Source organism: Colletes latitarsis, chromosome 5 (assembly GCF_051014445.1).
Source record: "Colletes latitarsis isolate SP2378_abdomen chromosome 5, iyColLati1, whole genome shotgun sequence".
NCBI classification, from domain to species: domain Eukaryota; kingdom Metazoa; phylum Arthropoda; class Insecta; order Hymenoptera; family Colletidae; genus Colletes; species Colletes latitarsis.
In genome coordinates, this window is record NC_135138.1 from 18,883,333 (window position 1) to 18,955,421 (window position 72,089).

Here is a 72,089-nt window from a genome sequence, read left to right on the forward strand (position 1 = left end):
GCCTTTTTCGCAAACTTGTTGGCTAGATCCTGGGTTTTTTTCGTGTTTGAATCACGTAGTAATGTGGTAACACACTGAAGCAGTCAATAAAACCTGGTTTCGATCAATATTTTAGAGGATAACACCGGTTAGGTCTGGGTTAGGTCTGGGTTATGCCCGCATCTGGCTCATGATTTTGCCTTCTTCGCATACTTGTTGGCCAGATCCTGGGTTTTTTTCGTGTTTGAATCACGTAGGAATGTGGTAACACACTGAAGCAGTCAATTAAACCTGGTTTCGATCAATATTTTAGAGGATAACACCGGTTAGGTCTGGGTTAGGTCTGGGATATGCGCGCATCTGGCTTATACTCTCACCTTTTTCGCAAACTTGTTGGCCAGATCCTGGGTTTTTTCCGTGTTTGAATCACGTAGTAATGTGGTAACACACTGAAGCAGTCAATAAAACCTGGTTTCGATCAATATTTTAGAGGATAACACCGGTTAGGTCTGGGTTAGGTCTGGTTTATGCCCGCATCTGGCTCATGATTTTGCCTTCATCGCATACTTGTTGGCCAGATCCTGGGTTTTTTCCGTGTTTGAATCACGTAGGAATGTGGTAACACACTGAAGCAGTCAATTAAACCTGGTTTCGATCAATATTTTAGAGGATAACACCGGTTAGGTCTGGGTTCGGTCTGGGATATGCGCGCATCTGGCTTATTCTTTCGCCTTTTTCTCAAACTTGTTGGCTAGATCCTGGGTTTTTTTCCGGTTTGAATAACGCAGTAATGTGGTACCACACTGAAGCAGTCAATTAAACCTGGTTTCGATCAATATTTTAGAGGATAACGCCGGTTAGGTCTGGGTTAGGTCTGGGAAATGCGCGCATCTGGCTTATACTTTCGCCTTCTTCGCATACTTGTTGGCCAGATCCTGGGTTTTTTTCGTGTTTGAATCACGTAGGAATGTGGTAACACACTGAAGCAGTCAATTAAACCTGGTTTCGATCAATATTTTAGAGGATAACGCCGGTTAGGTCTGGGTTAGGTCTGGGAAATGCGCGCATCTGGCTTATACTTTCGCCTTTTTCGCAAACTTGTTGGCCAGATCCTGGGTATTTTCCGTGTTTGAAACACGTAGTAATGTGGTAACACACTGAAGCAGTCAATTAAACCTGGTTTCGATCAATATTTTAGAGGATAACGCCGGTTAGGTCTGGGTTAGGTCTGCGAAATGCGCGCATCTGGCTTATACTTTCACCTTTTCGCAAACTTGTTGGCCAGATCCTGGGTATTTTCCGTGTTTGAAACACGTAATAATGTGGTAATACACTGAAGCAGTCAATAAAACCTGGTTTCGATCAATATTTTAGAGGATAACACCGGTTAGGACTGGGTTAGGTCTGGGATATGCCCGCATCTGGCTCATGATTTTGCCTTCTTCGCATACTTGTTGGCCAGATCCTGGGGTTTTTTCGTGTTTGAATCACGTAGTAATGTGGTAACACACTGAAGCTGTCAATTAAACCTGGTTTCGATTAATATTTTAGAGGATAACACCGGTTAGGTCTGGGTTAGGTCTGGGTTATGCCCGCATCTGGCTCATGATTTTGCCTTCATCGCATACTTGTTGGCCAGATCCTGGGTTTTTTTCGTGTTTGAATCACGTAGTAATGTGGTAACACACTGAAGCTGTCAATTAAACCTGGTTTCGATCAATATTTCAGAGGATAACACCGGTTAGGTCTGGGTTAGGTCTGGGTTATGCCCGCATCTGGCTCATGATTTTGCCTTCTTCGCATACTTGTTGGCCAGATCCTGGGGTTTTTTCGTGTTTGAATCACGTAGTAATGTGGTAACACATTGAGGCAGTCTATTAAACCTGGATTCGGACAGTATTTTAGAGGATAACACCGGTTAGGACTGGGTTAGGTCTGGGTTATGCCCGCATCTGGCTCATGATTTTGCCTTCTTCGCATACTTGTTGGCCAGATCCTGGGGTTTTTTCGTGTTTGAATCACGTAGTAATGTGGTAACACACTGAAGCAGTCAAATAAACCTGGTTTCGATCAATATTTCAGAGGATAACACCGGTTAGGTCTGGGTTACGTCTGGGAAATGCGCGCATCTGGCTTATACTTTCGCCTTTTTCGCAAACTTGTTGGCCAGTTCCTGGGTATTTTCCGTGTTTGAAACACGTAGTAATGTGGTAACACACTGAAGCAGTCAATTAAACCTGGTTTCGATCAATATTTTAGAGGATAACACCGGTTAGGTCTGGGATAGGTCTGGGTTATGCCCGCATCTGGCTCATGATTTTGCCTTCTTCGCATACTTGTTGGCCAGATCCTGGGGTTTTTTCGTGTTTGAATCACGTAGTAATGTTGTAACACACCGAAGCAGTCAAATAAACCTGGTTTCGATCAATATTTTAGAGGATAACACCGGTTAGGTCTGGGTTAGGTCTGGGTTATGCCCGCATCTGGCTCATGATTTTGCCTTCTTCGCATACTTGTTGGCCAGATCCTGCGTTTTTTCCGTGTTTGAATCACGTAGTAATGTGGTAACACACTGAAGCAGTCAATTAAACCTGGTTTCTATCAATATTTCAGAGGATAACACCGGTTAGGTCTGGGTTAGGTCTGGGATATGCGCGCATCTGGCTTATACTTTCGCCTTTTTCGCAAACTTGTTGGCTAGATCCTGGGTTTTTTTCGGGTTTGAATAACGCAGTAATGTGGTACCACACTGAAGCAGTCAATTAAACCTGGTTTCGATCAATATTTTAGAGGATAACACCGGTTAGGTCTGGGTTGGGTCTGGGATATGCGCGCATCTGGCTCATGATTTTGCCTTCTTCGCATACTTGTTGGCCAGATCCTGGGTTTTTTCCGTGTTTGAATCACGTAGTAATGTGGTAACACACTGCAGCAGTCAATTAAACCTGGTTTCGATCAATATTTCAGAGGATAACACCGGTTAGGTCTGGGTTAGGTCTGGGTTATGCCCGCATCTGGCTCATGATTTTGCCTTCTTCGCATACTTGTTGGCCAGATCCTGGGTTTTTTCCGTGTTTGAATCACGTAGTAATGTGGTAACACACTGCAGCAGTCAATTAAACCTGGCTCCGATCAATATTTTAGAGGATAACACCGGTTAGGTCTGGGATAGGTCCGGGATATGCCCGCATCTGGCTCATGATTTTGCCTTCTTCGCATACTTGTTGGCCAGATCCTGGGTTTTTTCCGTGTTTGAATCACGTAGTAATGTGGTAACACACTGAAGCAGTCAATAAAACCTGGTTTCGATCAATATTTTAGAGGATAACAACGGTTAGGTCTGGGTTAGGTCTGGGATATGCGCGCATCTGGCTTATACTTTCGCCTTTTTCGCAAACTTGTTGGCCAGATCCTGGGTTTTTTTCGTGTTTGAATCACGTAGTAATGTGGTAACACACTGCAGCAGTCAATTATACCTGGTTTCGATCAATATTTTAGAGGATAACAACGGTTAGGTCTGGTTTAGGTCTGGGAAATGCGCGCATCTGGCTTATACTTTCGCCTTTTTCGCAAACTTGTTGGCCAGTTCCTGGGTATTTTCCGTGTTTGAAACACGTAGTAATGTGGTAACACACTGAAGCAGTCAATTAAACCTGGTTTCGATCAATATTTTAGAGGATAACACCGGTTAGGTCTGGGATAGGTCTGGGATATGCCCGCATCTGGCTCATGATTTTGCCTTCTTCGCATACTTGTTGGCCAGATCCTGGGCTTTTTTCGTGTTTGAATCACGTAGTAATGTGGTAATGCACTGAAGCAGTCAATTAAACCTGGTTTCGATCAATATTTCAGAGTATAACACCGGTTAGGTCTGGTTTAGGTCTGGGAAATGCGCGCATCTGGCTTATACTTTCGCCTTTTTCGCAAACTTGTCGGCTAGATCCTGGGTTTTTTTCGTGTTTGAATCACGTAGTAATGTGGTAACACACTGAAGCAGTCAATTAAACCTGGTTTCGATCAATATTTCAGAGGATAACACCGGTTAGGTCTGGGTTAGGTCCGGGATATGCCCGCATCTGGCTCATGATTTTGCCTTCTTCGCATACTTGTTGGCCACATCCTGGGCTTTTTTCGTGTTTGAATCACGTAGTAATGTGGTAATGCACTGAAGCAGTCAATAAAACCTGGTTTCGATCAATATTTCAGAGGATAACACCGGTTAGGTCTGGGTTAGGTCTGGGATATGCGCGCATCTGGCTTATACTTTCGCCTTTTTCGCAAACTTGGTGGCCAGATCCTGGGTATTTTCCGTGTTTGAATCACGTAGCAATGTGGTAACACACTGAAGCAGTCAATTAAACCTGGTTTCGATCAATATTTCAGAGGATAACACCGGTAAGGTCTGGGTTAGGTCTGGGTTATGCCCGCATCTGGCTCATGATTTTGCCTTCTTCGCATACTTGTTGGCCAGATCCTGGGGTTTTTTCCGTGTTTGAATCACGTAGTAATGTGGTAATACACTGAAGCAGTCAATAAAACCTGGTTTCGATCAATATTTTACAGGATAACGCCGGTTAGGTCTGGGTTAGGTCTGGGTTATGCCCGCATCTGGCTCATGATTATGCCTTCTTCGCATACTTGTTGGCTAGATCCTGGGTGTTTTTGGGGTTTGAATCACGTAGTAATGTGGTAACACACTGAAGCAGTCAATTAAACCTGGTTTCGATCAATATTTTAGAGGATAACACCGGTTAGGTCTGGGTTAGGTCTGGGAAATGCGCGCATCTGGCTCATGATTTTGCCTTCTTCGCATACTTGTTGGCCAGATCCTGGGGTCTTTTCCGTGTTTGAATCACGTAGTAATGTGGTAATACACTGCAGCAGTCAATTAAACCTGGTTTCGATCAATATTTTAGAGGATAACACCGGTTAGGTCTGGGTTAGGTCTGGGAAATGCGCGCATCTGGCTCATGATTTTGCCTTCTTCGCATACTTGTTGGCCAGATCCTGGGGTTTTTTCCGTGTTTGAATCACGTAGTAATGTGGTAATACACTGAAGCAGTCAATAAAACCTGGTTTCGATCAATATTTTACAGGATAACGCCGGTTAGGTCTGGGTTAGGTCTGGGTTATGCCCGCATCTGGCTCATGATTATGCCTTCTTCGCATACTTGTTGGCTAGATCCTGGGTGTTTTTGGGGTTTGAATCACGTAGTAATGTGGTAACACACTGAAGCAGTCAATTAAATCTGGTTTCGATCAATATTTTAGAGGATAACACCGGTTAGGTCTGGATTAGGTCTGGGTTATGCCCGCATCTGGCTCATGATTATGCCTTCTTCGCATACTTGTTGGCTAGATCCTGGGTGTTTTTGGGGTTTGAATCACGTAGTAATGTGGTAATACTCTGAAGCAGTCAATAAAACCTGGTTTCGATCAATATTTCAGAGGATAACACCGGTTAGGTCTGGGTTAGGTCCGGGATATGCCCGCATCTGGCTCATGATTTTGCCTTCTTCGCATACTTGTTGGCCAGATCCTGGGCTTTTTTCGTGTTTGAATCACGTAGTAATGTGGTAATGCACTGAAGCAGTCAATAAAACCTGGTTTCGATCAATATTTCAGAGGATAACACCGGTTAGGTCTGGGTTAGGTCTGGGATATGCGCGCATCTGGCTTATACTTTCGCCTTTTTCGCAAACTTGTTGGCCAGATCCTGGGTATTTTCCGTGTTTGAATCACGTAGCAATGTGGTAACACACTGAAGCAGTCAATTAAACCTGGTTTCGATCAATATTTCAGAGGATAACACCGGTAAGGTCTGGGTTAGGTCTGGGTTATGCTCGCATCTGGCTCATGATTTTGACTTCTTCGCATACTTGTTGGCCAGATCCTGGGTTTTTTCCGTGTTTGAATCACGTAGTAATGTGGTACCACACTGAAGCAGTCAATTAAACCTGGTTTCGATCAATATTTTAGAGGATAACACCGGTTAGGTCTGGGTTAGGTCTGGGTTATGCCCGCATCTGGCTCATGATTTTGCCTTCTTCGCATACTTGTTGGCCAGATCCTGGGGTTTTTCCGTGTTTGAATCACGTAGTAATGTGGTAACACACTGAAGCAGTCAATTAAACCTGGTTTCGATCAATATTTTAGAGGATAACACCGGTTAGGTCTGGGTTAGGTCTGGGATATGCGCGCATCTGGCTTATACTTTCGCCTTTTTCGCAAACTTGTTGGCTAGATCCTGGGTTTTTTTCGTGTTTGAATCACGTAGTAATGTGGTAACACACTGAAGCAGTCAATTAAACCTGGTTTCGATCAATATTTTAGAGGATAACACCGGTTAGGTCTGGGTTAGGTCTGGGATATGCGCGCATCTGGCTTATACTTTCGCCTTTTTCGCAAACTTGTTGGCTAGATCCTGGGTTTTTTTCGTGTTTGAATCACGTAGTAATGTGGTAACACACTGAAGCAGTCAATTAAACCTGGATTCGGACAGTATTTTGGCGGATAACACCGGTTAGGTCTGGGTTAGGTCTGGGTTATGCCCGCATCTGGCTCATGATTATGCCTTCTTCGCATACTTGTTGGCTAGATCCTGGGTGTTTTTCTGGTTTGAATCACGTAGTAATGTGGTAACACACTGAAGCAGTCAATTAAATCTGGTTTCGATCAATATTTTAGAGGATAACACCGGTTAGGTCTGGATTAGGTCTGGGTTATGCCCGCATCTGGCTCATGATTTTGCCTTCTTCGCATACTTGTTGGCCAGATCCTGGGTTTTTTTCGGGTTTGAATCACGTAGTAATGTGGTATCACACAGAAACAGTCCATTAAACCTGGATTCGGACAGTATTTTAGAGGATAACACCGGTTAGGTCTGGGTTAGGTCTGGGTTATGCCCGCATCTGGCTCATGATTTCGCCTTCTTCGCATACGTGTTGGCCACGTGTTGGCGATAAAACTGTAAGATAAAGGATGAATTAAGTTCCAAGTCCCTAAAATTTTCCAAATCATAGATTTAAAAATGATTTAGATATTTACATGATTTTAGTGTGGGTATTTATACAAGTATGTAAATCTCTATTTATGCATAACATGTTACCCCTAAATGGGCAAGTTAATGAATTATATACATGTTAATTGTATAATAATAACCCTTTGTTCCTCATAAAAATTCACAACTGAATTGCTATCATTCTAAAAAAATCCATCCCAAAATATATTATCAAAACTAGTAATAAATTATTTGAACAAGGTGATAACAGATTTGAAATATTTAATTAAATTTAAATACCAGTAGTATTAATAAAAGATAATATTAATACTATTTTGACACTGTTATTTGATTTTAATATTAATTATAGATACTTTGATTATTGATTTATTAAAACATAAAGTTAATGAAGTCCCAGTAGATTATAAATATTTTAAAGAGCATGAATTAGCATAGAATTTCATAAAAAATTTGATGAGTGATAGAAGTAACTTGAATAATCTGAATTTTGTAGCTTTTACTATATCTTTGGATATGGAATCACAGATTCATTTTATTAATAAAAATAGAGATAGTACTGATGATTTACTCAGACTCGTTAAAGTAAGTGGGCCAAGTGGGAAGAATATTAAGATAGATGGATAGATATTGGTAAAAGTATACTTCTTGTCCTTATATAGGAAATCTTTAATATTACAAATAAACTCTTTCTGTAAAATCTTGAACTTATCATTATAATTTATAGAATTAAAGTCAACGCATCTAATAATGAAAGTGAACTGAAGTATTTTATAGACTTGTCAAGAACGTTTTTTGGTATATTCCTAGCAAACGTCCCGTTCAACGATCGGGATGAGTTATACGTAATTCGATTCGTCTAATTCAGTATATTATTTATATGCATTTCATTATCTGCGGAAATTCGGTATTTTTACAAAGTAACTAAGTATTTTAAATATATTCTGATAGGTTCACAGGTGGAAACAAGTGACTGTCGTTACCTGTGTTCAAAATGCCAGCTAGTAAAATGCTAATTTGTTAACAATAACATTTGTTGAATGAAATTTCTGCTATTTCTGCAAATATCTCATTGAATAAATCACCATCTTTCTATTATATATACATTTACTAAATACATAATGGCTCAGGTATCCAATGAAGTTACTCTTATTGGAAATATAAAATATTGATAGTATTATATGTTAGAAAAAAGTGGTGTCTTCATTTTAATTCATGTAAGCATCAGTAATGAGATCTTGAAAATTGACGCTGTGATTAATTTTCAAATGGCCTCTGTGCCATTATTTCTACAACAAAATGTTGATTCATCAGTCTCTATCTACTCTACCCTTCCACAATTGCTGCGCAGTATTTTTATTTAATGTTAGTTATATAATATCACGACATTGCTCATAATTATATGTTAGCATATATGGTAATTTTAAAACAATATCTGTAACTGAGTTTGTTTTTAGAAAACCACGTTCTTTGCTTTTCAAATATCTTTATATAATGCAATGGCTTTTAAAAACTAAGGGTATAAACATCTCACCGTAAACCGTAAATAGTTTACATTTTAAAGATCCAGAAACAGGCGCTCATACGAATAAAACAGAAACTACGTGGAAGCATAGTAAACACTTTTTGCCTGAATATTGTCGGTTAGTATTTGCAGTTCCACACGTTTTTTAATATGTTTTTCTAACATATAATACAAAATAATAAATATTATATTTTCTATTTTCAGCAAAAAAGATAATTTCATTGGGTACTTAAGCCATTACGTGTTTTATAAACCTTCCAAGCAAGGAAAGGATTATTTATTTAATCAGTTCTTAAAAGAAATTTCAGAAATTTCATTTGATGATGATTGATTCTGTAAAAAATCAAAATATACCAGACTTAGATGATAATGAAATTTAATAATAAAAACAAGTTAAACCAACGTACTGCGTGCAATAGTAATTTACTATATATTGTAAACACTGTCAGCGGCGGGGAGACATTTTTTACTGTTGCTGCATGTACTGTCTACATACCTGGTTTTAATACTGTCCACCTGACCGACTCGTGGAAGTTCTATGCCTAAAAAAATGATTTTTATGCATCATACAAATTCTTCTACAAATTCCCATTTGACAATGTAGAATAGATCCAATTAGATAAATTATTTATAATTTTTAAAATGAGCATAGCAACGATGGTCACTAGTTTCTATCTGTGAACCTGTCAAAAAATCTACTTGACCTTACTTTTTTACTGTAACTTTTTGTAATAACTGTTAAAATACTGTTTATATTATTTATTATAATGAATCTTGTTACAAAACAAACACACTTATTTTCCATTGTGAAAAGAAAACTTAAAAACTAAAAGAACATTCCTCTACATGTGCTTCTTTCACACACACACACACACACACACACCACACACCACACTACCCCTCTTATCTGAAACGGTAAACTCCTAAACACTAAAGAAACTAACGAATTTTAAGTCATATTTCTAACACGCCTTCTTGACTTAAAATTTATCAAAACAACAACAAAAATTTTGCCTTTCCTAACGATTTGGTCAATACATCTGCAATTTGATCGTCCGTAGTCACACTTATTAGTCCCTTTTTTCATAATCATAAACAAAATGATAACTTATATCTATATGCTTGGAATTTTTTGAAAATTTTCCATTTTTTGATAAGGCTATCGCTCCAATATTGTCTTCATATATTTTTACTGGATTGTCATTCTTCGCGTCAAAAACAGATAAAATGCCCTTAATTGGAATGATTTCTTCTACACAATCAGCAAGAGCGTAGTATTCAGCATGCGTTGAGGCTCTGGAGACAATTTTTTGTTTTTGCGATTTCCATAGTACTACATTTCCAAAAACTCGTATGATTATCCCTGTAGTCGATTTTCTGTCCGTAGTGTCTGCAGCCCAATCAGCGTCAACAAATGCATCCATTATTTCCTGAGTAGTTGAGTTATAAACAAGATTTATGGAACGAGTGTGATACAAGTATTTTAGAACACGTGTGCTGTCATAGCTATTTTGGAATCGACTTAGGTAATTGACCGCAAATGAAATGTCTGGGCGAGTACCATTTGCAATATACAATAATGCTCCAATTAAATTCCTATATTTCAGTTCTTCATCCACTATATCAGCAGGTTCAATTTTTCGATTCATTTCCATAGGTGTATCGAACCTTTTACTATTTATTATTCCGTACTTATGACTAAGATTTTCAATATATTTTTCTTGATTCAAGTATATTTCCTCCTTACTTTGGTTACGTTGTACTTCAATTCCCAAGTATTGCTTTATTTGTCCCAAGTCTTTCATGCGAAATCGTTTATTAAGCATGATCTTAACTTCATCTATAGCCATTTCATTTATACCACTGATTAATATATCATCCACATATAAAATAATATATATTTTTGTGTCGTTTATCTCTCCAGTATACAGACAGTAATCATAATCAGATCTTTTAAAATGCAAGCTTATCATGTAATTATGAAAACAATCATACCAGTCACGTGGACTTTCTCTCAATCCATAAAGCGCCTTCTTAAGTAAACAAACCTTATCTGACTGTATATTACTACCATCAGGAGGGTAGATGTAAACTTCAGACTTGATATTTCCGTTTAAAAAAGCTGTTTGAACATCCATTTGTTCTATTTTTAAATTTTTAACACATGCAATTGACAGCAACACCTTTAGCGTGCTCATTCTTGCAACCGGTGAATAAACTTCTTCATCGCTTTGGTACAACTGTTGGAAATGCGACTTTGGCGACAATGCGCGCTTTGCATACTCCATCTGTCTTAATTCTATATATCCACTTTACTTCAATTATTTTCTTATTTATTGGAACGTTGACCAAATCCCATGTGTCGTTTTCTTTTAAACCATCAAGTTCTTGTTTCATAGCCGCTTTCCATTTTCTTGACTCTTCGCAGTTCAATGGTTCTTGGTAGTTTTCAGGTATCAAAGCATTGCAATAGTTTGTATATACGACATGATCATCAAATTTCACAACATTTCACACATTATGTTACGCTTGGGGCGTGTATCTTATTTAACTTCCTCAGTTTTGCTGCATTGATCATCGTCAGTTTTATTTTCTTTTATTTTCAAAACTCTTTCTTCTTCTTCTTCTTCTTCTTCTTTTGGCGTTTCCCCTTCGTATTTTTCTTCGTTATCAGTATTTCTATAAATGGTATATCTTGCACGTGACGACTTACAACTATTTTGTCATTAACCAATATCTGTATACCCTATTAATATTAATTCCTTTTTCGGCCTTTGGATTTAGCTTTGAATATCTGCATGCCTCGGGAATTCGTACAAAAGCAGTGCTTCCATATAAGTGTAAGTTTGAAACATCAGCCCTTTTATTAAAAAATATTTCATATAGTGTTTTTCTTATTCTTGTGTTTGCTAATAGGCGATTTCCAATGTAGGCAGCCGTGTAAATACATTCTGGCCAATAAAACTTGTCGACATTTGCCTCTGACAGCAAGCAGCGTGCACGATCCATTATCGTTCTGTTGTGCCTTTCGGCGACTCCGTTCAATTCGTGTGTGTATGCTGGTCCTGGTTTCAAATAAATACCTTCTCGTTTCGCTAATTCATCAAAGTTTTTGTTAAGATATGATTCTCTTCCATTGTCACATCGAATTTCTTTAATACTTTTTCCAGTTTGATTTTTTACTAATTTCCTAATATACCTAATGAAGCAATAAAAAACATCACTTTTTTGTTTTATGCAATACACAACAGCAATTTTACTGAAATCATCTATAAAAGACACAAAGTATTTCTCACCATTATGACCTGTCTGAGTTATTGGACCATGGACATCTGTATGGACTATTTGTAACAAATCATTTGCTCTTGTACGTTTGTTTTTAAATTTCAAATTTGTCATTTTATTCTCCGGACAAACTTCGCATTTTATAAATTCGTTTTCGAGTTTCACCGGTGTTCCATTTAGCAGCTGAGCTTCACACAAATATTTTAAATCTCTAAAATTTGTGTGACAAAGTATATATCTATGCCATTTTTCTATATTTGAAATTCCCATTGAACTAGTGTACGTACTTGTTTTCTTATTCTCAAGTCTGGCAACTTCTCCATTTAATTCAAAGAGTTTATTTCTTTTAACAGCAATAGCAATGAGTTTTTCTTTCGAATTACAAATTTTATTGTAATTCATTGTCTTTCTCAAACATTATTTTTAATTGTTTTGATTTACAAATACAAGAGACACTTAGTAAGTTTTGTTTCATTTCTGGTACATAGTATATACATTTTTAATCTTTATTTCCTCCGACTTATCATTAATGTTAATCATTACATTACCAATTTTTTTTTCCAGATATTAGTTTAAAACCATCACCAACTTTAATATCAACCGGGTTTTGTAGATTTTTGGATTCATAAAAGTACTCATCTGTGTTTATTATGTGATCTGAGCAACCACTATCTAGTAGCCATTTAATATTTCTACTTCTTCTATTTTGCTACTTTTCATTACTTCAACCTTGAATGAATTGTAATTTCTACTGTCATCTAGACTCGAATTTCCAGCCACTTTTCTATCGTGTCTATTTTGTATATGTTTGAAAAGGTTGCATTTTGTAATAATTATTAAAGTTTTCTGGGCAGTAACGTTGGATGTGCCCTGACTTATTACACTGACTTAACATACCGCTTCAGTAGTCGTTGCACTGCTATGCTGATTATCCTTTGAATTGAGATACTTGTTCTGATTGCGTTGTACGTGTCGAAACCTATGACCTCTAGGATTTTTAGTTAAATTTGAACTAAACGTGCGAGTGTAATTTCTGCTGTACTCAAAGTAGTAACTTTTACCGTTTCTCTTTTGATACTCTAACAGTAATTTAGATTTTACATACTCAACTGTTTTCTCCTTCGTTGGCAGTGCATCAATAATATCAACAATACGTGAGAAGTTAACGTTAATAACAGATAATTCAATTTATCCTCTTCATTCACAGTCTCACCAGTATTTTTGAGCCTATTTATATGCGTTTCAAATTCGTTAAAGAAGTCACTTGGATTTTCACCTTCTTTCATTTTTAATTCTAACAATCTTCTTTTACACAATAGCTTTACTGCACTGTTTTTAACTAGATAAATTTCGTCAAGCTTTGCAATCATATTTTTCGCAGTCGTTTCTGATATTATTAATTCTAACTGAGTGTTTGAAATACTGTTTACGATGTAACTTTTTGCTTTAATTTCCTTTTTTATTCCAATCTTCGACTCTTATTTCAGCCGGTCTTTCATCATGTAGAATAACCTCGTTACAGTCTTTCATTTCTAAAAATAAATTTAGCCTGAATTTCCAGTTCCATAAAATATTTGTAACATGAAATCGTCCTTTTTTTCACTTGCCATGCTTCAAACTTAGGTTATCTTCCTTTCACAACTAAATTTCTTTTCTTTACTGTTAACGAACAAACCACGGACCTCTGCTACCATGTTAAAATACTGTTTATATTATTTATTATAATGAATCTTGTTACAAAACAAACACACTTATTTTCCATTGTGAAAAGAAAACTTAAAAACTAAAAGAACATTCCTCGACGTGTGCTTCTCTCACAAACACACACACACTCCTAAACACTAAAGAAACTAACGAATTTTAAGTCATATTTCTAACAATAACAGTAACAGTTTATAAAAAAATAACGAATTTCCACAGATGCATAGAAATGCATATCAATAATGTACTGAATTAGGCGAATCGAATAATGTATAACTCACCCCGATCCGTGAACGGGCCTAGCGTTTGCTAGGAATATAATGTTCCATAACTTTTCAACAAAGTCTAAAATTTTTCCCAAGGGTTTTTGAATACCTATACACTGTATAGATATCCTGTTTCCTTCAACCGAACGACATGTGTCCCTAAAAAATATATTTATAAAGTAAGTCGGTCAAGTAGGAAGAATATTCAGATATTTAAGAATATGAATATATTGGTAAAAATATCCATTCCTCTTACCTTTATGTCCTGTGTATTGGATAATATAGATTTACATACTTTTACCGCTGAATTCGAAATTCTGAACTAAACATAGGTGCAGGACTCGCAAAAACCGTTTTTTATTCTTTTTATAGTTTTATCTGTTTTCCAAAAAACAACCAATTAAATTAAGTTGCAAGAATGCAAAAGCGATAAAACTTACAGAGGCTTTAATAGAAAATTATAAAACAAAATGTTTACTTAAGACTTTACCTTTTGTAAAAACCGGCGATATTGACTGTGTGTGTGTAAATCGTCGTACGTTCGTGCCCGGTGCAGTAAAACACGTGCATCGATCTAGGTTACGTACGTTCCTCACGTGCCACTTTCTCAATCTATACTTTTACATAAAAATTACTTAGAAAATCACTCCTACTCCTCATTTGGACAGAATTTTTACTTTCATGATTTTAGCGAAAAGTCGTTTTCCTGCTCGGGGAACACATATGTACAGGGTGTTCGGCCACCCCTGGGAAAAATTTTAATGGGGGATTCTAGATGCCAAAATACGAAAATACAGACGAAAATCAAGAAAAAAATTTCAAATCGTTCTGGAAAAATTGTTATCGGTTGCGGGGGTCAATTGCAATCATTTTTGGTGAATACACATACCTCCGAAATCTTACCCACTTTCGAGATAAAACTTCGAGAATGTGTGAAATTTTTTCGATGGAAAAGAAAAATTTCAAATCGTTGTGGAAAAATTGTTATCGGTTGCGGGGGTTACTTACAACCATTTTGGGTGAATCGTCATACCCCCCTAATCATGCGCATTTTCGAGAAAGAAATTCAGTACGGGCGGAACTTTAAACGTTAATAACTTTTTAATAAAGCCTCCATTAACAAATTGGTATTCTTGATTTTCGTCTTACTTTGGTCTCTAGAATCCCCTGGGAGAAATTGTAATGGGAGATTCTAGAGGTTAAAGTAGGATGAAAATCAAGAATACCAATTTGTTGATGGAGTAATACGATACTAAACAAGTTATTGACGTTTAAAGTTCCGCTCTTACTTTCGAATTTTTTTCTCGAAAATGCGCAGGATTTCGTATGTGGTATGTCTATTCACCGAAAATAATTGTAATTGACCCCCGAAACCGAAAGTAATTTTTTCAGAACGATTTGAAATTTTCTTTTTCTTTCGTCGACAAATTTAGGCACTGTCTGTCGATTTTTCTTAAAAATTCCTTTCTGATTTTTATTCAGTTTGTAAAATAGTTGTTTAATAATACTCTTTGTGTAGGTACCCATGAGCTCTACTCGCGAAAAAAAACGTTTCATTGGAATATATTCACTATTCACTATATCAGTAGGAGTTGCGGGGGCTGTTTGAAAATTTGACCAGTTATATGGGATTTTTCTCACTTTACGGGGTCAAGGAACAACTTTTCCAACATCTCTACATATTCTCCATTAAAATATGCGTTGTGTTGCTGTTTGAAACATTAAAATCGTTCGATCCGGCTGTCGACCAAAAAAAAAAAATGCTTGTAACTGACCCCTGCAACGAAAACTAATTCTTCCAAGACGATTCGAAATTCTTTTTTACTTGAATTTTTTTTGTCGAAACTGAGTAGGATTTTGGGGGTACGATTCTAACTGACCTCCGCGACCAAAAATAATTTTTTCAGAACGATTTGAAATTTTTTTATTTAATGTTATTAATAACTACTTTTTAACGAAACCTCAGTCGAAAAATTGATATTCTTAATTTTCGTCTTATTTTGGCTTCTAGAATCTCCCATTAAAATTTTTCCCAGGTGTGGCCAAACACCCTGTATATATTAAATCAATATTAATGAAATTACACCTTGACCGAATTCATTTCAATCCCCACACTAATACATATATTGTGTGTATGTACCATAAATGGTCGAGAATGGAGTCACCTTTCCTATACTGGTATTATTAGATGGTCGCAGGTCCTGCATAAATTTCAATTTACATAATTTTTGTTTTGAGTAAACTCATTTTACTTTTTTGTATATTATTACCTAATGCAACTCATATTTTCCAGCCATGCGATGTAGGAATATTTAGACGATTAAAAGTTGCATGGCGAAAGGTAGTACAGGAACATAGACAAAGTACGTAGGTAGACTAAACCCATTACGAAGGTGAATTTCGCACCAATATATATATCATACCATATATAAATTCCATGAAGAAGGAAATGCTTTTAAAGCTTGTGGTGGCCTATGACCGTTTAACTCAAATACAATTTACTAGACAAAACGTATTTCAGAAAGAAGAAAATAAATTAGAATTCATGTCGCCAGATGAAACTGACATCAATGACAGCAATATAGGTAGTTTTACATAGCATTCAAGAGCATATTCCAGATGATCTGAGAGGGGAACAATTTTCTTTTCTATATAGAAAATATTAAAATACAATCGGGACACAACTAAGACACAACACAAGACACAACTCGCAGAGAGAAAGCACTGCTGATGTTCAACGCAGTGCAGTTCATAGTAACAGTAAAACCAATACCAGTGTAGAAGACTAATTTAACAACGTTTCGCTAGAAGAAACTAATATATGATATACTGATCATTAATTAACTTTAATATTTCATGACAATGATGCTTTTACTTTTTTCTAATGGGAATTGTTTTGTTTCCGATGGTACTGAAATCAAACTACATTAATTCTACAACGTTACTTTACTTATTTTCTCGTAAAGACAAAGATTCTTCAGAATCTATTCTGGATAAACATTATCAACATTATCAAAAGATTGAAAAAACAACAAAGAAAAGAAAAGAAAAGAAAAGAAATATAGAAAGGTGTGTGCAATCAAAATTACATCAAAGACATGGATATAGACTCAGCTTGAAAAAATAGAAGCAATTGATAACCAGGAAAAAGAAAAACAAAGAATGAAAGAAGAACGATTAGAAAAGAAAAAAACAAGCCGAGAAATTAAAAGAAGAAAAGCTATTGAAAAAAGAAAGAAAAACAGAAAAATGAAAAGGAAAAGGAGAAAGAAAAGCAAGACGAAGAGAAGGAGAAATGTAAAACTCAAACTAAAAATAAAAATAAAGTTAAGAACGTGAAAAGAAAATAATAAGTAATATTATTGTGTTGTTTTTACAGGGTGAATGTAGTAACTGAACCAGGTGGTTATGACTATGCAACATTTTTATTAGCATCTTTTTCAAACTCCACTTGGAACAACACTGTACGTATGTATGTATGGGATTATCAGGAACCGTGTTTGTTCGTTAATCGGCACACTCGTATTTATTTCGTTAAACACAGTCACACCTACTACGTACTTTTCTTCAATCTTTCTCTCTTCCGTGCTGTCTTTTCTCGCTTTCTGGGTTATTCACCCATCAGCTGTTCGGCCGTACGCTCGCCGCGTGTTGACGGCTTTTTCGGCGGTAACCGTCTTCGCTCGTGCAAGCTCGTGGCAACGAACGATTCGCTGTTCGGCCAAAAATTCGTGCGCGATTTAATAATTTTCAACTGCACGGTTCCCTACATACAGGGTGTTCGGCCATCCATGGGAAAAATTTTAATGGGGGATTCTAGAGGTCAAAATAAGACGAAAATCAAGAATACCAATTTGTTGATGGAGGCACTGTTAAAAAGTTATTAATGTTTAAAGTTCCGCTCGTACTGAATTTTTTTCTCGAAAATGCGCAAGATTTCGGGGGTATGTCTATACATAAAAAATGATTGTCACCGACCCTCGCAACTGAAAATAATTTTCCACAGAACGATTTGAAATCTTTTTTTTTCATCGAAAAATATAGGCACCCGATTAGATTTTCGGTAAGGAATTTTTTCCTCGAAAGTGCGTAGGATTTCGGGGGTATGTGTAATGACCAAAAATGATTGTAATTGACCCCTGCAACCAAAAATAATTTTTTTAGAAAAATTTTTGAAAAATTTGTTTTTCGCCGAAAAATATCAACACATACTCGAATTTTTTTCTCGAAACTGAGTAGGATTTCGAATATATGTCTATTCACTGAAAATGCTTGTAATTGACCTCCGCAGCCGAAAATAATTTTTCTGGAACGATTTGAAATTTTTGAATCAAATTGTTAATAACTTTTTAACGAAGCCTCCATCAACAAATTGGTATTCTTGATTTTCGTCTTAGTTTGGCCTCTAGAATATCCTATTAAAATGTTTCTCAGGGCTGGCCGAACACCCTCTATACTACTATGTTTACTAGATCCTGGGTTTTTTTCGGGTTTGAATCACGTAGTAATGTGGTACCACACAGAAACAGTCCATTAAACCTGGTTTCGATCAATATTTTAGAGGATAACGCCGGTTAGGTCTGGGTTAGGTCTGGGAAATGCGCGCATCTGGCTTATACTTTCGCCTTTTTCGCAAACTTGTTGGCCAGATCCTGGGTTTTTTTCGTGTTTGAATCACGTAGTAATGTGGTAACACACTGAAGCAGTCAATTAAACCTGGATTCGATCAATATTTCAGAGGATAACACCGGTTAGGTCTGGGTTAGGTCTGGGATATGCGCGCATCAGGCTTATACTTTCACCTTTTTCGCAAACTTGTTGGCCAGATCCTGGGTTTTTTCCGTGTTTGAATCACGTAGTAATGTGGTAACACACTGAAGCAGTCAATAAAACCTGGTTTCGATCAATATTTTAGAGGATAACACCGGTTAGGTCTGGGTTAGGTCTGGGATTTGCGCGCATCTGGCTTATACTTTCACCTTTTTCGCAAACTTCTTGGCCAGATCCTGGGTATTTTCCGTGTTTGAAACACGTAGTAATGTGGTAACACACTGAAGCAGTCAATTAAACCTGGATTCGGACAGTATTTTAGCGGATAACACCGGTTAGGTCTGGGTTAGGTCTGGGTTATGCCCGCATCTGGCTCATGATTATGCCTTCTTCGCATACTTGTTGGCTAGATCCTGGGTGTTTTTCGGGTTTGAATCACGTAGTAATGTGGTAACACACTGAAGCAGTCAATAAAACCTGGTTTCGATCAATATTTTAGAGGATAACGCCGGTTAGGTCTGGGTTAGGTCTGGGATTTGCGCGCATCTGGCTTATACTTTCGCCTTTTTCGCAAACTTGTTGGCCAGATCCTGGGTTTTTTCCGTGTTTGAATCACGTAGTAATGTGGTAACACACTGAAGCAGTCAATAAAACCTGGTTTCGATCAATATTTCAGAGTATAACACCGGTTAGGTCTGGGTTAGGTCTGGGATATGCGCGCATCTGGCTTATACTTTCGCCTTTTTCGCAAACTTGTTGGCCAGTTCCTGGGTATTTTCCGTGTTTGAATAACGCAGTAATGTGGTAACACACTGAAGCAGTCAATTATACCTGGTTTCGATCAATATTTTAGAGGATAACACCGGTTAGGTCTGGGTTAGGTCAGGGTTATGCTCGCATCTGGCTCATGATTTTGCCTTCTTCGCATACTTGTTGGCCAGATCCTGGGTTTTTTCCGTGTTTGAATCACGTAGTAATGTGGTAACACACTGCAGCAGTCAATTAAACCTGGTTTCAATCAATATTTTAGAGGATAACACCGGTTAGGTCTGGGATAGGTCCGGGATATGCCCGCATCTGGCTCATGCTTTTGTCTTCTTCGCATACTTGTTGGCCAGATCCTGGGTTTTTTCCGTGTTTGAATCACGTAGTAATGTGGTAACACACTGCAGCAGTCAATTAAACCTGGTTTCGATCAATATTTTAGAGGATAACACCGGTTAGGTCTGGGTTAGGTCTGGCTTATGCCCGCATCTGGCTCATGATTTTGCCTTCTTCGCATACTTGTTGGCCAGATCCTGGGTTTTTTCCGTGTTTGAATCACGTAGTAATGTGGTAACACACTGCAGCAGTCAATTAAACCTGGTTTCGATCAATATTTTAGAGGATAACACCGGTTAGGTCTGGGATAGGTCCGGGATATGCCCGCATCTGGCTCATGCTTTTGTCTTCTTCGCATACTTGTTGGCCAGATCCTGGGTTTTTTCCGTGTTTGAATCACGTAGTAATGTGGTAACACACTGCAGCAGTCAATTAAACCTGGTTTCAATCAATATTTTAGAGGATAACACCGGTTAGGTCTGGGATAGGTCCGGGATATGCCCGCATCTGGCTCATGCTTTTGTCTTCTTCGCATACTTGTTGGCCAGATCCTGGGTTTTTTCCGTGTTTGAATCACGTAGTAATGTGGTAACACACTGCAGCAGTCAATTAAACCTGGTTTCGATCAATATTTTAGAGGATAACACCGGTTAGGTCTGGGATAGGTCCGGGATATGCCCGCATCTGGCTCATGCTTTTGTCTTCTTCGCATACTTGTTGGCCAGATCCTGGGTTTTTTCCGTGTTTGAATCACGTAGTAATGTGGTAACACACTGAAGCAGTCAATAAAACCTGGTTTCGATCAATATTTTAGAGGATAACACCGGTTAGGTCTGGGTTAGGTCTGGGATTTGCGCGCATCTGGCTTATACTTTCGCCTTTTTCGCAAACTTCTTGGCCAGATCCTGGGTATTTTCCGTGTTTGAAACACGTAGTAATGTGGTAACACACTGAAGCAGTCAATTAAACCTGGTTTCGATCAATATTTCAGAGTATAACACCGGTTAGGTCTGGGTTAGGTCTGGGATATGCGCGCATCTGGCTCATGATTTTGCCTTCTTCGCATACTTGTTGGCCAGATCCTGGGTTTTTTTCGTGTTTGAATCACGTAGTAATGTGGTAACACACTGCAGCAGTCAATTATACCTGGTTTCGATCAATATTTTAGAGGACAACACCGGTTAGGTCTGGGTTAGGTCTGGGATTTGCGCGCATCTGGCTTATACTTTCGCCTTTTTCGCAAACTTGTTGGCTAGATCCTGGGTTTTTTTCGGGTTTGAATAACGCAGTATTGTGGTACCGCACTGAAGCAGTCAATTAAACCTGGTTTCGATCAATATTTTAGAGGATAACGCCGGTTAGGTCTGGGTTAGGCCTGGGAAATGCGCGCATCTGGCTTATACTTTCGCCTTTTTCGCAAACTTGTTGGCCAGATCCTGGGTTTTTTTCGTGTTTGAATCACGTAGTAATGTGGTAACACACTGAAGCAGTCAATTAAACCTGGTTTCGATCAATATTTCAGAGGATAACACCGGTTAGGTCTGGGTTAGGTCTGGGATATGCGCGCATCTGGCTTATACTTTCGCCTTTTTCGCAAACTTGTTGGCAAGATCCTGGGTTTTTTTCGGGTTTGAATAACGCAGTAATGTGGTACCACACTGAAGCAGTCAATTAAACCTGGTTTCAATCAATATTTTAGAGGATAACGCCGGTTAGGTCTGGGTTAGGCCTGGGAAATGCGCGCATCTGGCTTATACTTTCGCCTTCTTCGCATACTTGTTGGCCAGATCCTGGGTTTTTTCCGTGTTTGAATCACGTAGTAATGTGGTAACACACTGCAGCAGTCAATTAAACCTGGCTCCGATCAATATTTTAGAGGATAACACCGGTTAGGTCTGGGATAGGTCCGGGATATGCCCGCATCTGGCTCATGACTTTGCCTTCTTCGCATACTTGTTGGCCAGATCCTGGGTTTTTTCCGTGTTTGAATCACGTAGTAATGTGGTAACACACTGAAGCAGTCAATAAAACCTGGTTTCGATCAATATTTTAGAGGATAACACCGGTTAGGTCTGGGTTAGGTCTGGGATTTGCGCGCATCTGGCTTATACTTTTGCCTTTCGCGCAAACTTCTTGGCCAGATCCTGTGTATTTTCCGTGTTTGAAACACGTAGTAATGTGGTAACACACTGAAGCAGTCAATAAAACCTGGTTTCGATCAATATTTTAGAGGATAACGCCGGTTAGGTCTGGGTTAGGTCTGGGAAATGCGCGCATCTGGCTTATACTTTCGCCTTTTTCGCAAACTTGTTGGCCAGTTCCTGGGTTTTTTTCGTGTTTGAATCACGTAGTAATGTGATAACACACTGAAGCAGTCAATTAAACCTGGTTTCGATCAATATTTCAGAGGATAACACCGGTTAGGTCTGGGTTAGGTCTGGGATATGCGCGCATCTGGCTTATACTTTCGCCTTTTTCGCAAACTTGTTGGCTAGATCCTGGGTTTTTTTCGGGTTTGAATAACGCAGTAATGTGGTACCACACTAAAGCAGTCAATTAAACCTGGTTTCGATCAATATTTTAGAGGATAACGACGGTTAGGTCTGGGTTAGGTCTGGGATTTGCGCGCATCTGGCTTATACTTTCGCCTTTTTCGCAAACTTGTTGGCTAGATCCTGGGTTTTTTTCGGGTTTGAATAACGCAGTAATGTGGTACCACACTGAAGCAGTCAATTAAACCTGGTTTCGATCAATATTTCAGAGGATAACACCGGTTAGGTCTGGGTTAGGTCTGGGAAATGCGCGCATCTGGCTTATACTTTCGCCTTTTTCGCAAACTTGTTGGCCAGATCCTGGGTTTTTTTCGTGTTTGAACCACGTAGTAATGTGGTAACACACTGCAGCAGTCAATTATACCTGGTTTCGATCAATATTTTAGAGGATAACACCGGTTAGGTCTGGGTTAGGTCTGGGATTTGCGCGCATCTGGCTTATACTTTCGCCTTTTTCGCAAACTTGTTGGCTAGATCCTGGGTTTTTTTCGGGTTTGAATAACGCAGTAATGTGGTACCGCACTGAAGCAGTCAATTAAACCTGGTTTCGATCAATATTTTAGAGGATAACGCCGGTTAGGTCTGGGTTAGGCCTGGGAAATGCGCGCATCTGGCTTATACTTTCGCCTTTTTCGCAAACTTGTTGGCCAGATCCTGGGTTTTTTTCGTGTTTGAATCACGTAGTAATGTGGTAACACACTGAAGCAGTCAATTAAACCTGGTTTCGATCAATATTTCAGAGGATAACACCGGTTAGGTCTGGGTTAGGTCTGGGATATGCGCGCATCTGGCTTATACTTTCGCCTTTTTCGCAAACTTGTTGGCAAGATCCTGGGTTTTTTTCGGGTTTGAATAACGCAGTAATGTGGTACCACACTGAAGCAGTCAATTAAACCTGGTTTCAATCAATATTTTAGAGGATAACGCCGGTTTGGTCTGGGTTAGGCCTGGGAAATGCGCGCATCTGGCTTATACTTTCGCCTTCTTCGCATACTTGTTGGCCAGATCCTGGGTTTTTTCCGTGTTTGAATCACGTAGTAATGTGGTAACACACTGCAGCAGTCAATTAAACCTGGCTCCGATCAATATTTTAGAGGATAACACCGGTTAGGTCTGGGATAGGTCCGGGATATGCCCGCATCTGGCTCATGACTTTGCCTTCTTCGCATACTTGTTGGCCAGATCCTGGGTTTTTTCCGTGTTTGAATCACGTAGTAATGTGGTAACACACTGAAGCAGTCAATAAAACCTGGTTTCGATCAATATTTTAGAGGATAACACCGGTTAGGTCTGGGTTAGGTCTGGGATTTGCGCGCATCTGGCTTATACTTTTGCCTTTCGCGCAAACTTCTTGGCCAGATCCTGGGTATTTTCCGTGTTTGAAACACGTAGTAATGTGGTAACACACTGAAGCAGTCAATTAAACCTGGTTTCGATCAATATTTCAGAGTATAACACCGGTTAGGTCTGGGTTAGGTCTGGGATATGCGCGCATCTGGCTTATACTTTCGCCTTTTTCGCAAACTTGTTGGCCAGTTCCTGGGTATTTTCCGTGTTTGAAACACGTAGTAATGTGGTAACACACTGAAGCAGTCAATAAAACCTGGTTTCGATCAATATTTTAGAGGATAACACCGGTTAGGTCTGGGTTAGGTCTGGGATTTGCGCGCATCTGGCTTATACTTTCGCCTTTTTCGCAAACTTGTTGGCCAGTTCCTGGGTATTTTCCGTGTTTGAAACACGTAGTAATGTGGTAACACACTGAAGCAGTCAATAAAACCTGGTTTCGATCAATATTTCAGAGGATAACACCGGTTAGGTCTGGGATAGGTCTGGGATATGCGCGCATCTGGCTTATGCTTTCGCCTTTTTCGCAAACTTGTTGGCTAGATCCTGGGTTTTTTTCGTGTTTGAATCACGTAGTAATGTGGTAACACACTGAAGCAGTCAATTAAACCTGGATTCGGACAGTATTTTAGCGGATAACACCGGTTAGGTCTGGGTTAGGTCTGGGTTATGCCCGCATCTGGCTCATGCTTTTGTCTTCTTCGCATACTTGTTGGCCAGATCCTGGGTTTTTTCCGTGTTTGAATCACGTAGTAATGTGGTAACACACTGCAGCAGTCAATTAAACCTGGTTTCGATCAATATTTTAGAGGATAACACCGGTTAGGTCTGGGATAGGTCCGGGATATGCCCGCATCAGGCTCATGCTTTTGTCTTCTTCGCATACTTGTTGGCCAGATCCTGGGTTTTTTCCGTGTTTGAATCACGTAGTAATGTGGTAACACACTGCAGCAGTCAATTAAACCTGGTTTCGATCAATATTTTAGAGGATAACACCGGTTAGGTCTGGGATAGGTCCGGGATATGCCCGCATCTGGCTCATGCTTTTGTCTTCTTCGCATACTTGTTGGCCAGATCCTGGGTTTTTTCCGTGTTTGAATCACGTAGTAATGTGGTAACACACTGAAGCAGTCAATAAAACCTGGTTTCGATCAATATTTTAGAGGATAACACCGGTTAGGTCTGGGTTAGGTCTGGGATTTGCGCGCATCTGGCTTATACTTTCGCCTTTTTCGCAAACTTCTTGGCCAGATCCTGGGTATTTTCCGTGTTTGAAACACGTAGTAATGTGGTAACACACTGAAGCAGTCAATTAAACCTGGTTTCGATCAATATTTCAGAGTATAACACCGGTTAGGTCTGGGTTAGGTCTGGGATATGCGCGCATCTGGCTCATGATTTTGCCTTCTTCGCATACTTGTTGGCCAGATCCTGGGTTTTTTTCGTGTTTGAATCACGTAGTAATGTGGTAACACACTGCAGCAGTCAATTATACCTGGTTTCGATCAATATTTTAGAGGACAACACCGGTTAGGTCTGGGTTAGGTCTGGGATTTGCGCGCATCTGGCTTATACTTTCGCCTTTTTCGCAAACTTGTTGGCTAGATCCTGGGTTTTTTTCGGGTTTGAATAACGCAGTATTGTGGTACCGCACTGAAGCAGTCAATTAAACCTGGTTTCGATCAATATTTTAGAGGATAACGCCGGTTAGGTCTGGGTTAGGCCTGGGAAATGCGCGCATCTGGCTTATACTTTCGCCTTTTTCGCAAACTTGTTGTCCAGATCCTGGGTTTTTTTCGTGTTTGAATCACGTAGTAATGTGGTAACACACTGAAGCAGTCAATTAAACCTGGTTTCGATCAATATTTCAGAGGATAACACCGGTTAGGTCTGGGTTAGGTCTGGGATATGCGCGCATCTGGCTTATACTTTCGCCTTTTTCGCAAACTTGTTGGCAAGATCCTGGGTTTTTTTCGGGTTTGAATAACGCAGTAATGTGGTACCACACTGAAGCAGTCAATTAAACCTGGTTTCAATCAATATTTTAGAGGATAACGCCGGTTAGGTCTGGGTTAGGCCTGGGAAATGCGCGCATCTGGCTTATACTTTCGCCTTCTTCGCATACTTGTTGGCCAGATCCTGGGTTTTTTTCGTGTTTGAATCACGTAGTAATGTGGTAACACACTGAAGCAGTCAATTAAACCTGGTTTCGATCAATATTTCAGAGGATAACACCGGTTAGGTCTGGGATAGGTCTGGGATATGCGCGCATCTGGCTTATGCTTTCGCCTTTTTCGCAAACTTGTTGGCTAGATCCTGGGTTTTTTTCGTGTTTGAATCACGTAGTAATGTGGTAACACACTGAAGCAGTCAATTAAACCTGGATTCGGACAGTATTTTAGCGGATAACACCGGTTAGGTCTGGGTTAGGTCTGGGTTATGCCCGCATCTGGCTCATGCTTTTGTCTTCTTCGCATACTTGTTGGCCAGATCCTGGGTTTTTTCCGTGTTTGAATCACGTAGTAATGTGGTAACACACTGCAGCAGTCAATTAAACCTGGTTTCGATCAATATTTTAGAGGATAACACCGGTTAGGTCTGGGATAGGTCCGGGATATGCCCGCATCTGGCTCATGCTTTTGTCTTCTTCGCATACTTGTTGGCCAGATCCTGGGTTTTTTCCGTGTTTGAATCACGTAGTAATGTGGTAACACACTGCAGCAGTCAATTAAACCTGGTTTCGATCAATATTTTAGAGGATAACACCGGTTAGGTCTGGGATAGGTCCGGGATATGCCCGCATCAGGCTCATGCTTTTGTCTTCTTCGCATACTTGTTGGCCAGATCCTGGGTTTTTTCCGTGTTTGAATCACGTAGTAATGTGGTAACACACTGAAGCAGTCAATAAAACCTGGTTTCGATCAATATTTTAGAGGATAACACCGGTTAGGTCTGGGTTAGGTCTGGGATTTGCGCGCATCTGGCTTATACTTTCGCCTTTTTCGCAAACTTCTTGGCCAGATCCTGGGTATTTTCCGTGTTTGAAACACGTAGTAATGTGGTAACACACTGAAGCAGTCAATTAAACCTGGTTTCGATCAATATTTCAGAGTATAACACCGGTTAGGTCTGGGTTAGGTCTGGGATATGCGCGCATCTGGCTCATGATTTTGCCTTCTTCGCATACTTGTTGGCCAGATCCTGGGTTTTTTTCGTGTTTGAATCACGTAGTAATGTGGTAACACACTGCAGCAGTCAATTATACCTGGTTTCGATCAATATTTTAGAGGACAACACCGGTTAGGTCTGGGTTAGGTCTGGGATTTGCGCGCATCTGGCTTATACTTTCGCCTTTTTCGCAAACTTGTTGGCTAGATCCTGGGTTTTTTTCGGGTTTGAATAACGCAGTATTGTGGTACCGCACTGAAGCAGTCAATTAAACCTGGTTTCGATCAATATTTTAGAGGATAACGCCGGTTAGGTCTGGGTTAGGCCTGGGAAATGCGCGCATCTGGCTTATACTTTCGCCTTTTTCGCAAACTTGTTGGCCAGATCCTGGGTTTTTTTCGTGTTTGAATCACGTAGTAATGTGGTAACACACTGAAGCAGTCAATTAAACCTGGTTTCGATCAATATTTCAGAGGATAACACCGGTTAGGTCTGGGTTAGGTCTGGGATATGCGCGCATCTGGCTTATACTTTCGCCTTTTTCGCAAACTTGTTGGCAAGATCCTGGGTTTTTTTCGGGTTTGAATAACGCAGTAATGTGGTACCACACTGAAGCAGTCAATTAAACCTGGTTTCAATCAATATTTTAGAGGATAACGCCGGTTAGGTCTGGGTTAGGCCTGGGAAATGCGCGCATCTGGCTTATACTTTCGCCTTCTTCGCATACTTGTTGGCCAGATCCTGGGTTTTTTCCGTGTTTGAATCACGTAGTAATGTGGTAACACACTGCAGCAGTCAATTAAACCTGGCTCCGATCAATATTTTAGAGGATAACACCGGTTAGGTCTGGGATAGGTCCGGGATATGCCCGCATCTGGCTCATGACTTTGCCTTCTTCGCATACTTGTTGGCCAGATCCTGGGTTTTTTCCGTGTTTGAATCACGTAGTAATGTGGTAACACACTGAAGCAGTCAATAAAACCTGGTTTCGATCAATATTTTAGAGGATAACACCGGTTAGGTCTGGGTTAGGTCTGGGATTTGCGCGCATCTGGCTTATACTTTTGCCTTTCGCGCAAACTTCTTGGCCAGATCCTGGGTATTTTCCGTGTTTGAAACACGTAGTAATGTGGTAACACACTGAAGCAGTCAATAAAACCTGGTTTCGATCAATATTTTAGAGGATAACGCCGGTTAGGTCTGGGTTAGGTCTGGGAAATGCGCGCATCTGGCTTATACTTTCGCCTTTTTCGCAAACTTGTTGGCCAGTTCCTGGGTTTTTTTCGTGTTTGAATCACGTAGTAATGTGATAACACACTGAAGCAGTCAATTAAACCTGGTTTCGATCAATATTTCAGAGGATAACACCGGTTAGGTCTGGGTTAGGTCTGGGATATGCGCGCATCTGGCTTATACTTTCGCCTTTTTCGCAAACTTGTTGGCTAGATCCTGGGTTTTTTTCGGGTTTGAATAACGCAGTAATGTGGTACCACACTAAAGCAGTCAATTAAACCTGGTTTCGATCAATATTTTAGAGGATAACGCCGGTTAGGTCTGGGTTAGGTCTGGGATTTGCGCGCATCTGGCTTATACTTTCGCCTTTTTCGCAAACTTGTTGGCTAGATCCTGGGTTTTTTTCGGGTTTGAATAACGCAGTAATGTGGTACCACACTGAAGCAGTCAATTAAACCTGGTTTCGATCAATATTTCAGAGGATAACACCGGTTAGGTCTGGGTTAGGTCTGGGAAATGCGCGCATCTGGCTTATACTTTCGCCTTTTTCGCAAACTTGTTGGCCAGATCCTGGGTTTTTTTCGTGTTTGAACCACGTAGTAATGTGGTAACACACTGCAGCAGTCAATTATACCTGGTTTCGATCAATATTTTAGAGCATAACACCGGTTAGGTCTGGGTTAGGTCTGGGATTTGCGCGCATCTGGCTTATACTTTCGCCTTTTTCGCAAACTTGTTGGCTAGATCCTGGGTTTTTTTCGGGTTTGAATAACGCAGTAATGTGGTACCGCACTGAAGCAGTCAATTAAACCTGGTTTCGATCAATATTTTAGAGGATAACGCCGGTTAGGTCTGGGTTAGGCCTGGGAAATGCGCGCATCTGGCTTATACTTTCGCCTTTTTCGCAAACTTGTTGGCCAGATCCTGGGTTTTTTTCGTGTTTGAATCACGTAGTAATGTGGTAACACACTGAAGCAGTCACTTAAACCTGGTTTCGATCAATATTTCAGAGGATAACACCGGTTAGGTCTGGGTTAGGTCTGGGATATGCGCGCATCTGGCTTATACTTTCGCCTTTTTCGCAAACTTGTTGGCAAGATCCTGGGTTTTTTTCGGGTTTGAATAACGCAGTAATGTGGTACCACACTGAAGCAGTCAATTAAACCTGGTTTCAATCAATATTTTAGAGGATAACGCCGGTTAGGTCTGGGTTAGGCCTGGGAAATGCGCGCATCTGGCTTATACTTTCGCCTTCTTCGCATACTTGTTGGCCAGATCCTGGGTTTTTTCCGTGTTTGAATCACGTAGTAATGTGGTAACACACTGCAGCAGTCAATTAAACCTGGCTCCGATCAATATTTTAGAGGATAACACCGGTTAGGTCTGGGATAGGTCCGGGATATGCCCGCATCTGGCTCATGACTTTGCCTTCTTCGCATACTTGTTGGCCAGATCCTGGGTTTTTTCCGTGTTTGAATCACGTAGTAATGTGGTAACACACTGAAGCAGTCAATAAAACCTGGTTTCGATCAATATTTTAGAGGATAACACCGGTTAGGTCTGGGTTAGGTCTGGGATTTGCGCGCATCTGGCTTATACTTTTGCCTTTCGCGCAAACTTCTTGGCCAGATCCTGGGTTTTTTTCGTGTTTGAATCACGTAGTAATGTGGTAACACACTGAAGCAGTCAATAAAACCTGGTTTCGATCAATATTTTAGAGGATAACACCGGTTAGGTCTGGGTTAGGTCTGGGATTTGCGCGCATCTGGCTTATACTTTCGCCTTTTTCGCAAACTTCTTGGCCAGATCCTGGGTATTTTCCGTGTTTGAATCACGTAGTAATGCGGTAACACACTGAAGCAGTCAATTAAACCTGGTTTCGATCAATATTTCAGAGGATAACACCGGTTAGGTCTGGGTTAGGTCTGGGTTATGCCCGCATCTGGCTCATGATTTTGCCTTCTTCGCATACTTGTTGGCCAGATCCTGGGGTTTTTCCGTGTTTGAATCACGTAGTAATGTGGTAACACACTGAAGCAGTCAATTAAACCTGGTTTCGATCAATATTTTAGAGGATAACACCGGTTAGGTCTGGGTTAGGTCTGGGATATGCGCGCATCTGGCTTATACTTTCGCCTTTTTCGCAAACTTGTTGGCTAGATCCTGGGTTTTTTTCGTGTTTGAATCACGTAGTAATGTGGTAACACACTGAAGCAGTCAATTAAACCTGGTTTCGATCAATATTTTAGAGGATAACACCGGTTAGGTCTGGGTTAGGTCTGGGATATGCGCGCATCTGGCTTATACTTTCGCCTTTTTCGCAAACTTGTTGGCTAGATCCTGGGTTTTTTTCGTGTTTGAATCACGTAGTAATGTGGTAACACACTGAAGCAGTCAATTAAACCTGGATTCGGACAGTATTTTGGCGGATAACACCGGTTAGGTCTGGGTTAGGTCTGGGTTATGCCCGCATCTGGCTCATGATTATGCCTTCTTCGCATACTTGTTGGCTAGATCCTGGGTGTTTTTCGGGTTTGAATCACGTAGTAATGTGGTAACACACTGAAGCAGTCAATTAAATCTGGTTTCGATCAATATTTTAGAGGATAACACCGGTTAGGTCTGGATTAGGTCTGGGTTATGCCCGCATCTGGCTCATGATTTTGCCTTCTTCGCATACTTGTTGGCCAGATCCTGGGTTTTTTTCGGGTTTGAATCACGTAGTAATGTGGTATCACACAGAAACAGTCCATTAAACCTGGATTCGGACAGTATTTTAGAGGATAACACCGGTTAGGTCTGGGTTAGGTCTGGGTTATGCCCGCATCTGGCTCATGATTTCGCCTTCTTCGCATACGTGTTGGCCACGTGTTGGCGATAAAACTGTAAGATAAAGGATGAATTAAGTTCCAAGTCCCTAAAATTTTCCAAATCATAGATTTAAAAATGATTTAGATATTTACATGATTTTAGTGTGGTTATTTATAGAAGTATGTAAATCTCTATTTATGCATAACATGTTACCCCTAAATGGGCAAGTTAATGAATTATATACATGTTAATTGTATAATAATAACCCTTTGTTCCTCATAAAAATTCACAACTGAATTGCTATCATTCTAAAAAAATCCATCCCAAAATATATTATCAAAACTAGTAATAAATTATTTGAACAAGGTGATAACAGATTTGAAATATTTAATAAAATTTAAATACCAGTAGTATTAATAAAAGATAATATTAATACTATTTTGACACTGTTATTTGATTTTAATATTAATTATAGATACTTTGATTATTGATTTATTAAAACATAAAGTTAATGAAGTCCCAGTAGATTATAAATATTTTAAAGAGCATGAATTAGCATAGAATTTCATAAAAAATTTGATGAGTGATAGAAGTAACTTGAATAATCTGAATTTTGTAGCTTTTACTATATCTTTGGATATGGAATCACAGATTCATTTTATTAATAAAAATAGAGATAGTACTGATGATTTACTCAGACTCGTTAAAGTAAGTGGGCCAAGTGGGAAGAATATTAAGATAGATGGATAGATATTGGTAAAAGTATACTTCTTGTCCTTATATAGGAAATCTTTAATATTACAAATAAACTCTTTCTGTAAAATCTTGAACTTATCATTATAATTTATAGAATTAAAGTCAACGCATCTAATAATGAAAGTGAACTGAAGTATTTTATAGACTTGTCAAGAACGTTTTTTGGTATATTCCTAGCAAACGTCCCGTTCAACGATCGGGATGAGTTATACGTAATTCGATTCGTCTAATTCAGTATATTATTTATATGCATTTCATTATCTGCGGAAATTCGGTATTTTTACAAAGTAACTAAGTATTTTAAATATATTCTGACAGGTGGAAACAAGTGACTGTCGTTACCTGTGTTCAAAATGCCAGCTAGTAAAATGCTAATTTGTTAACAATAACATTTGTTGAATGAAATTTCTGCTATTTCTGCAAATATCTCATTGAATAAATCACCATCTTTCTATTATATATACATTTACTAAATACATAATGGCTCAGGTATCCAATGAAGTTACTCTTATTGGAAATATAAAATATTGATAGTATTATATGTTAGAAAAAAGTGGTGTCTTCATTTTAATTCATGTAAGCATCAGTAATGAGATCTTGAAAATTGACGCTGTGATTAATTTTCAAATGGCCTCTGTGCCATTATTTCTACAACAAAATGTTGATTCATCAGTCTCTATCTACTCTACCCTTCCACAATTGCTGCGCAGTATTTTTATTTAATGTTAGTTATATAATATCACGACATTGCTCATAATTATATGTTAGCATATATGGTAATTTTAAAACAATATCTGTAACTGAGTTTGTTTTTAGAAAACCACGTTCTTTGCTTTTCAAATATCTTTATATAATGCAATGGCTTTTAAAAACTAAGGGTATAAACATCTCACCGTAAACCGTAAATAGTTTACATTTTAAAGATCCAGAAACAGGCGCTCATACGAATAAAACAGAAACTACGTGGAAGCATAGTAAACACTTTTTGCCTGAATATTGTCGGTTAGTATTTGCAGTTCCACACGTTTTTTAATATGTTTTTCTAACATATAATACAAAATAATAAATATTATATTTTCTATTTTCAGCAAAAAAGATAATTTCATTGGGTACTTAAGCCATTACGTGTTTTATAAACCTTCCAAGCAAGGAAAGGATTATTTATTTAATCAGTTCTTAAAAGAAATTTCAGAAATTTCATTTGATGATGATTGATTCTGTAAAAAATCAAAATATACCAGACTTAGATGATAATGAAATTTAATAATAAAAACAAGTTAAACCAACGTACTGCGTGCAATAGTAATTTACTATATATTGTAAACACTGTCAGCGGCGGGGAGACATTTTTTACTGTTGCTGCATGTACTGTCTACATACCTGGTTTTAATACTGTCCACCTGACCGACTCGTGGAAGTTCTATGCCTAAAAAAATGATTTTTATGCATCATACAAATTCTTCTACAAATTCCCATTTGACAATGTAGAATAGATCCAATTAGATAAATTATTTATAATTTTTAAAATGAGCATAGCAACGATGGTCACTAGTTTCTATCTGTGAACCTGTCAAAAAATCTACTTGACCTTACTTTTTTACTGTAACTTTTTGTAATAACTGTTAAAATACTGTTTATATTATTTATTATAATGAATCTTGTTACAAAACAAACACACTTATTTTCCATTGTGAAAAGAAAACTTAAAAACTAAAAGAACATTCCTCTACATGTGCTTCTTTCACACACACACACACACACACACACCACACACCACACTACCCCTCTTATCTGAAACGGTAAACTCCTAAACACTAAAGAAACTAACGAATTTTAAGTCATATTTCTAACACGCCTTCTTGACTTAAAATTTATCAAAACAACAACAAAAATTTTGCCTTTCCTAACGATTTGGTCAATACATCTGCAATTTGATCGTCCGTAGTCACACTTATTAGTCCCTTTTTTCATAATCATAAACAAAATGATAACTTATATCTATATGCTTGGAATTTTTTGAAAATTTTCCATTTTTTGATAAGGCTATCGCTCCAATATTGTCTTCATATATTTTTACTGGATTGTCATTCTTCGCGTCAAAAACAGATAAAATGCCCTTAATTGGAATGATTTCTTCTACACAATCAGCAAGAGCGTAGTATTCAGCATGCGTTGAGGCTCTGGAGACAATTTTTTGTTTTTGCGATTTCCATAGTACTACATTTCCAAAAACTCGTATGATTATCCCTGTAGTCGATTTTCTGTCCGTAGTGTCTGCAGCCCAATCAGCGTCAACAAATGCATCCATTATTTCCTGAGTAGTTGAGTTATAAACAAGATTTATGGAACGAGTGTGATACAAGTATTTTAGAACACGTGTGCTGTCATAGCTATTTTGGAATCGACTTAGGTAATTGACCGCAAATGAAATGTCTGGGCGAGTACCATTTGCAATATACAATAATGCTCCAATTAAATTCCTATATTTCAGTTCTTCATCCACTATATCAGCAGGTTCAATTTTTCGATTCATTTCCATAGGTGTATCGAACCTTTTACTATTTATTATTCCGTACTTATGACTAAGATTTTCAATATATTTTTCTTGATTCAAGTATATTTCCTCCTTACTTTGGTTACGTTGTACTTCAATTCCCAAGTATTGCTTTATTTGTCCCAAGTCTTTCATGCGAAATCGTTTATTAAGCATGATCTTAACTTCATCTATAGCCATTTCATTTATACCACTGATTAATATATCATCCACATATAAAATAATATATATTTTTGTGTCGTTTATCTCTCCAGTATACAGACAGTAATCATAATCAGATCTTTTAAAATGCAAGCTTATCATGTAATTATGAAAACAATCATACCAGTCACGTGGACTTTCTCTCAATCCATAAAGCGCCTTCTTAAGTAAACAAACCTTATCTGACTGTATATTACTACCATCAGGAGGGTAGATGTAAACTTCAGACTTGATATTTCCGTTTAAAAAAGCTGTTTGAACATCCATTTGTTCTATTTTTAAATTTTTAACACATGCAATTGACAGCAACACCTTTAGCGTGCTCATTCTTGCAACCGGTGAATAAACTTCTTCATCGCTTTGGTACAACTGTTGGAAATGCGACTTTGGCGACAATGCGCGCTTTGCATACTCCATCTGTCTTAATTCTATATATCCACTTTACTTCAATTATTTTCTTATTTATTGGAACGTTGACCAAATCCCATGTGTCGTTTTCTTTTAAACCATCAAGTTCTTGTTTCATAGCCGCTTTCCATTTTCTTGACTCTTCGCAGTTCAATGGTTCTTGGTAGTTTTCAGGTATCAAAGCATTGCAATAGTTTGTATATACGACATGATCATCAAATTTCACAACATTTCACACATTATGTTACGCTTGGGGCGTGTATCTTATTTAACTTCCTCAGTTTTGCTGCATTGATCATCGTCAGTTTTATTTTCTTTTATTTTCAAAACTCTTTCTTCTTCTTCTTCTTCTTCTTCTTCTTCTTCTTTTGGCGTTTCCCCTTCGTATTTTTCTTCGTTATCAGTATTTCTATAAATGGTATATCTTGCACGTGACGACTTACAACTATTTTGTCATTAACCAATATCTGTATACCCTATTAATATTAATTCCTTTTTCGGCCTTTGGATTTAGCTTTGAATATCTGCATGCCTCGGGAATTCGTACAAAAGCAGTGCTTCCATATAAGTGTAAGTTTGAAACATCAGCCCTTTTATTAAAAAATATTTCATATGGTGTTTTTCTTATTCTTGTGTTTGCTAATAGGCGATTTCCAATGTAGGCAGCCGTGTAAATACATTCTGGCCAATAAAACTTGTCGACATTTGCCTCTGACAGCAAACAGCGTGCACGATCCATTATCGTTCTGTTGTGCCTTTCGGCGACTCCGTTCAATTCGTGTGTGTATGCTGGTCCTGGTTTCAAATAAATACCTTCTCGTTTCGCTAATTCATCAAAGTTTTTGTTAAGATATGATTCTCTTCCATTGTCACATCGAATTTCTTTAATACTTTTTCCAGTTTGATTTTTTACTAATTTCCTAATATACCTAATGAAGCAATAAAAAACATCACTTTTTTGTTTTATGCAATACACAACAGCAATTTTACTGAAATCATCTATAAAAGACACAAAGTATTTCTCACCATTATGACCTGTCTGAGTTATTGGACCATGGACATCTGTATGGACTATTTGTAACAAATCATTTGCTCTTGTACGTTTGTTTTTAAATTTCAAATTTGTCATTTTATTCTCCGGACAAACTTCGCATTTTATAAATTCGTTTTCGAGTTTCACCGGTGTTCCATTTAGCAGCTGAGCTTCACACAAATATTTTAAATCTCTAAAATTTGTGTGACAAAGTATATATCTATGCCATTTTTCTATATTTGAAATTCCCATTGAACTAGTGTACGTACTTGTTTTCTTATTCTCAAGTCTGGCAACTTCTCCATTTAATTCAAAGAGTTTATTTCTTTTAACAGCAATAGCAATGAGTTTTTCTTTCGAATTACAAATTTTATTGTAATTCATTGTCTTTCTCAAACATTATTTTTAATTGTTTTGATTTACAAATACAAGAGACACTTAGTAAGTTTTGTTTCATTTCTGGTACATAGTATATACATTTTTAATCTTTATTTCCTCCGACTTATCATTAATGTTAATCATTACATTACCAATTTTTTTTTCCAGATATTAGTTTAAAACCATCACCAACTTTAATATCAACCGGGTTTTGTAGATTTTTGGATTCATAAAAGTACTCATCTGTGTTTATTATGTGATCTGAGCAACCACTATCTAGTAGCCATTTAATATTTCTACTTCTTCTATTTTGCTACTTTTCATTACTTCAACCTTGAATGAATTGTAATTTCTACTGTCATCTAGACTCGAATTTCCAGCCACTTTTCTATCGTGTCTATTTTGTATATGTTTGAAAAGGTTGCCTTTTGTAATAATTATTAAAGTTTTCTGGGCAGTAACGTTGGATGTGCCCTGACTTATTACACTGACTTAACATACCGCTTCAGTAGTCGTTGCACTGCTATGCTGATTATCCTTTGAATTGAGATACTTGTTCTGATTGCGTTGTACGTGTCGAAACCTATGACCTCTAGGATTTTTAGTTAAATTTGAACTAAACGTGCGAGTGTAATTTCTGCTGTACTCAAAGTAGTAACTTTTACCGTTTCTCTTTTGATACTCTAACAGTAATTTAGATTTTACATACTCAACTGTTTTCTCCTTCGTTGGCAGTGCATCAATAATATCAACAATACGTGAGAAGTTAACGTTAATAACAGATAATTCAATTTATCCTCTTCATTCACAGTCTCACCAGTATTTTTGAGCCTATTTATATGCGTTTCAAATTCGTTAAAGAAGTCACTTGGATTTTCACCTTCTTTCATTTTTAATTCTAACAATCTTCTTTTACACAATAGCTTTACTGCACTGTTTTTAACTAGATAAATTTCGTCAAGCTTTGCAATCATATTTTTCGCAGTCGTTTCTGATATTATTAATTCTAACTGAGTGTTTGAAATACTGTTTACGATGTAACTTTTTGCTTTAATTTCCTTTTTTATTCCAATCTTCGACTCTTATTTCAGCCGGTCTTTCATCATGTAGAATAACCTCGTTACAGTCTTTCATTTCTAAAAATAAATTTAGCCTGAATTTCCAGTTCCATAAAATATTTGTAACATGAAATCGTCCTTTTTTTCACTTGCCATGCTTCAAACTTAGGTTATCTTCCTTTCACAACTAAATTTCTTTTCTTTACTGTTAACGAACAAACCACGGACCTCTGCTACCATGTTAAAATACTGTTTATATTATTTATTATAATGAATCTTGTTACAAAACAAACACACTTATTTTCCATTGTGAAAAGAAAACTTAAAAACTAAAAGAACATTTCTCGACGTGTGCTTCTTTCACACACACACACACCACACACACGCGCGCGCGCGCGCGCGCACACACACACTCCTAAACACTAAAGAAACTAACGAATTTTAAGTCACATTTCTAACAATAACAGTAACAGTTTATAAAAAAATAACGAATTTCCACAGATGCATAGAAATGCATATCAATAATGTACTGAATTAGGCGAATCGAATAATGTATAACTCACCCCGATCCGTGAACGGGCCTAGCGTTTGCTAGGAATATAATGTTCCATAACTTTTCAACAAAGTCTAAAATTTTTCCCAAGGGTTTTTGAATACCTATACACTGTATAGATATCCTGTTTCCTTCAACCGAACGACATGTGTCCCTAAAAAATATATTTATAAAGTAAGTCGGTCAAGTAGGAAGAATATTCAGATATTTAAGAATATGAATATATTGGTAAAAATATCCATTCCTCTTACCTTTATGTCCTATGTATTGGATAATATAGATTTACATACTTTTACCGCTGAATTCGAAATTCTGAACTAAACATAGGTACAGGACTCGTAAAAACCGTTTTTTATTCTTTTTATAGTTTTATCTGTTTTCCAAAAAACAACCAATTAAATTAAGTTGCAAGAATGCAAAAGCGATAAAACTTACAGAGGCTTTAATAGAAAATTATAAAACAAAATGTTTACTTAAGACTTTACCTTTTGTAAAAACCGGCGATATTGACTGTGTGTGTGTAAATCGTCGTACGTTCGTGCCCGGTGCAGTAAAACACGTGCATCGATCTAGGTTACGTACGTTCCTCACGTGCCACTTTCTCAATCTATACTTTTACATAAAAATTACTTAGAAAATCACTCCTACTCCTCATTTGGACAGAATTTTTACTTTCATGATTTTAGCGAAAAGTCGTTTTCCTGCTCGGGGAACACATATGTACAGGGTGTTCGGCCACCCCTGGGAAAAATTTTAATGGGGGATTCTAGATGCCAAAATACGAAAATACAGACGAAAATCAAGAATACCAATTTGTTGATAGAGGCTACGTTGAAAAGTTATTAACAATTAAACTCAAAAATTTCAAATCGTTCTGGAAAAATTGTTATCGGTTGCGGGGGTTACTTACAACCATTTTGGGTGAATCGTCATACCCCCCTAATCATGCGCATTTTCGAGAAAGAAATTCAGTACGGGCGGAACTTTAAACGTTAATAACTTTTTAATAAAGCCTCCATTAACAAATTGGTATTCTTGATTTTCGTCTTACTTTGGTCTCTAGAATCCCCTGGGAGAAATTGTAATGGGAGATTCTAGAGGTTAAAGTAGGATGAAAATCAAGAATACCAATTTGTTGATGGAGTAATACGATACTAAACAAGTTATTGACGTTTAAAGTTCCGCTCTTACTTTCGAATTTTTTTCTCGAAAATGCGCAGGATTTCGTATGTGGTATGTCTATTCACCGAAAATAATTGTAATTGACCCCCGAAACCGAAAGTAATTTTTTCAGAACGATTTGAAATTTTCTTTTTCTTTCGTCGACAAATTTAGGCACTGTCTGTCGATTTTTCTTAAAAATTCCTTTCTGATTTTTATTCAGTTTGTAAAATAGTTGTTTAATAATACTCTTTGTGTAGGTACCCATGAGCTCTACTCGCGAAAAAAAACGTTTCATTGGAATATATTCACTATTCACTATATCAGTAGGAGTTGCGGGGGCTGTTTGAAAATTTGACCAGTTATATGGGATTTTTCTCACTTTACGGGGTCAAGGAACAACTTTTCCAACATCTCTACATATTCTCCATTAAAATATGCGTTGTGTTGCTGTTTGAAACATTAAAATCGTTCGATCCGGCTGTCGACCAAAAAAAAAAAATGCTTGTAACTGACCCCTGCAACGAAAACTAATTCTTCCAAGACGATTCGAAATTCTTTTTTACTTGAATTTTTTTTGTCGAAACTGAGTAGGATTTCGGGGGTACGATTCTAACTGACCTCCGCGACCAAAAATAATTTTTTCAGAACGATTTGAAATTTTTTTATTTAATGTTATTAATAACTACTTTTTAACGAAACCTCAGTCGAAAAATTGATATTCTTAATTTTCGTCTTATTTTGGCTTCTAGAATCTCCCATTAAAATTTTTCCCAGGTGTGGCCAAACACCCTGTATATATTAAATCAATATTAATGAAATTACACCTTGACCGAATTCATTTCAATCCCCACACTAATACATATATTGTGTGTATGTACCATAAATGGTCGAGAATGGAGTCACCTTTCCTATACTGGTATTATTAGATGGTCGCAGGTCCTGCATAAATTTCAATTTACATAATTTTTGTTTTGAGTAAACTCATTTTACTTTTTTGTATATTATTACCTAATGCAACTCATATTTTCCAGCCATGCGATGTAGGAATATTTAGACGATTAAAAGTTGCATGGCGAAGGGTAGTGCAGGAACATAGACAAAGTACGTAGGTAGACTAAACCCATTACGAAGGTGAATTTCGCACCAATATATCATACCATATATAAATTCCATGAAGAAGGAAATGCTTTTAAAGCTTGTGGTGGCCTATGACCGTTTAACTCAAATACAATTTACTAGACAAAACGTATTTCAGAAAGAAGAAAATAAATTAGAATTCATGTCGCCAGATGAAACTGACATCAATGACAGCAATATAGGTAGTTTTACATAGCATTCAAGAGCATATTCCAGATGATCTGAGAGGGGAACAATTTTCTTTTCTATATAGAAAATATTAAAATACAATCGGGACACAACTAAGACACAACACAAGACACAACTCGCAGAGAGAAAGCACTGCTGGTGTTCAACGCAGTGCAGTTCATAGTAACAGTAAAACCAATACCAGTGTAGAAGACTAATTTAACAACGTTTCGCTAGAAGAAACTAATATATGATATACTGATCATTAATTAACTTTAATATTTCATGACAATGATGCTTTTACTTTTTTCTAATGGGAATTGTTTTGTTTCCGATGGTACTGAAATCAAACTACATTAATTCTACAACGTTACTTTACTTATTTTCTCGTAAAGACAAAGATTCTTCAGAATCTATTCTGGATAAACATTATCAACATTATCAAAAGATTGAAAAAACAACAAAGAAAAGAAAAGAAAAGAAAAGAAATATAGAAAGGTGTGTGCAATCAAAATTACATCAAAGACATGGAAATAGACTCAGCTAGAAAAAATAGAAGCAATTGATAACCAGGAAAAAGAAAAACAAAGAATGAAAGAAGAACGATTAGAAAAGAAAAAAACAAGCCGAGAAATTAAAAGAAGAAAAGCTATTGAAAAAAGAAAGAAAAACAGAAAAATGAAAAGGAAAAGGAGAAAGAAAAGCAAGACGAAGAGAAGGAGAAATGTAAAACTCAAACTAAAAATAAAAATAAAGTTAAGAACGTGAAAAGAAAATAATAAATAATATTATTGTGTTGTTTTTACAGGGTGAATGTAGTAACTGAACCAGGTGGTTATGACTATGCAACATTTTTATTAGCATCTTTTTCAAACTCCACTTGGAACAACACTGTACGTATGTATGTATGGGATTATCAGGAACCGTGTTTGTTCGTTAATCGGCACACTCGTATTTATTTCGTTAAACACAGTCACACCTACTACGTACTTTTCTTCAATCTTTCTCTCTTCCGTGCTGTCTTTTCTCGCTTTCTGGGTTATTCACCCATCAGCTGTTCGGCCGTACGCTCGCCGCGTGTTGACGGCTTTTTCGGCGGTAACCGTCTTCGCTCGTGCAAGCTCGTGGACAACGAACGATTCGCTGTTCGGCCAAAAATTCGTGCGCGATTTAATAATTTTCAACTGCACGGTTCCCTACATACAGGGTGTTCGGCCATCCATGGGAAAAATTTTAATGGGGGATTCTAGAGGTCAAAATAAGACGAAAATCAAGAATACCAATTTGTTGATGGAGGCACTGTTAAAAAGTTATTAATGTTTAAAGTTCCGCTCGTACTGAATTTTTTTCTCGAAAATGCGCAAGATTACGGGGGTATGTCTATACATAAAAAATGATTGTCACCGACCCTCGCAACTGAAAATAATTTTTCACAGAACGATTTGAAATCTTTCTTTTTCATCGAAAAATATAGGCACCCGATTAGATTTTCGGTAAGGAATTTTTTTCTCGAAAGTGCGTAGGATTTCGGAGGTATGTGTAATGACCAAAAATGATTGTAATTGACCCCTGTAACCGAAAATAATTTTTTTAGAACGATTTGAAAAATTTGTTTTTCGCCGAACAATATCAACACATACTCGAATTTTTTTCTCGAAACTGAGTAGGATTTCGAATATATGTCTATTCACTAAAAATGCTTGTAATTGACCTCCGCAGCCGAAAATAATTTTTCTGGAACGATTTGAAATTTTTGAATCAAATTGTTAATAACTTTTTAACGAAGCCTCCATCAACAAATTGGTATTCTTGATTTTCGTCTTAGATTGGCCTCTAGAATATCCTATTAAAATGTTTCTCAGGGCTGGCCGAACACCCTCTATACTACTATGTTTACTAGATCCTGGGTTTTTTTCGGGTTTGAATCACGTAGTAATGTGGTAACACACTGAAGCAGTCAATTAAACCTGGTTTCGATCAATATTTCAGAGGATAACACCGGTAAGGTCTGGGTTAGGTCTGGGTTATGCCCGCATCTGGCTCATGATTTTGCCTTCTTCGCATACTTGTTGGCCAGATCCTGGGTGTTTTTCGGGTTTGAATCACGTAGTAATGTGGTAACACACTGAAGCAGTCAATAAAACCTGGTTTCGATCAATATTTTAGAGGATAACGCCGGTTAGGTCTGGGTTAGGTCTGGGATTTGCGCGCATCTGGCTTATACTTTCGCCTTTTTCGCAAACTTGTTGGCCAGATCCTGGGTTTTTTCCGTGTTTGAATCACGTAGTAATGTGGTAACACACTGCAGCAGTCAATTAAACCTGGTTTCGATCAATATTTTAGAGGATAACACCGGTTAGGTCTGGGTTAGGTCTGGGATATGCGCGCATCTGGCTTATACTTTCGCCTTTTTCGCAAACTTGTTGGCCAGATCCTGGGTTTTTTCCGTGTTTGAATCACGTAGTAATGTGGTAACACACTGCAGCAGTCAATTAAACCTGGTTTCGATCAATATTTTAGAGGATAACACCGGTTAGGTCTGGGTTAGGCCTGGGATATGCGCGCATCTGGCTTATACTTTCGCCTTTTTCGCAAACTTGTTGGCTAGATCCTGGGTTTTTTTCGGGTTTGAATAACGCAGTAATGTGATACCACACAGAAGCAGTCAATTAAACCTGGTTTCGATCAATATTTTAGCGGATAACGCCGGTTAGGTCTGGGTTAGGTCTGGGAAATGCGCGCATCTGGCTTATACTTTCGCCTTTCTCGCAAACTTGTTGGCCAGATCCTGGGTTTTTTTCGTGTTTGAATCACGTAGTAATGTGGTAACACACTGAAGCAGTCAATTAAACCTGGTTTCGATCAATATTTCAGAGGATAACACCGGTTAGGTCTGGGTTAGGTCTGGGATATGCTCGCATCTGGCTTATACTTTCGCCTTTTTCGCAAACTTGTTGGCTAGATCCTTGGTTTTTTTCGGGTTTGAATAACGCAGTAATGTGGTACCACACTGAAGCAGTCAATTAAACCTGGTTTCAATCAATATTTTAGAGGATAACGCCGGTTAGGTCTGGGTTAGGTCTGGGAAATGCGCGCATCTGGCTTATACTTTCGCCTTTTTCGCAAACTTGTTGGCCAGATCCTGGGTATTTTCCGTGTTTGAAACACGTAGTAATGTGGTACCACACAGAAACAGTCCATTAAACCTGGTTTCGATCAATATTTTAGAGGATAACGCCGGTTAGGTCTGGGTTAGGTCTGGGAAATGCGCGCATCTGGCTTATACTTTCGCCTTTTTCGCAAACTTGTTGGCCAGATCCTGGGTTTTTTTCGTGTTTGAATCACGTAGTAATGTGGTAACACACTGAAGCAGTCAATAAAACCTGGTTTCGATCAATATTTTAGAGGATAACACCGGTTAGGTCTGGGTTAGGTCTGGGATTTGCGCGCATCTGGCTTATACTTTCGCCTTTTTCGCAAACTTCTTGGCCACATCCTGGGTATTTTCCGTGTTTGAATCACGTAGTAATGCGGTAACACACTGAAGCAGTCAATTAAACCTGGTTTCGATCAATATTTCAGAGGATAACACCGGTTAGGTCTGGGTTAGGTCTGGGTTATGCCCGCATCTGGCTCATGATTATGCCTTCTTCGCATACTTGTTGGCCAGATCCTGGGTTTTTTTCGTGTTTGAATCACGTAGTAATGTGGTAACACACTGAAGCAGTCAATTAAACCTGGTTTCGATCAATATTTCAGAGGATAACACCGGTTAGGTCTGGGTTAGGTCTGGGATTTGCGCGCATCTGGCTTATACATTCGCCTTTTTCGCAAACTTGTTGGCCAGATCCTGGGTATTTTCCGTGTTTGAATCACGTAGTAATGTGGTAACACACTGAAGCAGTCAATTAAACCTGGTTTCGATCAATATTTCAGAGGATAACACCGGTTAGGTCTGGGTTAGGTCTGGGTTATGCCCGCATCTGGCTCATGATTTTGCCTTCTTCGCATACTTGTTGGCCAGATCCTGGGCTTTTTTCGTGTTTGAATAACGCAGTAATGTGGTACCACACTGAAGCAGTCAATAAAACCTGGTTTCGATCAATATTTTAGAGGATAACACCGGTTAGGTCTGGGTTAGGTCTGGGTTATGCCCGCATCTGGCTCATGATTTTGCCTTCTTCGCATACTTGTCGGCCAGATCCTGGGCTTTTTTCGTGTTTGAATCACGTAGTAATGTGGTAACAAACTGAAGCAGTCAATAAAACCTGGTTTCGATCAATATTTCAGAGGATAACACCGGTTAGGTCTGGGTTAGGTCTGGGATATGCGCGCATCTGGCTTATACTTTCACCTTTTTCGCAAACTTGTTGGCCAGATCTTGGGTTTTTTCCGTGTTTGAATCACGTAGTAATGTGGTAACACACTGAAGCAGTCAATTAAACCTGGTTTCGATCAATATTTTAGAGGATAACGCCGGTTAGGTCTGGGTTAGGTCTGGGATTTGCGCGCATCTGGCTTATACTTTCGCCTTTTTCGCAAACTTGTTGGCCAGATCCTGGGTATTTTCCGTGTTTGAATCACGTAGTAATGTGGTAACACACTGAAGCAGTCAATTAAACCTGGTTTCGATCAATATTTCAGAGGATAACACCGGTAAGGTCTGGGTTAGGTCTGGGTTATGCCCGCATCTGGCTCATGATTTTGCCTTCTTCGCATACTTGTTGGCCAGATCCTGGGTTTTTTCCGTGTTTGAATACGTAGTAATGTGGTACCACACTGAAGCAGTCAATTAAACCTGGTTTCGATCAATATTTTAGAGGATAACACCGGTTAGGTCTGGGTTAGGTCTGGGATATGCGCGCATCTGGCTTATACTTTCGCCTTTTTCGCAAACTTGTTGGCTAGATCCTGGGTTTTTTTCGTGTTTGAATCACGTAGTAATGTGGTAACACACTGAAGCAGTCAATTAAACCTGGTTTCGATCAATATTTTAGAGGATAACACCGGTTAGGTCTGGGTTAGGTCTGGGATATGCGCGTATCTGGCTTATACTTTCGCCTTTTTCGCAAACTTGTTGGCTAGATCCTGGGTTTTTTTCGTGTTTGAATCACGTAGTAATGTGGTAACACACTGAAGCAGTCAATTAAACCTGGATTCGGACAGTATTTTGGCGGATAACACCGGTTAGGTCTGGGTTAGGTCTGGGTTATGCCCGCATCTGGCTCATGATTTTGCCTTCTTCGCATACTTGTTGGCCAGATCCTGGGTTTTTTCCGTGTTTGAATCAGGTAGTAATGTGGTAACACACTGAAGCAGTCAATTAAACCTGGTTTCGATCAATATTTCAGAGGATAACACCGGTTAGGTCTGGGTTAGGTCTGGGATATGCGCGCATCTGGCTTATACTTTCGCCTTTTTCGCAAACTTGTTGGCTAGATCCTGGGTTTTTTTCGGGTTTGAATAACGCAGTAATGTGGTACCACACTGAAGCAGTCAAATAAACCTGGTTTCGATCAATATTTTAGAGGATAACGCCGGTTAGGTCTGGGTTAGGCCTGGGAAATGCGCGCATCTGGCTTATACTTTCGCCTTTTTCGCAAACTTGTTGGCTAGATCCTGGGTTTTTTTCGGGTTTGAATAACGCAGTAATGTGGTACCACACTAAAGCAGTCAATTAAACCTGGTTTCGATCAATATTTTAGAGGATAACGCCGGTTAGGTCTGGGTTAGGTCTGGGATTTGCGCGCATCTGGCTTATACTTTCGCCTTTTTCGCAAACTTGTTGGCTAGATCCTGGGTTTTTTTCGGGTTTGAATAACGCAGTAATGTGGTACCACACTGAAGCAGTCAATTAAACCTGGTTTCGATCAATATTTCTGAGGATAACACCGGTTAGGTCTGGGTTAGGTCTGGGAAATGCGCGTATCTGGCTTATACTTTCGCCTTTTTCGCAAACTTGTTGGCCAGATCCTGGGTTTTTTTCGTGTTTGAATCACGTAGTAATGTGGTAACACACTGCAGCAGTCAATTATACCTGGTTTCGATCAATATTTTAGAGGATAACACCGGTTAGGTCTGGGTTAGGTCTGGGATTTGCGCGCATCTGGCTTATACTTTCGCCTTTTTCGCAAACTTGTTGGCTAGATCCTGGGTTTTTTTCGGGTTTGAATAACGCAGTAATGTGGTACCGCACTGAAGCAGTCAATTAAACCTGGTTTCAATCAATATTTTAGAGGATAACGCCGGTTAGGTCTGGGTTAGGTCTGGGAAATGCGTGCATCTGGCTTATACTTTCGCCTTTTTCGCAAACTTGTTGGCCAGATCCTGGGTTTTTTTCGTGTTTGAATCACGTAGTAATGTGGTAACACACTGAAGCAGTCAATTAAACCTGGTTTCGATCAATATTTTAGAGGATAACACCGGTTAGGTCTGGGTTAGGTCTGGGATTTGCGCGCATCTGGCTTATACTTTTGCCTTTCGCGCAAACTTCTTGGCCAGATCCTGGGTATTTTCCGTGTTTGAAACACGTAGTAATGTGGTAACACACTGAAGCAGTCAATTAAACCTGGTTTGGATCAATATTTCAGAGTATAACACCGGTTAGGTCTGGGTTAGGTCTGGGATATGCGCGCATCTGGCTTATACTTTCGCCTTTTTCGCAAACTTGTTGGCCAGTTCCTGGGTATTTTCCGTGTTTGAAACACGTAGTAATGTGGTAACACACTGAAGCAGTCAATAAAACCTGGTTTCGATCAATATTTTAGAGGATAACACCGGTTAGGTCTGGGTTAGGTCTGGGATTTGCGCGCATCTGGCTTATACTTTCGCCTTCTTCGCAAACTTGTTGGCCAGTTCCTGGGTATTTTCCGTGTTTGAAACACGTAGTAATGTGGTAACACACTGAAGCAGTCAATAAAACCTGGTTTCGATCAATATTTCAGAGGATAACACCGGTTAGGTCTGGGATAGGTCCGGGATATGCCCGCATCTGGCTCATGATTTTGCCTTCTTCGCAAACTTGTTGGCCAGATCCTGGGTATTTTCCGTGTTAGAAACACGTAGTAATGTGGTAACACACTGAAGCAGTCCATTAAACCTGGATTCGGACAGTATTTTAGAGGATAACACCGGTTAGGTCTGGGTTAGGTCTGGGATATGCGCGCATCTGGCTTATGCTTTCGCCTTTTTCGCAAACTTGTTGGCTAGATCCTGGGTTTTTTTCGTGTTTGAATCACGTAGTAATGTGGTAACACACTGAAGCAGTCAATTAAACCTGGATTCGGACAGTATTTTAGCGGATAACACCGGTTAGGTCTGGGTTAGGTCTGGGTTATGCCCGCATCTGGCTCATGATTATGCCTTCTTCGCATACTTCTTGGCTAGATCCTGGGTGTTTTTCGGGTTTGAATCACGTAGTAATGTGGTAACACACTGAAGCAGTCAATTAAACCTGGTTTCGATCAATATTTCAGAGGATAACACCGGTTAGGTCTGGGATAGGTCCGGGATATGCCCGCATCTGGCTCATGATTTTGCCTTCTTCGCAAACTTGTTGGCCAGATCCTGGGTATTTTCCGTGTTAGAAACACGTAGTAATGTGGTAACACACTGAAGCAGTCCATTAAACCTGGATTCGGACAGTATTTTAGAGGATAACACCGGTTAGGTCTGGGTTAGGTCTGGGATTTGCGCGCATCTGGCTTATACTTTCGCCTTTTTCGCAAACTTGTTGGCCAGTTCCTGGGTATTTTCCGTGTTTGAAACACGTAGTAATGTGGTAACACACTGAAGCAGTCAATAAAACCTGGTTTCGATCAATAATTCAGAGGATAACACCGGTTAGGTCTGGGATAGGTCCGGGATATGCCCGCATCTGGCTCATGATTTTGCCTTCTTCGCAAACTTGTTGGCCAGATCCTGGGTATTTTCCGTGTTTGAATCACGTAGCAATGTGGTAACACACTGAAGCAGTCAATTAAACCTGGTTTCGATCAATATTTCAGAGGATAACACCGGTAAGGTCTGGGTTAGGTCTGGGATATGCGCGCATCTGGCTTATACTTTCGCCTTTTTCGCAAACTTGTTGGCAAGATCCTGGGTTTTTTTCGGGTTTGAATAACGCAGTAATGTGGTACCACACTGAAGCAGTCAATTAAACCTGGTTTCAATCAATATTTTAGAGGATAACGCCGGTTAGGTCTGGGTTAGGCCTGGGAAATGCGCGCATCTGGCTTATACTTTCGCCTTCTTCGCATACTTGTTGGCCAGATCCTGGGTTTTTTCCGTGTTTGAATCACGTAGTAATGTGGTAACACACTGCAGCAGTCAATTAAACCTGGCTCCGATCAATATTTTAGAGGATAACACCGGTTAGGTCTGGGATAGGTCCGGGATATGCCCGCATCTGGCTCATGACTTTGCCTTCTTCGCATACTTGTTGGCCAGATCCTGGGTTTTTTCCGTGTTTGAATCACGTAGTAATGTGGTAACACACTGAAGCAGTCAATAAAACCTGGTTTCGATCAATATTTTAGAGGATAACACCGGTTAGGTCTGGGTTAGGTCTGGGATTTGCGCGCATCTGGCTTATACTTTTGCCTTTCGCGCAAACTTCTTGGCCAGATCCTGGGTTTTTTTCGTGTTTGAATCACGTAGTAATGTGGTAACACACTGAAGCAGTCAATAAAACCTGGTTTCGATCAATATTTTAGAGGATAACACCGGTTAGGTCTGGGTTAGGTCTGGGATTTGCGCGCATCTGGCTTATACTTTCGCCTTTTTCGCAAACTTCTTGGCCAGATCCTGGGTATTTTCCGTGTTTGAATCACGTAGTAATGCGGTAACACACTGAAGCAGTCAATTAAACCTGGTTTCGATCAATATTTTAGAGGATAACACCGGTTAGGTCTGGGTTAGGTCTGGGTTATGCCCGCATCTGGCTCATGATTTTGCCTTCTTCGCATACTTGTTGGCCAGATCCTGGGGTTTTTCCGTGTTTGAATCACGTAGTAATGTGGTAACACACTGAAGCAGTCAATTAAACCTGGTTTCGATCAATATTTTAGAGGATAACACCGGTTAGGTCTGGGTTAGGTCTGGGATATGCGCGCATCTGGCTTATACTTTCGCCTTTTTCGCAAACTTGTTGGCTAGATCCTGGGTTTTTTTCGTGTTTGAATCACGTAGTAATGTGGTAACACACTGAAGCAGTCAATTAAACCTGGTTTCGATCAATATTTTAGAGGATAACACCGGTTAGGTCTGGGTTAGGTCTGGGATATGCGCGCATCTGGCTTATACTTTCGCCTTTTTCGCAAACTTGTTGGCTAGATCCTGGGTTTTTTTCGTGTTTGAATCACGTAGTAATGTGGTAACACACTGAAGCAGTCAATTAAACCTGGATTCGGACAGTATTTTGGCGGATAACACCGGTTAGGTCTGGGTTAGGTCTGGGTTATGCCCGCATCTGGCTCATGATTATGCCTTCTTCGCATACTTGTTGGCTAGATCCTGGGTGTTTTTCGGGTTTGAATCACGTAGTAATGTGGTAACACACTGAAGCAGTCAATTAAATCTGGTTTCGATCAATATTTTAGAGGATAACACCGGTTAGGTCTGGATTAGGTCTGGGTTATGCCCGCATCTGGCTCATGATTTTGCCTTCTTCGCATACTTGTTGGCCAGATCCTGGGTTTTTTTCGGGTTTGAATCACGTAGTAATGTGGTATCACACAGAAACAGTCCATTAAACCTGGATTCGGACAGTATTTTAGAGGATAACACCGGTTAGGTCTGGGTTAGGTCTGGGTTATGCCCGCATCTGGCTCATGATTTCGCCTTCTTCGCATACGTGTTGGCCACGTGTTGGCGATAAAACTGTAAGATAAAGGATGAATTAAGTTCCAAGTCCCTAAAATTTTCCAAATCATAGATTTAAAAATGATTTAGATATTTACATGATTTTAGTGTGGGTATTTATACAAGTATGTAAATCTCTATTTATGCATAACATGTTACCCCTAAATGGGCAAGTTAATGAATTATATACATGTTAATTGTATAATAATAACCCTTTGTTCCTCATAAAAATTCACAACTGAATTGCTATCATTCTAAAAAAATCCATCCCAAAATATATTATCAAAACTAGTAATAAATTATTTGAACAAGGTGATAACAGATTTGAAATATTTAATAAAATTTAAATACCAGTAGTATTAATAAAAGATAATATTAATACTATTTTGACACTGTTATTTGATTTTAATATTAATTATAGACACTTTGATTATTGATTTATTAAAACATAAAGTTAATGAAGTCCCAGTAGATTATAAATATTTTAAAGAGCATGAATTAGCATAGAATTTCATAAAAAATTTGATGAGTGATAGAAGTAACTTGAATAATCTGAATTTTGTAGCTTTTACTATATCTTTGGATATGGAATCACAGATTCATTTTATTAATAAAAATAGAGATAGTACTGATGATTTACTCAGACTCGTTAAAGTAAGTGGGCCAAGTGGGAAGAATATTAAGATAGATGGATAGATATTGGTAAAAGTATACTTCTTGTCCTTATATAGGAAATCTTTAATATTACAAATAAACTCTTTCTGTAAAATCTTGAACTTATCATTATAATTTATAGAATTAAAGTCAACGCATCTAATAATGAAAGTGAACTGAAGTATTTTATAGACTTGTCAAGAACGTTTTTTGGTATATTCCTAGCAAACGTCCCGTTCAACGATCGGGATGAGTTATACGTAATTCGATTCGTCTAATTCAGTATATTATTTATATGCATTTCATTATCTGCGGAAATTCGGTATTTTTACAAAGTAACTAAGTATTTTAAATATATTCTGACAGGTGGAAACAAGTGACTGTCGTTACCTGTGTTCAAAATGCCAGCTAGTAAAATGCTAATTTGTTAACAATAACATTTGTTGAATGAAATTTCTGCTATTTCTGCAAATATCTCATTGAATAAATCACCATCTTTCTATTATATATACATTTACTAAATACATAATGGCTCAGGTATCCAATGAAGTTACTCTTATTGGAAATATAAAATATTGATAGTATTATATGTTAGAAAAAAGTGGTGTCTTCATTTTAATTCATGTAAGCATCAGTAATGAGATCTTGAAAATTGACGCTGTGATTAATTTTCAAATGGCCTCTGTGCCATTATTTCTACAACAAAATGTTGATTCATCAGTCTCTATCTACTCTACCCTTCCACAATTGCTGCGCAGTATTTTTATTTAATGTTAGTTATATAATATCACGACATTGCTCATAATTATATGTTAGCATATATGGTAATTTTAAAACAATATCTGTAACTGAGTTTGTTTTTAGAAAACCACGTTCTTTGCTTTTCAAATATCTTTATATAATGCAATGGCTTTTAAAAACTAAGGGTATAAACATCTCACCGTAAACCGTAAATAGTTTACATTTTAAAGATCCAGAAACAGGCGCTCATACGAATAAAACAGAAACTACGTGGAAGCATAGTAAACACTTTTTGCCTGAATATTGTCGGTTAGTATTTGCAGTTCCACACGTTTTTTAATATGTTTTTCTAACATATAATACAAAATAATAAATATTATATTTTCTATTTTCAGCAAAAAAGATAATTTCATTGGGTACTTAAGCCATTACGTGTTTTATAAACCTTCCAAGCAAGGAAAGGATGATTTATTTAATCAGTTCTTAAAAGAAATTTCAGAAATTTCATTTGATGATGATTGATTCTGTAAAAAATCAAAATATACCAGACTTAGATGATAATGAAATTTAATAATAAAAACAAGTTAAACCAACGTACTGCGTGCAATAGTAATTTACTATATATTGTAAACACTGTCAGCGGCGGGGAGACATTTTTTACTGTTGCTGCATGTACTGTCTACATACCTGGTTTTAATACTGTCCACCTGACCGACTCGTGGAAGTTCTATGCCTAAAAAAATGATTTTTATGCATCATACAAATTCTTCTACAAATTCCCATTTGACAATGTAGAATAGATCCAATTAGATAAATTATTTATAATTTTTAAAATGAGCATAGCAACGATGGTCACTAGTTTCTATCTGTGAACCTGTCAAAAAATCTACTTGACCTTACTTTTTTACTGTAACTTTTTGTAATAACTGTTAAAATACTGTTTATATTATTTATTATAATGAATCTTGTTACAAAACAAACACACTTATTTTCCATTGTGAAAAGAAAACTTAAAAACTAAAAGAACATTCCTCTACATGTGCTTCTTTCACACACACACACACACACACACACCACACACCACACTACCCCTCTTATCTGAAACGGTAAACTCCTAAACACTAAAGAAACTAACGAATTTTAAGTCATATTTCTAACACGCCTTCTTGACTTAAAATTTATCAAAACAACAACAAAAATTTTGCCTTTCCTAACGATTTGGTCAATACATCTGCAATTTGATCGTCCGTAGTCACACTTATTAGTCCCTTTTTTCATAATCATAAACAAAATGATAACTTATATCTATATGCTTGGAATTTTTTGAAAATTTTCCATTTTTTGATAAGGCTATCGCTCCAATATTGTCTTCATATATTTTTACTGGATTGTCATTCTTCGCGTCAAAAACAGATAAAATGCCCTTAATTGGAATGATTTCTTCTACACAATCAGCAAGAGCGTAGTATTCAGCATGCGTTGAGGCTCTGGAGACAATTTTTTGTTTTTGCGATTTCCATAGTACTACATTTCCAAAAACTCGTATGATTATCCCTGTAGTCGATTTTCTGTCCGTAGTGTCTGCAGCCCAATCAGCGTCAACAAATGCATCCATTATTTCCTGAGTAGTTGAGTTATAAACAAGATTTATGGAACGAGTGTGATACAAGTATTTTAGAACACGTGTGCTGTCATAGCTATTTTGGAATCGACTTAGGTAATTGACCGCAAATGAAATGTCTGGGCGAGTACCATTTGCAATATACAATAATGCTCCAATTAAATTCCTATATTTCAGTTCTTCATCCACTATATCAGCAGGTTCAATTTTTCGATTCATTTCCATAGGTGTATCGAACCTTTTACTATTTATTATTCCGTACTTATGACTAAGATTTTCAATATATTTTTCTTGATTCAAGTATATTTCCTCCTTACTTTGGTTACGTTGTACTTCAATTCCCAAGTATTGCTTTATTTGTCCCAAGTCTTTCATGCGAAATCGTTTATTAAGCATGATCTTAACTTCATCTATAGCCATTTCATTTATACCACTGATTAATATATCATCCACATATAAAATAATATATATTTTTGTGTCGTTTATCTCTCCAGTATACAGACAGTAATCATAATCAGATCTTTTAAAATGCAAGCTTATCATGTAATTATGAAAACAATCATACCAGTCACGTGGACTTTCTCTCAATCCATAAAGCGCCTTCTTAAGTAAACAAACCTTATCTGACTGTATATTACTACCATCAGGAGGGTAGATGTAAACTTCAGACTTGATATTTCCGTTTAAAAAAGCTGTTTGAACATCCATTTGTTCTATTTTTAAATTTTTAACACATGCAATTGACAGCAACACCTTTAGCGTGCTCATTCTTGCAACCGGTGAATAAACTTCTTCATCGCTTTGGTACAACTGTTGGAAATGCGACTTTGGCGACAATGCGCGCTTTGCATACTCCATCTGTCTTAATTCTATATATCCACTTTACTTCAATTATTTTCTTATTTATTGGAACGTTGACCAAATCCCATGTGTCGTTTTCTTTTAAACCATCAAGTTCTTGTTTCATAGCCGCTTTCCATTTTCTTGACTCTTCGCAGTTCAATGGTTCTTGGTAGTTTTCAGGTATCAAAGCATTGCAATAGTTTGTATATACGACATGATCATCAAATTTCACAACATTTCACACATTATGTTACGCTTGGGGCGTGTATCTTATTTAACTTCCTCAGTTTTGCTGCATTGATCATCGTCAGTTTTATTTTCTTTTATTTTCAAAACTCTTTCTTCTTCTTCTTCTTCTTCTTCTTCTTCTTCTTTTGGCGTTTCCCCTTCGTATTTTTCTTCGTTATCAGTATTTCTATAAATGGTATATCTTGCACGTGACGACTTACAACTATTTTGTCATTAACCAATATCTGTATACCCTATTAATATTAATTCCTTTTTCGGCCTTTGGATTTAGCTTTGAATATCTGCATGCCTCGGGAATTCGTACAAAAGCAGTGCTTCCATATAAGTGTAAGTTTGAAACATCAGCCCTTTTATTAAAAAATATTTCATATGGTGTTTTTCTTATTCTTGTGTTTGCTAATAGGCGATTTCCAATGTAGGCAGCCGTGTAAATACATTCTGGCCAATAAAACTTGTCGACATTTGCCTCTGACAGCAAACAGCGTGCACGATCCATTATCGTTCTGTTGTGCCTTTCGGCGACTCCGTTCAATTCGTGTGTGTATGCTGGTCCTGGTTTCAAATAAATACCTTCTCGTTTCGCTAATTCATCAAAGTTTTTGTTAAGATATGATTCTCTTCCATTGTCACATCGAATTTCTTTAATACTTTTTCCAGTTTGATTTTTTACTAATTTCCTAATATACCTAATGAAGCAATAAAAAACATCACTTTTTTGTTTTATGCAATACACAACAGCAATTTTACTGAAATCATCTATAAAAGACACAAAGTATTTCTCACCATTATGACCTGTCTGAGTTATTGGACCATGGACATCTGTATGGACTATTTGTAACAAATCATTTGCTCTTGTACGTTTGTTTTTAAATTTCAAATTTGTCATTTTATTCTCCGGACAAACTTCGCATTTTATAAATTCGTTTTCGAGTTTCACCGGTGTTCCATTTAGCAGCTGAGCTTCACACAAATATTTTAAATCTCTAAAATTTGTGTGACAAAGTATATATCTATGCCATTTTTCTATATTTGAAATTCCCATTGAACTAGTGTACGTACTTGTTTTCTTATTCTCAAGTCTGGCAACTTCTCCATTTAATTCAAAGAGTTTATTTCTTTTAACAGCAATAGCAATGAGTTTTTCTTTCGAATTACAAATTTTATTGTAATTCATTGTCTTTCTCAAACATTATTTTTAATTGTTTTGATTTACAAATACAAGAGACACTTAGTAAGTTTTGTTTCATTTCTGGTACATAGTATATACATTTTTAATCTTTATTTCCTCCGACTTATCATTAATGTTAATCATTACATTACCAATTTTTTTTTCCAGATATTAGTTTAAAACCATCACCAACTTTAATATCAACCGGGTTTTGTAGATTTTTGGATTCATAAAAGTACTCATCTGTGTTTATTATGTGATCTGAGCAACCACTATCTAGTAGCCATTTAATATTTCTACTTCTTCTATTTTGCTACTTTTCATTACTTCAACCTTGAATGAATTGTAATTTCTACTGTCATCTAGACTCGAATTTCCAGCCACTTTTCTATCGTGTCTATTTTGTATATGTTTGAAAAGGTTGCCTTTTGTAATAATTATTAAAGTTTTCTGGGCAGTAACGTTGGATGTGCCCTGACTTATTACACTGACTTAACATACCGCTTCAGTAGTCGTTGCACTGCTATGCTGATTATCCTTTGAATTGAGATACTTGTTCTGATTGCGTTGTACGTGTCGAAACCTATGACCTCTAGGATTTTTAGTTAAATTTGAACTAAACGTGCGAGTGTAATTTCTGCTGTACTCAAAGTAGTAACTTTTACCGTTTCTCTTTTGATACTCTAACAGTAATTTAGATTTTACATACTCAACTGTTTTCTCCTTCGTTGGCAGTGCATCAATAATATCAACAATACGTGAGAAGTTAACGTTAATAACAGATAATTCAATTTATCCTCTTCATTCACAGTCTCACCAGTATTTTTGAGCCTATTTATATGCGTTTCAAATTCGTTAAAGAAGTCACTTGGATTTTCACCTTCTTTCATTTTTAATTCTAACAATCTTCTTTTACACAATAGCTTTACTGCACTGTTTTTAACTAGATAAATTTCGTCAAGCTTTGCAATCATATTTTTCGCAGTCGTTTCTGATATTATTAATTCTAACTGAGTGTTTGAAATACTGTTTACGATGTAACTTTTTGCTTTAATTTCCTTTTTTATTCCAATCTTCGACTCTTATTTCAGCCGGTCTTTCATCATGTAGAATAACCTCGTTACAGTCTTTCATTTCTAAAAATAAATTTAGCCTGAATTTCCAGTTCCATAAAATATTTGTAACATGAAATCGTCCTTTTTTTCACTTGCCATGCTTCAAACTTAGGTTATCTTCCTTTCACAACTAAATTTCTTTTCTTTACTGTTAACGAACAAACCACGGACCTCTGCTACCATGTTAAAATACTGTTTATATTATTTATTATAATGAATCTTGTTACAAAACAAACACACTTATTTTCCATTGTGAAAAGAAAACTTAAAAACTAAAAGAACATTTCTCGACGTGTGCTTCTTTCACACACACACACACCACACACACGCGCGCGCGCGCGCACACACACACACTCCTAAACACTAAAGAAACTAACGAATTTTAAGTCACATTTCTAACAATAACAGTAACAGTTTATAAAAAAATAACGAATTTCCACAGATGCATAGAAATGCATATCAATAATGTACTGAATTAGGCGAATCGAATAATGTATAACTCACCCCGATCCGTGAACGGGCCTAGCGTTTGCTAGGAATATAATGTTCCATAACTTTTCAACAAAGTCTAAAATTTTTCCCAAGGGTTTTTGAATACCTATACACTGTATAGATATCCTGTTTCCTTCAACCGAACGACATGTGTCCCTAAAAAATATATTTATAAAGTAAGTCGGTCAAGTAGGAAGAATATTCAGATATTTAAGAATATGAATATATTGGTAAAAATATCCATTCCTCTTACCTTTATGTCCTATGTATTGGATAATATAGATTTACATACTTTTACCGCTGAATTCGAAATTCTGAACTAAACATAGGTACAGGACTCGTAAAAACCGTTTTTTATTCTTTTTATAGTTTTATCTGTTTTCCAAAAAACAACCAATTAAATTAAGTTGCAAGAATGCAAAAGCGATAAAACTTACAGAGGCTTTAATAGAAAATTATAAAACAAAATGTTTACTTAAGACTTTACCTTTTGTAAAAACCGGCGATATTGACTGTGTGTGTGTAAATCGTCGTACGTTCGTGCCCGGTGCAGTAAAACACGTGCATCGATCTAGGTTACGTACGTTCCTCACGTGCCACTTTCTCAATCTATACTTTTACATAAAAATTACTTAGAAAATCACTCCTACTCCTCATTTGGACAGAATTTTTACTTTCATGATTTTAGCGAAAAGTCGTTTTCCTGCTCGGGGAACACATATGTACAGGGTGTTCGGCCACCCCTGGGAAAAATTTTAATGGGGGATTCTAGATGCCAAAATACGAAAATACAGACGAAAATCAAGAATACCAATTTGTTGATAGAGGCTACGTTGAAAAGTTATTAACAATTAAACTCAAAAATTTCAAATCGTTCTGGAAAAATTGTTATCGGTTGCGGGGGTTACTTACAACCATTTTGGGTGAATCGTCATACCCCCCTAATCATGCGCATTTTCGAGAAAGAAATTCAGTACGGGCGGAACTTTAAACGTTAATAACTTTTTAATAAAGCCTCCATTAACAAATTGGTATTCTTGATTTTCGTCTTACTTTGGTCTCTAGAATCCCCTGGGAGAAATTGTAATGGGAGATTCTAGAGGTTAAAGTAGGATGAAAATCAAGAATACCAATTTGTTGATGGAGTAATACGATACTAAACAAGTTATTGACGTTTAAAGTTCCGCTCTTACTTTCGAATTTTTTTCTCGAAAATGCGCAGGATTTCGTATGTGGTATGTCTATTCACCGAAAATAATTGTAATTGACCCCCGAAACCGAAAGTAATTTTTTCAGAACGATTTGAAATTTTCTTTTTCTTTCGTCGACAAATTTAGGCACTGTCTGTCGATTTTTCTTAAAAATTCCTTTCTGATTTTTATTCAGTTTGTAAAATAGTTGTTTAATAATACTCTTTGTGTAGGTACCCATGAGCTCTACTCGCGAAAAAAAACGTTTCATTGGAATATATTCACTATTCACTATATCAGTAGGAGTTGCGGGGGCTGTTTGAAAATTTGACCAGTTATATGGGATTTTTCTCACTTTACGGGGTCAAGGAACAACTTTTCCAACATCTCTACATATTCTCCATTAAAATATGCGTTGTGTTGCTGTTTGAAACATTAAAATCGTTCGATCCGGCTGTCGACCAAAAAAAAAAAATGCTTGTAACTGACCCCTGCAACGAAAACTAATTCTTCCAAGACGATTCGAAATTCTTTTTTACTTGAATTTTTTTTGTCGAAACTGAGTAGGATTTCGGGGGTACGATTCTAACTGACCTCCGCGACCAAAAATAATTTTTTCAGAACGATTTGAAATTTTTTTATTTAATGTTATTAATAACTACTTTTTAACGAAACCTCAGTCGAAAAATTGATATTCTTAATTTTCGTCTTATTTTGGCTTCTAGAATCTCCCATTAAAATTTTTCCCAGGTGTGGCCAAACACCCTGTATATATTAAATCAATATTAATGAAATTACACCTTGACCGAATTCATTTCAATCCCCACACTAATACATATATTGTGTGTATGTACCATAAATGGTCGAGAATGGAGTCACCTTTCCTATACTGGTATTATTAGATGGTCGCAGGTCCTGCATAAATTTCAATTTACATAATTTTTGTTTTGAGTAAACTCATTTTACTTTTTTGTATATTATTACCTAATGCAACTCATATTTTCCAGCCATGCGATGTAGGAATATTTAGACGATTAAAAGTTGCATGGCGAAGGGTAGTGCAGGAACATAGACAAAGTACGTAGGTAGACTAAACCCATTACGAAGGTGAATTTCGCACCAATATATCATACCATATATAAATTCCATGAAGAAGGAAATGCTTTTAAAGCTTGTGGTGGCCTATGACCGTTTAACTCAAATACAATTTACTAGACAAAACGTATTTCAGAAAGAAGAAAATAAATTAGAATTCATGTCGCCAGATGAAACTGACATCAATGACAGCAATATAGGTAGTTTTACATAGCATTCAAGAGCATATTCCAGATGATCTGAGAGGGGAACAATTTTCTTTTCTATATAGAAAATATTAAAATACAATCGGGACACAACTAAGACACAACACAAGACACAACTCGCAGAGAGAAAGCACTGCTGATGTTCAACGCAGTGCAGTTCATAGTAACAGTAAAACCAATACCAGTGTAGAAGACTAATTTAACAACGTTTCGCTAGAAGAAACTAATATATGATATACTGATCATTAATTAACTTTAATATTTCATGACAATGATGCTTTTACTTTTTTCTAATGGGAATTGTTTTGTTTCCGATGGTACTGAAATCAAACTACATTAATTCTACAACGTTACTTTACTTATTTTCTCGTAAAGACAAAGATTCTTCAGAATCTATTCTGGATAAACATTATCAACATTATCAAAAGATTGAAAAAACAACAAAGAAAAGAAAAGAAAAGAAAAGAAATATAGAAAGGTGTGTGCAATCAAAATTACATCAAAGACATGGAAATAGACTCAGCTAGAAAAAATAGAAGCAATTGATAACCAGGAAAAAGAAAAACAAAGAATGAAAGAAGAACGATTAGAAAAGAAAAAAACAAGCCGAGAAATTAAAAGAAGAAAAGCTATTGAAAAAAGAAAGAAAAACAGAAAAATGAAAAGGAAAAGGAGAAAGAAAAGCAAGACGAAGAGAAGGAGAAATGTAAAACTCAAACTAAAAATAAAAATAAAGTTAAGAACGTGAAAAGAAAATAATAAATAATATTATTGTGTTGTTTTTACAGGGTGAATGTAGTAACTGAACCAGGTGGTTATGACTATGCAACATTTTTATTAGCATCTTTTTCAAACTCCACTTGGAACAACACTGTACGTATGTATGTATGGGATTATCAGGAACCGTGTTTGTTCGTTAATCGGCACACTCGTATTTATTTCGTTAAACACAGTCACACCTACTACGTACTTTTCTTCAATCTTTCTCTCTTCCGTGCTGTCTTTTCTCGCTTTCTGGGTTATTCACCCATCAGCTGTTCGGCCGTACGCTCGCCGCGTGTTGACGGCTTTTTCGGCGGTAACCGTCTTCGCTCGTGCAAGCTCGTGGACAACGAACGATTCGCTGTTCGGCCAAAAATTCGTGCGCGATTTAATAATTTTCAACTGCACGGTTCCCTACATACAGGGTGTTCGGCCATCCATGGGAAAAATTTTAATGGGGGATTCTAGAGGTCAAAATAAGACGAAAATCAAGAATACCAATTTGTTGATGGAGGCACTGTTAAAAAGTTATTAATGTTTAAAGTTCCGCTCGTACTGAATTTTTTTCTCGAAAATGCGCAAGATTACGGGGGTATGTCTATACATAAAAAATGATTGTCACCGACCCTCGCAACTGAAAATAATTTTTCACAGAACGATTTGAAATCTTTCTTTTTCATCGAAAAATATAGGCACCCGATTAGATTTTCGGTAAGGAATTTTTTTCTCGAAAGTGCGTAGGATTTCGGAGGTATGTGTAATGACCAAAAATGATTGTAATTGACCCCTGTAACCGAAAATAATTTTTTTAGAACGATTTGAAACATTTGTTTTTCGCCGAACAATATCAACACATACTCGAATTTTTTTCTCGAAACTGAGTAGGATTTCGAATATATGTCTATTCACTAAAAATGCTTGTAATTGACCTCCGCAGCCGAAAATAATTTTTCTGGAACGATTTGAAATTTTTGAATCAAATTGTTAATAACTTTTTAACGAAGCCTCCATCAACAAATTGGTATTCTTGATTTTCGTCTTAGATTGGCCTCTAGAATATCCTATTAAAATGTTTCTCAGGGCTGGCCGAACACCCTCTATACTACTATGTTTACTAGATCCTGGGTTTTTTTCGGGTTTGAATCACGTAGTAATGTGGTACCACACAGAAACAGTCCATTAAACCTGGTTTCGATCAATATTTTAGAGGATAACGCCGGTTAGGTCTGGGTTAGGTCTGGGAAATGCGCGCATCTGGCTTATACTTTCGCCTTTTTCGCAAACTTGTTGGCCAGATCCTGGGTTTTTTCCGTGTTTGAATCACGTAGTAATGTGGTAACACACTGCAGCAGTCAATTAAACCTGGTTTCGATCAATATTTTAGAGGATAACACCGGTTAGGTCTGGGTTAGGTCTGGGTTATGCCCGCATCTGGCTCATGATTATGCCTTCTTCGCATACTTGTTGGCTAGATCCTGGGTGTTTTTCGGGTTTGAATCACGTAGTAATGTGGTAACACACTGAAGCAGTCAATAAAACCTGGTTTCGATCAATATTTTAGAGGATAACGCCGGTTAGGTCTGGGTTAGGTCTGGGATTTGCGCGCATCTGGCTTATACTTTCGCCTTTTTCGCAAACTTGTTGGCCAGATCCTGGGTTTTTTCCGTGTTTGAATCACGTAGTAATGTGGTAACACACTGCAGCAGTCAATTAAACCTGGTTTCGATCAATATTTTAGAGGATAACACCGGTTAGGTCTGGGTTAGGTCTGGGATATGCGCGCATCTGGCTTATACTTTCGCCTTTTTCGCAAACTTGTTGGCCAGATCCTGGGTTTTTTCCGTGTTTGAATCACGTAGTAATGTGGTAACACACTGCAGCAGTCAATTAAACCTGGTTTCGATCAATATTTTAGAGGATAACACCGGTTATGTCTGGGTTAGGTCTGGGATATGCGCGCATCTGGCTTATACTTTCGCCTTTTTCGCAAACTTGTTGGCTAGATCCTGGGTTTTTTTCGGGTTTGAATAACGCAGTAATGTGATACCACACTGAAGCAGTCAATTAAACCTGGTTTCGATCAATATTTTAGCGGATAACGCCGGTTAGGTCTGGGTTAGGTCTGGGAAATGCGCGCATCTGGCTTATACTTTCGCCTTTCTCGCAAACTTGTTGGCCAGATCCTGGGTTTTTTTCGTGTTTGAATCACGTAGTAATGTGGTAACACACTGAAGCAGTCAATTAAACCTGGATTCGATCAATATTTCAGAGGATAACACCGGTTAGGTCTGGGTTAGGTCTGGGATATGCTCGCATCTGCCTTATACTTTCGCCTTTTTCGCAAACTTGTTGGCTAGATCCTTGGTTTTTTTCGGGTTTGAATAACGCAGTACTGTGGTACCACACTGAAGCAGTCAATTAAACCTGGTTTCAATCAATATTTTAGAGGATAACGCCGGTTAGGTCTGGGTTAGGTCTGGGAAATGCGCGCATCTGGCTTATACTTTCGCCTTTTTCGCAAACTTGTTGGCCAGATCCTGGGTATTTTCCGTGTTTGAAACACGTAGTAATGTGGTACCACACAGAAATAGTCCATTAAACCTGGTTTCGATCAATATTTTAGAGGATAACGCCGGTTAGGTCTGGGTTAGGTCCGGGAAATGCGCGCATCTGGCTTATACTTTCGCCTTTTTCGCAAACTTGTTGGCCAGATCCTGGGTTTTTTTCGTGCTTGAATCACGTAGTAATGTGGTAACACACTGAAGCAGTCAATAAAACCTGGTTTCGATCAATATTTTAGAGGATTACACCGGTTAGGTCTGGGTTAGGTCTGGGATTTGCGCGCATCTGGCTTATACTTTCGCCTTTTTCGCAAACTTCTTGGCCAGATCCTGGGTATTTTCCGTGTTTGAAACACGTAGTAATGCGGTAACACACTGAAGCAGTCAATTAAACCTGGTTTCGATCAATATTTCAGAGGATAACACCGGTTAGGTCTGGGTTAGGTCTGGGATATGCGCGCATCTGGCTTATACTTTCGCCTTTTTCGCAAACTTGTTGGCCAGATCCTGGGTTTTTTTCGTGTTTGAATCACGTAGTAATGTGGTAACACACTGAAGCAGTCAATTAAACCTGGTTTCGATCAATATTTCAGAGGATAACACCGGTTAGGTCTGGGTTAGGTCTGGGTTATGCCCGCATCTGGCTCATGATTTTGCCTTCTTCGCATACTTGTTGGCCAGATCCTGGGTTTTTTCCGTGTTTGAATCACGTAGTAATGTGGTAACACACTGCAGCAGTCAATTAAACCTGGCTCCGATCAATATTTTAGAGGATAACACCGGTTAGGTCTGGGTTAGGTCTGGGATATGCGCGCATCTGGCTTATACTTTCGCCTTTTTCGCAAACTTGTTGGCTAGATCCTGGGTTTTTTTCGTGTTTGAATCACGTAGTAATGTGGTAACACACTGAAGCAGTCAATTAAACCTGGTTTCGATCAATATTTTAGAGGATAACACCGGTTAGGTCTGGGTTAGGTCTGGGATATGCGCGCATCTGGCTTATACTTTCGCCTTTTTCGCAAACTTGTTGGCTAGGTCCTGGGTTTTTTTCGTGTTTGAATCACGTAGTAATGTGGTAACACACTGAAGCAGTCAATTAAACCTGGATTCGGACAGTATTTTGGCGGATAACACCGGTTAGGTCTGGGTTAGGTCTGGGTTATGCCCGCATCTGGCTCATGATTTTGCCTTCTTCGCATACTTGTTGGCCAGATCCTGGGTTTTTTTCGTGTTTGAATCACGTAGTAATGTGGTAACACACTGAAGCAGTCAATTAAACCTGGTTTCGATCAATATTTCAGAGGATAACACCGGTTAGGTCTGGGTTAGGTCTGGGATTTGCGCGCATCTGGCTTATACATTCGCCTTTTTCGCAAACTTGTTGGCCAGATCCTGGGTATTTTCCGTGTTTGAATCACGTAGTAATGTGGTAACACACTGAAGCAGTCAATTAAACCTGGTTTCGATCAATATTTCAGAGGATAACACCGGTTAGGTCTGGGTTAGGTCTGGGTTATGCCCGCATCTGGCTCATGATTTTGCCTTCTTCGCATACTTGTTGGCCAGATCCTGGGCTTTTTTCGTGTTTGAATAACGCAGTAATGTGGTACCACACTGAAGCAGTCAATAAAACCTGGTTTCGATCAATATTTTAGAGGATAACACCGGTTAGGTCTGGGTTAGGTCTGGGTTATGCCCGCATCTGGCTCATGATTTTGCCTTCTTCGCATACTTGTCGGCCAGATCCCGGGCTTTTTCCGTGTTTGAATCACGTAGTAATGTGGTAACAAACTGAAGCAGTCAATAAAACCTGGTTTCGATCAATATTTCAGAGGATAACACCGGTTAGGTCTGGGTTAGGTCTGGGATATGCGCGCATCTGGCTTATACTTTCACCTTTTTCGCAAACTTGTTGGCCAGATCCTGGGTTTTTTCCGTGTTTGAATCACGTAGTAATGTGGTAACACACTGAAGCAGTCAATTAAACCTGGTTTCGATCAATATTTTAGAGGATAACGCCGGTTAGGTCTGGGTTAGGTCTGGGATTTGCGCGCATCTGGCTTATACTTTCGCCTTTTTCGCAAACTTGTTGGCCAGATCCTGGGTATTTTCCGTGTTTGAATCACGTAGTAATGTGGTAACACACTGAAGCAGTCAATTAAACCTGGTTTCGATCAATATTTCAGAGGATAACACCGGTAAGGTCTGGGTTAGGTCTGGGTTATGCCCGCATCTGGCTCATGATTTTGCCTTCTTCGCATACTTGTTGGCCAGATCCTGGGTTTTTTCCGTGTTTGAATACGTAGTAATGTGGTACCACACTGAAGCAGTCAATTAAACCTGGTTTCGATCAATATTTTAGAGGATAACACCGGTTAGGTCTGGGATATGCCCGCATCTGGCTCATGATTTTGCCTTCTTCGCATACTTGTTGGCCAGATCCTGGGTTTTTTTCGTGTTTGAATCACGTAGTAATGTGGTAACACCCTGAAGCAGTCAATTAAACCTGGTTTCGATCAATATTTCAGAGGATAACACCGGTTAGGTCTGGGTTAGGTCCGGGATATGCCCGCATCTGGCTCATGATTTTGCCTTCTTCGCATACTTGTTGGCCAGATCCTGGGTTTTTTCCGTGTTTGAATCACGTAGTAATGTGGTAACACACTGAAGCAGTCAATTAAACCTGGTTTCGATCAATATTTTAGAGGATAACGCCGGTTAGGTCTGGGTTAGGTCTGGGATTTGCGCGCATCTGGCTTATACTTTCGCCTTTTTCGCAAACTTGTTGGCCAGATCCTGGGTATTTTCCGTGTTTGAATCACGTAGTAATGTGGTAACACACTGAAGCAGTCAATTAAACCTGGTTTCGATCAATATTTCAGAGGATAACACCGGTAAGGTCTGGGTTAGGTCTGGGTTATGCCCGCATCTGGCTCATGATTTTGCCTTCTTCGCATACTTGTTGGCCAGATCCTGGGTTTTTTCCGTGTTTGAATACGTAGTAATGTGGTACCACACTGAAGCAGTCAATTAAACCTGGTTTCGATCAATATTTTAGAGGATAACACCGGTTAGGTCTGGGATATGCCCGCATCTGGCTCATGATTTTGCCTTCTTCGCATACTTGTTGGCCAGATCCTGGGTTTTTTTCGTGTTTGAATCACGTAGTAATGTGGTAACACCCTGAAGCAGTCAATTAAACCTGGTCTCGATCAATATTTCAGAGGATAACACCGGTTAGGTCTGGGTTAGGTCCGGGATATGCCCGCATCTGGCTCATGATTTTGCCTTCTTCGCATACTTGTTGGCCAGATCCTGGGTTTTTTCCGTGTTTGAATACGTAGTAATGTGGTACCACACTGAAGCAGTCAATTAAACCTGGTTTCGATCAATATTTTAGAGGATAACACCGGTTAGGTCTGGGATATGCCCGCATCTGGCTCATGATTTTGCCTTCTTCGCATACTTGTTGGCCAGATCCTGGGTTTTTTCCGTGTTTGAATCACGTAGTAATGTGGTAACACACTGCAGCAGTCAATTAAACCTGGTTTCGATCAATATTTTAGAGGATAACACCGGTTAGGTCTGGGTTAGGTCTGGGATATGCGCGCATCTGGCTTATACTTTCGCCTTTTTCGCAAACTTGTTGGCTAGATCCTGGGTTTTTTCCGTATATGAATCACGTAGTAATGTGGTATCACACTGAAGCAGTCAATTAAACCTGGTTTCGATCAATATTTTAGAGGATAACACCGGTTAGGTCTGGGTTAGGTCTGGGTTATGCCCGCATCTGGCTCATGATTTTGCCTTCTTCGCATACTTGTTGGCCAGATCCTGGGGTTTTTCCGTGTTTGAATCACGTAGTAATGTGGTAACACACTGAAGCAGTCAATTAAACCTGGTTTCGATCAATATTTTAGAGGATAACACCGGTTAGGTCTGGGTTAGGTCTGGGTTATGCCCGCATCTGGCTCATGATTTTGCCTTCTTCGCATACTTGTTGGCCAGATCCTGGGCTTTTTTCGTGTTTGAATCACGTAGTAATGTGGTAACACACTGAAGCAGTCAATTAAACCTGGATTCGGACAGTATTTTGGCGGTTAACACCGGTTAGGTCTGGGTTAGGTCTGGGTTATGCCCGCATCTGGCTCATGATTATGCCTTCTTCGCATACTTGTTGGCTAGATCCTGGGTGTTTTTGGGGTTTGAATCACGTAGTAATGTGGTAATACACTGAAGCAGTCAATAAAACCTGGTTTCGATCAATATTTCAGAGGATAACACCGGTTAGGTCTGGGTTAGGTCCGGGATATGCCCGCATCTGGCTCATGATATTGCCTTCTTCGCATACTTGTTGGCCAGATCCTGGGCTTTTTTCGTGTTTGAATCACGTAGTAATGTGGTAATGCACTGAAGCAGTCAATAAAACCTGGTTTCGATCAATATTTCAGAGGATAACACCGGTTAGGTCTGGGTTAGGTCTGGGTTATGCCCGCATCAGGCTCATGATTTTGCCTTCTTCGCATACTTGTTGGCCAGATCCTGGGTTTTTTCCGTGTTTGAATACGTAGTAATGTGGTACCACACTGAAGCAGTCAATTAAACCTGGTTTCGATCAATAGTTTAGAGGATAACACCGGTTAGGTCTGGGTTAGGTCTGGGATATGCGCGCATCTGGCTTATACTTTCGCCTTTTTCGCAAACTTGTTGGCTAGATCCTGGGTTTTTTTCGTGTTTGAATCACGTAGTAATGTGGTAACACACTGAAGCAGTCAATTAAACCTGGTTTCGATCAATATTTTAGAGGATAACACCGGTTAGGTCTGGGTTAGGTCTGGGATATGCGCGTATCTGGCTTATACTTTCGCCTTTTTCGCAAACTTGTTGGCTAGATCCTGGGTTTTTTTCGTGTTTGAATCACGTAGTAATGTGGTAACACACTGAAGCAGTCAATTAAACCTGGATTCGGACAGTATTTTGGCGGATAACACCGGTTAGGTCTGGGTTAGGTCTGGGTTATGCCCGCATCTGGCTCATGATTTTGCCTTCTTCGCATACTTGTTGGCCAGATGCTGGGTTTTTTCCGTGTTTGAATCAGGTAGTAATGTGGTAACACACTGAAGCAGTCAATTAAACCTGGTTTCGATCAATATTTCAGAGGATAACACCGGTTAGGTCTGGGTTAGGTCTGGGATATGCGCGCATCTGGCTTATACTTTCGCCTTTTTCGCAAACTTGTTGGCTAGATCCTGGGTTTTTTTCGGGTTTGAATAACGCAGTAATGTGATACCACACTGAAGCAGTCAATTAAACCTGGTTTCGATCAATATTTTAGAGGATAACGCCGGTTAGGTCTGGGTTAGGCCTGGGAAATGCGCGCATCTGGCTTATACTTTCGCCTTTTTCGCAAACTTGTTGGCTAGATCCTGGGTTTTTTTCGGGTTTGAATAACGCAGTAATGTGGTACCACACTAAAGCAGTCAATTAACCCTGGTTTCGATCAATATTTTAGAGGATAACGCCGGTTAGGTCTGGGTTAGGTCTGGGATTTGCGCGCATCTGGCTTATACTTTCGCCTTTTTCGCAAACTTGTTGGCTAGATCCTGGGTTTTTTTCGGGTTTGAATAACGCAGTAATGTGGTACCACACTGAAGCAGTCAATTAAACCTGGTTTCGATCAATATTTCAGAGGATAACACCGGTTAGGTCTGGGTTAGGTCTGGGAAATGCGCGCATCTGGCTTATACTTTCGCCTTTTTCGCAAACTTGTTGGCCAGATCCTGGGTTTTTTTCGTGTTTGAATCACGTAGTAATGTGGTAACACACTGCAGCAGTCAATTATACCTGGTTTCGATCAATATTTTAGAGGATAACACCGGTTAGGTCTGGGTTAGGTCTGGGATTTGCGCGCATCTGGCTTATACTTTCGCCTTTTTCGCAAACTTGTTGGCTAGATCCTGGGTTTTTTTCGGGTTTGAATAACGCAGTAATGTGGTACCGCACTGAAGCAGTCAATTAAACCTGGTTTCAATCAATATTTTAGAGGATAACGCCGGTTAGGTCTGGGTTAGGTCTGGGAAATGCGTGCATCTAGCTTATACTTTCGCCTTTTTCGCAAACTTGTTGGCCAGATCCTGGGTTTTTTTCGTGTTTGAATCACGTAGTAATGTGGTAACACACTGAAGCAGTCAATTAAACCTGGTTTCGATCAATATTTTAGAGGATAACACCGGTTAGGTCTGGGTTAGGTCTGGGATTTGCGCGCATCTGGCTTATACTTTTGCCTTTCGCGCAAACTTCTTGGCCAGATCCTGGGTATTTTCCGTGTTTGAAACACGTAGTAATGTGGTAACACACTGAAGCAGTCAATTAAACCTGGTTTCGATCAATATTTCAGAGTATAACACCGGTTAGGTCTGGGTTAGGTCTGGGATATGCGCGCATCTGGCTTATACTTTCGCCTTTTTCGCAAACTTGTTGGCCAGTTCCTGGGTATTTTCCGTGTTTGAAACACGTAGTAATGTGGTAACACACTGAAGCAGTCAATAAAACCTGGTTTCGATCAATATTTTAGAGGATAACACCGGTTAGGTCTGGGTTAGGTCTGGGATTTGCGCGCATCTGGCTTATACTTTCGCCTTTTTCGCAAACTTGTTGGCCAGTTCCTGGGTATTTTCCGTGTTTGAAACACGTAGTAATGTGGTAACACACTGAAGCAGTCAATAAAACCTGGTTTCGATCAATATTTCAGAGGATAACACCGGTTAGGTCTGGGATAGGTCCGGGATATGCCCGCATCTGGCTCATGATTTTGCCTTCTTCGCAAACTTGTTGGCCAGATCCTGGGTATTTTCCGTGTTAGAAACACGTAGTAATGTGGTAACACACTGAAGCAGTCCATTAAACCTGGATTCGGACAGTATTTTAGAGGATAACACCGGTTAGGTCTGGGTTAGGTCTGGGATATGCGCGCATCTGGCTTATGCTTTCGCCTTTTTCGCAAACTTGTTGGCTAGATCCTAGGTTTTTTTCGTGTTTGAATCACGTAGTAATGTGGTAACACACTGAAGCAGTCAATTAAACCTGGATTCGGACAGTATTTTAGCGGATAACACCGGTTAGGTCTGGGTTAGGTCTGGGTTATGCCCGCATCTGGCTCATGATTATGCCTTCTTCGCATACTTCTTGGCTAGATCCTGGGTGTTTTTCGGGTTTGAATCACGTAGTAATGTGGTAACACACTGAAGCAGTCAATTAAACCTGGTTTCGATCAATATTTCAGAGGATAACACCGGTTAGGTCTGGGATAGGTCCGGGATATGCCCGCATCTGGCTCATGATTTTGCCTTCTTCGCAAACTTGTTGGCCAGATCCTGGGTATTTTCCGTGTTAGAAACACGTAGTAATGTGGTAACACACTGAAGCAGTCCATTAAACCTGGATTCGGACAGTATTTTAGAGGATAACACCGGTTAGGTCTGGGCTAGGTCTGGGATTTGCGCGCATCTGGCTTATACTTTCGCCTTTTTCGCAAACTTGTTGGCCAGTTCCTGGGTATTTTCCGTGTTTGAAACACGTAGTAATGTGGTAACACACTGAAGCAGTCAATAAAACCTGGTTTCGATCAATATTTCAGAGGATAACACCGGTTAGGTCTGGGATAGGTCCGGGATATGCCCGCATCTGGCTCATGATTTTGCCTTCTTCGCAAACTTGTTGGCCAGATCCTGGGTATTTTCCGTGTTTGAATCACGTAGCAATGTGGTAACACACTGAAGCAGTCAATTAAACCTGGTTTCGATCAATATTTCAGAGGATAACACCGGTAAGGTCTGGGTTAGGTCTGGGTTATGCTCGCATCTGGCTCATGATTTTGACTTCTTCGCATACTTGTTGGCCAGATCCTGGGTTTTTTCCGTGTTTGAATCACGTAGTAATGTGGTACCACACTGAAGCAGTCAATTAAACCTGGTTTCGATCAATATTTTAGAGGATAACACCGGTTAGGTCTGGGTTAGGTCTGGGTTATGCCCGCATCTGGCTCATGATTTTGCCTTCTTCGCATACTTGTTGGCCAGATCCTGGGGTTTTTCCGTGTTTGAATCACGTAGTAATGTGGTAACACACTGAAGCAGTCAATTAAACCTGGTTTCGATCAATATTTTAGAGGATAACACCGGTTAGGTCTGGGTTAGGTCTGGGATATGCGCGCATCTGGCTTATACTTTCGCCTTTTTCGCAAACTTGTTGGCTAGATCCTGGGTTTTTTTCGTGTTTGAATCACGTAGTAATGTGGTAACACACTGAAGCAGTCAATTAAACCTGGTTTCGATCAATATTTTAGAGGATAACACCGGTTAGGTCTGGGTTAGGTCTGGGATATGCGCGCATCTGGCTTATACTTTCGCCTTTTTCGCAAACTTGTTGGCTAGATCCTGGGTTTTTTTCGTGTTTGAATCACGTAGTAATGTGGTAATACACTGAAGCAGTCAATTAAACCTGGATTCGGACAGTATTTTGGCGGATAACACCGGTTAGGTCTGGGTTAGGTCTGGGTTATGCCCGCATCTGGCTCATGATTATGCCTTCTTCGCATACTTGTTGGCTAGATCCTGGGTGTTTTTCGGGTTTGAATCACGTAGTAATGTGGTAACACACTGAAGCAGTCAATTAAATCTGGTTTCGATCAATATTTTAGAGGATAACACCGGTTAGGTCTGGATTAGGTCTGGGTTATGCCCGCATCTGGCTCATGATTTTGCCTTCTTCGCATACTTGTTGGCCAGATCCTGGGTTTTTTTCGGGTTTGAATCACGTAGTAATGTGGTATCACACAGAAACAGTCCATTAAACCTGGATTCGGACAGTATTTTAGAGGATAACACCGGTTAGGTCTGGGTTAGGTCTGGGTTATGCCCGCATCTGGCTCATGATTTCGCCTTCTTCGCATACGTGTTGGCCACGTGTTGGCGATAAAACTGTAAGATAAAGGATGAATTAAGTTCCAAGTCCCTAAAATTTTCCAAATCATAGATTTAAAAATGATTTAGATATTTACATGATTTTAGTGTGGGTATTTATACAAGTATGTAAATCTCTATTTATGCATAACATGTTACCCCTAAATGGGCAAGTTAATGAATTATATACATGTTAATTGTATAATAATAACCCTTTGTTCCTCATAAAAATTCACAACTGAATTGCTATCATTCTAAAAAAATCCATCCCAAAATATATTATCAAAACTAGTAATAAATTATTTGAACATGGTGATAACAGATTTGAAATATTTAATAAAATTTAAATACCAGTAGTATTAATAAAAGATAATATTAATACTATTTTGACACTGTTATTTGATT